The following is a 72,089-nucleotide window of genomic DNA, read 5'->3' as shown; positions in this document are numbered from 1 at the left end:
CCTACAAGAAAAGATCTAACCTTTTGAAAGAGATTAACTATACATGACGACCATATTTCCATCATATTAAAGATAGTAATAAACCTACAAGAACAGATCTAAGTCATTTGATAAAGATTAACTATGCATGACGACTATATTTCCACACGAAATTATATGAATGATAGTAAAAACCCATTTTCCCTGGATCTGATCCTCCTGACACTTCCCCGTCCTGGAGCATACCCCAAGAACCTTAACATCCCTACAGTGCCAAATCCCATGGTCTTACCTGGACCGGATGCTAGAAATTACAAGCTCCATGCCATTCAGACAGATCCAGAGACAAAGATTTACCAGATTCTCCCGTAGATTTATAAGAGTTTATTAAACCTCCAAAACTTTTAATTTTTGGTCAAACATTACATAATTATGTTAATACTACTAGAAAAGACATAGGATATTCCATAATAAATGTCTTAACTAAAACTCAACCTAGTACCAAACCTATCACTGTTAAAGATCTTCAAACAGAAATTGCTATTTTCAATAAGGAAATTAAAACAATTGAAAAAACAGCCGTTGAAGAAGAAATCATTAATAAACCTTCTCAGCCAAACATAATATTCTACAAAAAACATTTTGTTCTTATAAAACTGGTTATCAATGATAATTATATTGCAGAAATAGAAGCTTTATTTGACACAGGAGCTGATCTCAGCTGTATTCAAGATGGTCTTCTCCCGACAAGGTTTTTTGAAAAAACAAAAGAAAGCCTCCGAGGAGCCAATGGTTCCCAACTAAACATTCAATTCAAACTCTCAAATATCCAAGTTCAATTCTCTTCTGTATCTATTAAAGAAACATTCCTTTTGGCAAAAGACCTAACCAACAATGTTATTCTTGGAACCACTTTTGTCACCAAACTTATCCCTTATCTGACCACTGATGAAGGGATCATACCCCAAAAATATGGGCAAAATGCTCTTTTACCTTTTTCCAGAAAAACAATTCGAAAAACACTAAATTATCTATCCCTCAAAAACAGTCAAATCAATTTCTTGAAAGAAGAAATTGTCTACAAAAGGATTGATGAGCAGCTTAAGAGACTAGAAATACAACAAAGAATCCAGAATCTGCAAACAAGATTCCAAGAAATGGTTTGTGCAGAAGTTCCAAATGCATTCTGGACAACGAAACAACATATTGTTCATCTTCCTTATGAACCTGACTTTGAGGAGAAAGATATTCCAACAAAAGCCAGACCTATACAGATGAATCAGCAACTACTACAACATTGCCAGAAGGAGATTAATGATCTCCTATCAAAAGGCATTATTAGCCCTAACCAATCTCCATGGAGCTGTCCAGCATTCTATGTCAACAAAACATCAGAGATTGAAAGAGAAGTTCCAAGGCTTGTAATCAATTACAAAGCTTTGAATAAAACTCTTCGATGGATTAGATATCCTACACCAAACAGGAAGGATTTACTTCAAAGGCTTTATTCTGCCAAGATATTCTCAAAATTCGATATGAAGTCAGGATTTCGGCAAATCCAGATTCATATCTCAGACAGATACAAAACATCATTCACAGTACCATCTGGACATTACGAATGGAACGTAATGCCATTTGGACTTAAAAATGCTCCTTCTGAATTCCAAATGATTATGAACGAGATATTCAGTCCTTACTCCTCATTCATCATTGTTTATATTGATGATGTTCTAGTTTTCTCAGAAAATATTGAACAACACTTCAAACACCTAAATACCTTTCTTCATATTACCCAGAAAAATGGCTTTGTGGTCTCTCAAAAGAAAATCAGCCTTTTCCAGACTAAAATCAGGTTCCTTGGACACCATATCCACCAAGGAACCATTACTTCGATCAATAGGTCAATACAATTTGCTGATAAGTTTCCTAACAAAATTCTTGACAAACAACAACTCCAAAGATTCTTGGGTCGCTTGAACTATGTCTCAGATTTCATTCCAAATCTTAGCAATATAGCAAAACCCTTGTATGATAGACTAAAGACTACTCCACCGTTATGGATAGAAATCCATACGGAAACAGTGAGAAAAATTAAAACCCAAGTCAAGGCTATTCCTTGTCTAGCTCTTCCAGATCCAACAATTCCAAAAATTGTTGAAACGGATGCCTTTGATTTAGGATATGGTGGTATTCTTAAACAAACAAAAAATAATAAAGAACAAATAATTGCTTTTGCTTCAAAACATTGGAACAATTCTCAACAAAACTATTCTACTATTAAAAAAGAAATTTTGGCAATAGTCTTATGTATTACAAAATTCCAAGCTGAACTACTAAACTATAAGTTTTTACTTCGAGTTGATTGTAAGTCAGCTAAGGATGTTTTACAAAAAGATGTTAAAAATCTTGCCTCTAAACAAATATTTGCAAGATGGCAAGCAATTTTATCAATCTTTGATTTTGACATTGAATACATTAAAGGATCTTCAAATTCTATTCCTGATTATTTAACTCATGAATTCTTGCAGGGAAGATAAGATGCCCAGAAAAAAGAAACAACAGGGGGAAATCCCCAGATGAACCAAATCCCTCTTCTCAAACAATCAAACAGAACTCTTCGAGTTCTTCCGGTTCATCCCAAACAGAAAAAAAGTTTATCTCCTTCAAACCTAACTCCAAACAGATTTCAAATTCTCTCTACTCCACAACCCATATCCACAGCCTCTCCTAAAACATGGGCTGATATAGCCAAAGAAGAAGATGAAAAACAATTATACTTTGAACGCCTCAAACAATGGGCTGAATCACAAGGATACCAGTCTGAATCACTAGGGTATCCTATTTGGGGCACACCATATCATCTCAAAACAATCATAACCCAAAATATCAAACCTAAATCTCTTGTTATTCAGGAACCAAAACCAAAATCACTCACTATTCAAGGACCCAAAACCCTAGCTAATCTTGAACCAAAGCCAAACCAAACTTCTTGCCCCTATATCAAGTCAAGTACCCATCTTCCTGTGGTCCAAACCGAACTTGATTATTGGCATGACGACCCAAACCTATTGGTCCAAACTATTCTGCCAGAAACTTACAACTTTATACCTCAAACTCTCACCAAAACACTTGAGTATTACAAACTCATTCTTACGGATTCAAAGTCTCTAATTCTTAAATCCCACTATACAGAATTGAGAGACAAAAATGGGAATCCTATTGGAAAATACATCAATACTCATTCTAGTGCCCAAATTCTAAAGGTTATTAAGCCATCAGAATGGGGAACAGACCTGAGTAAACCCAAACCCTTCAATACTTCCTTCAATCCTCCAGGATATACTTATTGGGATTATAAGGCAGCCTGGTTCTATACCTTCACCTTCCAAAATGAATTAAACCAACATTCTTATCTTTTCTATTTCTTGAAAACAAACAAATATGATTTTCCGGCATGGTGGAAAGCACTTGGACCCAATCTGGACATCCTTCCTCCAGATATCAAACAAAGCTACAAAATATTTGAACAAAGATTTGAACCCCCAAACAACTATATCCTAATCAGTTTGCACTTCTTTTCCATATTCTCGGTGGCATGGGTCTACCAGTGGATATATGAATACATTCAGCAAACACAACTTCCACTATTATTAGTTCGACAAGGGTATTCAAAATGGTGGTCAACATTCAATAAAATTTCATTCACCCAACAAACATTCAGGCATGGTTTCAGAAGAATCCTCGCTCAATAAAACCTGGGGACAATCAAACAAGCCAATTTTTGCAACAAAAGTCTATCTCAGCAGCTAAATTGGCATCAATCACTGACAAACAAGAATATATCAAACAACTCAAGGATATACTTTTACAGCTGGATCAATCAAAGGAAGCCTCAAAGAAGGAAAAAGCCTCCAGCTCTGGGACAAAACTCGATGAGTATGAAGGCCCAGAAAATGAAGATGATTGTTATGAGATTTTCTCACAAATTCCATAAAAAATCAAACATCCACTGTAGCACCAGAAGCATTGTAGCAATCCGGCAAGTTACTGTGCAAACACGGCAACAAAAGATAAACAAAGTACTATAGCGATACTGTAGCAAAATCACTATAGCGGGTACTGTAGCACTACAGAAAATTTTGCGATAAATACCCCTCAAACCCAACACCATTCATGCACCATTTCTTCAAGACAACTTCTCTCTCTAGCTTGAAGAAACTCTCCTCCTTCTCTCTACAAACTAGATTTTAGATTTTAGCTTTTAGTTTTCATCAAACAAAGGAGCAAGATTTGTGCAAGCTTCATATCTTGTAAGTTCTCTTTTCTTTTCTTTTGCATTCTCATATTCTTATATTCAATCAAATGGTTGGCTGAGCCACCTACATTCATATTCATTTACTTATTTTTATTTGTTTTGATTATACTAACAATCAATGGTTGGTTATACCGCCTGAACTAACACTAACTTGTTTTTATGTTCTGTTATTTATATTCTGTTTATACATGGCTGGTCTAACCGCCTATACTAACTAGTGGCAGTCCGAATGTGACCCATTTCCTTACTCTTATGCTTTTTATTTCTTTAATTCTCTTTACTTAAGGGGCTAAACCCTCGTCCCGTTTGGTATCATAGCCAAGATATGAATATATATATTAAATATATAATAATATACATATTAAAAAACAAATTGAAATAAAAATATTATAAATATAAATAAATAAACATTAATATATAGAAACAGAGCCAGTATATATTTAAAAAGAATCTCAACAAAATTCTAAATTATAAAAATATTCAAAAATATATTTTAAAAATACCTCTAAAAACAATCCAAAAACATCTACAGTAAAAGTTTTTCATATACAAAGATACAGTAAAGTTTTTTAAAAACACCTCCAAAAACAGCTAATCCAAGCGGAGAGTTTTTGAAAAAGAAAGAAATCTGGAAATGGTAATCTGGGCAGCCGAATGGTACCTCTTTGTTCGAAAGTATCTCTCTGTACAAAGATCAAAATTGAGTGCCATTAGCGGCATTCAAAATTAGACATTCATAGCTTTCCAACGGTATAAAAATGACTAGCTAGTTCGAATTGAGTGAACCATAGTGATTCGACAAAGTTGACTGCCCTGTTGTGACTTTCTGTCCGAGTGGAATGGAGAAGCTGCATTTTGTGGCTTGATTTTCTCTCACTTGTGAACTGATTTTGAAAACTTTTCCTTCTGATAAAATGTAGCATTTTGAATCTAGTTTCCAACGCCACCAACAATTCCTAATTTGATCTTGTATTGAGTAAGATGTGGCCTGATTTTAAAAGCGCGACAGAGCTGGAAACTAGAAAGTTTTTCCTTTCTTGCTGACCAAATGGTCAAACTTGTTTTGGGATGTTTTGTTTCGAAACTTTTGATGTCAATTTCTTATCAAATGCATATTAAATGTTTCTAGAACTTTGATTTCAAAAATGGATCGAATTAGGGCTGATTTCATTGTGCAAAATGTTTGAAAAGGGAAGAAAAGCAAGAAGGCAGATTAGCTTTGAAACATTTTATGAACTTTGGTCATTTTGTTAACTGCCATCCCACATAAGTTCTTGTGTTAAATTTGATAGAGAGATATTGCACATATGGGAATTTAAGTGTACCAAATTTGGTGGAAATTCAATACCATTTTGATACCCAAATAACGCCCTGAAATTGGCTCTTCAAATCTGGAAATTTTCTGAACAGTGTACAAATCCAGCCGACTTTAGACTATTATATCTCGATGCTCAAAACTTTGAATTTAGTTCCATTTGTCGTGTTTGAAACCTTGTTTGAAACTCTTATTGTGTTACAAATTCAGAGCATGATTCACTTTCTGTGAATTATGCCAAATTTTCAAAGATTGCCGAAAAACAAGACGGGTTTAAACCTGTCCTATTGGAACTGAAACTTTGAGTGGAAAAATGAGCGCTTTCCATGTAGAATCTTGAAAAAATATCTTCTAGGAACTTTTAGTACTCCGAACCTAGTTTCCAACGGTGTAAAGTTTTCCATTTTTGGACATGACAAACTCGAGACTCGATTTTTTTTCAAGTTTATCACTTAAAGCTGAAATTTTCTGATTTCTTATGAAATGAGCTTTTGAGGACTCGTCACCTTATCTTGATATTGATAAACCATTTAAACTTGATTTCATGGAAGAGGCAAGTCTTTTTTGCGACTTTAACTCCTCACTTGTGAACCTTGAATTTCTAGAGATTTAAGTTCTCTTTTAAGACTTTGACTTAGTCTTAACAAGTGTACATCCTTTCTTGGTTAATGCATGTTGTGAGTGATAGTTAATCGAATTTCTTCAGACAGTCAGGATGATCTTCAAGGAAATCTCGGAGTGGACGCCTGAGGACTTAATTGCTCACTTACCCACTTTTGATTTGGTGAGTGTCAAGTGTATGAAGTATTGCTACGTGCTTAATTGCTTTCATTAATTGAGTATTTTGCAAGTGTTGAGTCGAGTGTGTACTGTATCACACTCATTCTCTTTTAAGTGAATAAAGTGAAGTGTTACAATAGTGAATCGCATTGACTTATAGATGTAATAGTGGGGGACACCCAAACTCATCGGATGACCTTGCGACTCGAGCCAACATGGGCTTGGTTGTGAAGCTTGGTGAGCCATGAGAAAAATTTTTTAAACTTGATCTATTTGAGAGATCTCGCTTAGCATACTCGAGTAGTATTGCCTTATATAAAAGAAGTGTGGGCCCGGAGCAGGGGGTGTAACGGTGATCGGGAGTCCGAAGTAAGTGGGGTTCTATGGACCTATATCCTACCCGGTTGACGGAGTGTCAGCTCATGGAGATACTGGATCGAACATTTGGAGCAAGTGGAATATAGCTCCTGAGAGTTCCCGTATCCTTATCAAGTGTGTTTCATTGTTAATTGTGAACTACTCAAATGTTATAGATTTAATTCTCGTATCAGTGCTATTATTATTTGAACTGTGTTTTGTATGTTTTCTTGGCCTCAATGAGTATTAGCTCATCCCATTAGATTTGTTTTCCTTAACAGGAGCCAGAATGGAAGGAGTTATGTAGAAGCCGACTTGATGCACTTTTGATTAGGGTTTTGAATGTATTGATTAGACAACTTTTGGAAGTTGTACATATTGGAAAAGTTGTGATGTAAGATTGAACACTTGTGTATGGAAGCAACTTCTTTTAGTTCGACTTTTATTATCGGTTATTTATTTTTAAGTTTGAACTAGAATGGTATCGAGTCCTGGCGAGAGCTAGATAGGCGTCCCGCCGATACCCTTGGGAGAAGTGGTGGCATCATATATATACACATATATATATATATGATTGGAAAGTGAACTATAATCGAAATAGTTGAAAAAATTGTGACGACTCCATCTCCCCCTAGGATGTATCCTAGGGTTTAGCACGACCGTCCGCCCAGCTCTTGCTAGGACTCACTCACGCTTAACTCGAGAAAAGATATCACGACCATAGAAAAGAAATGAAACAACAATTTCAAACATATACATTGATACTCAAATCCAGCTACAAGGCTTATACACGCCCAAATACGTTAAAGTGTTTACAACCCAAATACAATCTACCCTAGTCGGGTGCTAGTGTGAGTACCATTGAAAATTTTAAAAACTAGACTATGCTAGCCTGTACAAGTCTCACGCCACGCTCGTATCCCCTGTAAGGAAAATAAATGGTATGGAATGAGCTAAAAGCCCATTGAGGTTCCAAATAGCAAGTTGATCATTAATCAAAAGTACAAGTATCACGTGGCAAAACAGAGAGCATAACAAGTTCATAAAAGTGAGCAATAACACTTTAAGTAACAAATCTGAAAATAAGTGAGTGTAAAATTCTTTTTCTAAAAGAAACAATAACACTACGAATAACAATCAAAGTATAAGAATATAGATGGCTCTCAGGAGCCAAATTCCCGTTGCTTCACCAAATCTTGATCAAGTATTAGTTGACACTCCGTCAACTTTCAAGTAAAATAACCAATCCAGTAGTACTTCATTTAACACCAATCCATCCACCATTCAACCCCCTTACCGGACTCGAACACCAACTAAACACTGGTGGTAATATTCGAACATACTGATTAGTCGAGGAGATAGCACTCTACTCGACAACACTAGATACCCATGGTTCGTTATCTAATCGATCAAGCTCATGCCGGCTCCACTCGATTAACTAGCCAGTGGGGTTTGGGTTCCCATGTAGTCACTATAGTCGATGACCAATCGACTTAGTCAATAGAAAAGTATGGAGACGGGAATGAGAGATACCTCCCACTTGTATCGAGTGTGGTACATACTGCCGCTCAGTACTTACAAATCAAGCACAAGTACAAATACAAGTATAGGTCAATGCAAATCAAGTCAATTGTACAAGCATGAATGAGATATCAAGTGTTTAGTTGAGTTAGGTCAAGTGCGATAAAGTACACACTTACCCGACCAAACCAAGCAAATCTTATCCGATCACGTTGATAAAGAATTTAATCAAGTATCAAGTTCAATCATGTATTTGGAAGCACTCACCAAAGATTTAGTGCTTGTCAAAAATCACATTCAGGTGTAACTCCTTGGTTGGAGTCCAAATCTGCGATACAATATCATTTAAAAGCTTGAAATCAACTAAGTTTCGAAACATAGGAGTTTCGCTTCGAGAAGATCAAGTAAATGAAACTCATTTAGATAGGATTCATGTTACGTATCAAACTCTAGAAAATTCAGGCTTGCTCTTTTGGTGTTGCTGAAGAAGCAACTAAAACTTTGGAATTCACATTTGAGTCGCAAAGACGAATCGAATCGAGGAGATTGGCGAACCATAGGTACTGTTTACTGTTTCTCCACTGTTTATTCTGTAATCTACTAGATGTGGTCCACTGGATTCAGTATATTCGAGTATTACCACCACTATTAGCGTGAGAGTTGGGGCCCGATAAGGGATTTGATCGGCGGATAGAGATGGGAGTTAAGTGGTGCTCTACTAGACTTGTTATTGTGCTTCTAGGATTGACGGAGTGTCAACTGATCCGTGACCAGCTGCTGCCGGATTAGCTCGTAAGGGCAAATTGTATCCTTATACATGAATGTGTTAGTTGCCTGATTGGCTGATTACTTGAAGTGTTAATGCTTACTCTTATGAACCTTTACTTCCTTTTACTTTGAGATTTAAATTATACATAATTGCCAACTTCCTACTTGGTTTGCATGGTGTCTTGGAAACTCACTGAGCTTTAACTCATTTCATTAGTTTGTTTTCCTTACAAGCGTTGCAAGCAAGGGCATTGGATTGGGATAGGCTAGATTTATGTCTAGATCTTTTGGCTATTTTAATTGTTATAGCACTAGTGCTCATCCAAGGTTAGGATCTCAACTACAGATTAAATCTTTTGTTACATTTTGGGTATGTATGAATATTCGAGATAACCAAATATGTATATATATATATATTTCTGGTTGGGAACTGTTGTTCCTCTTGCTCTTGAAGTTATGATTTGTATTTTTAAGTTGAAAGAATGAGTCCCGGCGAGAGTTAGGCAGACAGCCCGCTAAACCCTGGGGTACACTCTAGGATATAGTGGGGTTCGTCACAGGTAGTATCAGAGTCTAGGTTTGAATTGACTTGGACGGATTAAGTGTCTTGTAGTTGTGACGGTTTAAGTGCGAATGTCTAAGTATGAGACCCTAGAGAGTTAGGTGGCAAAGTTTACTTCATTTGCCTAAATTTCTTATCCTCTTTAACTACTTGTAATATAGGAAATGGAAGGAGACGGTGAGGACGGGAGTTTCAAACAGCCTCTTTGAGTGCTTAGCTATCAGCAACATCCAAGAGGGCCTGTATTTCAGTGGGCTCTAAGGCGTAATGTGAGGACCCAAAAATTTTCTTATTTATCGAATATTACAAGTTTACTTAAATATTTAATTACTCATTTTCTCCGAATTATTTATTTTGACCATTTAAAAATCCATTTATATGGAACAACGCCTCTTTTATATTTTAAAGCGTTTTGTTGGAAAATTCACTTTTCAAAAATTCGTTTAGTTCGGAACAACGAGTGCACGTCTTTTGAGGCTATACTTGAATCGGGAGTATATCAACATTGGAGAATTAAGAATGATCAATAGTAGATTAAGAAAGGTTAATTGAGAAATTAATACTAGACTCCTGTGAGGACTCGCAAAAATTTATTATTTTAAATTACTATTCCGAACTTATTCAAATATTTAATTGCCTGTTTGCTCTGAATATTATTTTCTAACCTCTTGAGACCTAAGTACATTGATCTATGACTTGCTTATATTTTTAAAGTGACTCATTTCAAAAATTAATTTTTTGAAGCTCGAATAATGAAAATAGTGAAACGTGTTTGGAAATTTTAGTCAATTGAGAGTACAATAAGCTTAGAAAATTGGAGACATGTACAATGGTTCTAAAATAGGTAATTTTAGGTTTAAGTACTCAAGTGATAGTTAGTGGTATAATCGTTATAAGAATTTCTCGAAGGTTTCACTCTATCGCGCCTAAATTGGAAATACGCATTTTCACGCGCATGATTAATCGAGGAACTTTAGACCATTATTTTGGAACAATTAAGAGTGAATAATATTTATATGAATATAAGTTCATTAGAGGTTTAGTGCACGAGTGAAACAAATGCAAGAGGAATAGAGCACAAAACGCGCGCGTATACGCGCGGAGGAGAGTTTACTTTTGCACCAACTTGGGCCACACATTGAAGCTTCTCAAGGAAGCTACATTTTTTATCAACTCTCTCTCTCTTCCTCACAAGAACAGCCGGCCATCAAGCTGCAAAAACAACACCCATGTTCTTCATTTTTCATCCTCATTTCTTCAACAAAAACACCACCAAATGCCACCAAAATTTAACCATACTTAGCTTAACACTTGGAGAGTTCATCTAGCTACAAAAGAAGGGAGCTTTCCACGGTTTTCTTGGCCAAGAGAGGACCAAAATTTCTGCTTAGCTCATCAACCAAAGTAAGTAATGATCAAACCTTCTAGTTTTGATTTATGGAAGTTCTAGTACACCTTTAAACTCTTGTATTTATGTGGGTGGCTTGTTATTGTTGAAAAATTTGGAAGGTGGGCTCTATGAACTCCCACTCTTGGATTGATGGCTGAAGTAATGCTTGATGATAGATTTAATGTTGGTTTAGTGCTCAAATTGGTAGATTAATGGTGCATAGCTAGTATAAATTTCAAGGATTGCATGGCTAAAACGTTTCCAATTTTGCCCCTGTTTTTGATCGAGCCTCTTTTTGCGAAATTCTGAGGGTTTGATGGCTTGTATATGATGTTTATATGTTGTATAGATGGTGTATAAAGTTTTATCAAAAAATATTGAGTTTTGGTTGGTCAAATGGATTAATCTTGCAAAGCTAGTAAACCTGGAAAATTTTCCTGTAATGCTCAGACAGCCTTCTTGTTTCATCCATAACTCTGTGCTCCGATGTCAAAATCAAGTGCCGTAGGTGGCATTTGAAACTAGACATTCCCAGCTTTCCAACAGTATAAAATGTAACCCCTAATTCCACCCCGAGTATTCTGTACCAACCGTTTTAAGATGACTGTCCTGTTTCTCTGTTTTCCTGGAACGAAGTACAGAGGCTGCAACTTGAGGCTCGAATTTGAGCTAGTTGGGTGCTGAATTTCAAAATGATTTCTTCTGTGAAATTATAGTTTTATGAATTTATTTTCCAACTCCACCAACCATGCTTAATTCTGAGTTGAATTGAGTGATTTGTGATCAAAATACGAAACCTGCCCTGTTCTTGAAAACCCTAAATTTTGGGCAAAATTGATGCTAGACTTGGTGTGGACTTGCCAATTAAATTTCTTGGAGTTAAAACACTTACCAAATGTACCATGAATGTTCCTCAGGTTTTTTCTACACAAATAAACCATGTTTGAGGGATTTTCCTTGACCAAATGTTTGGAATGGAAAACCAAAAAAAAATCTCAAGGCAGTTCTGCCTTAGGATTTTTGAAACTTTAATTGTTTGGTTGACTACCTTCCCGAAGGTATTTTTCCATAAACTTTGATAGAGGGATATCTTTTATATAGGAGTATTATACTGCCAAATTTGGTACCAATCCGAGTCTATTTCACTGCTTGACTAAATTACCAAAGTTCAAGACTTGATATTGGAAAACCCTTGTTTAACAAGGAAATTTGAGTAATTTTGAGCTACCATATCTTGGTGTTCACAACTCCGCTTCTTGTTCTGCTTGTTTTGTTGTAAACTTGGATTACAACACTAATAGATTTGCAACTTTCAAAGGCTATTTTTAATCAAGTGAATTTTGCCGAATTTTCAAAGTTGGCGAAAAACCAATTTAAATCTGCCTTATGAACCAAAACAGCGACTTTGAGCTCATTTTTGAATGTTTTCCATTTGGAATCTTAGAAAAGTGTATTCTAGAAACTTTTAGTACATTAAACGACATTTCCAACGGTACCAAATTTACTAATTTTTGACAATCGAAGAGTGAGTTATGATTTTTCAAAGATTGTACCAAAAATAAAAAATTCTGAACATTTGAAATGAAATCCGCGCGGGAAGCATTTTGCTGGAATCCGGCCTTGAATCCGGCCAGTTTCAGGCCGGATAGTTGGCCGGATTGCTGTTGGGATTTGAAAAAAATTGAGGATGGCTACTGCCTCCAATCCAGCCAAGAATCCGGCCGGATTGTAACGTGGCCAGTCCACTTTCGACTTCGGTTGTTCGTTTCGAGAATTATTCGCACGTACTTGTTCCCATCCAATGATTTTAAGGATAGTAAATCCATATTTTTTTTTACTCGAGTCTTATAACTCGTTCGAGTTTCGATATAAAAAAAAAGGGAACCCGATCTTGATTTTCAAAGGAACTTAAACTCGATTTTCGAGGTACTTTCTAGACCGTGTTAGTGTGTAACTCTCCTCATTGTTTGGCGATTGTTAGTAATAGTCTATTGTTAATTGCTCAGGCACCCAAGAGGAACTTCAAGAGGATCCCACGGTGGACGCTTGAACTTCGAGTGCCCTTTTCTTCTCGTTTTACTTGGTGAGTGTCAAGTGCATGTTTACTTGAACTCCATGAACTCGATACATGTTACTTGTTATTGATACTTGAGATTTTTAAAATTTGAGACGAGGGTGTACTTTATCGCACTCGTTCTCGCTTAAAATAAATGACTCGTACTTGAAATGCTCGAATGTCTCAATTGCTTGCACATGTTACATGCTTGCTTGACTTGAAATAGTATGCTATGGCTGCATACGTCGTTGGAGTGAATCTCCTCGACACTCGAACATGATTGGGGGATGCCCATATCTCATTGGCGACCTTTGGACTCGAGCCGGCATGGGTTTGGTCGGGAACCTTGGCGAGCCATGAGAATCACATGATAAGCTTGATCTATTGGAGAGATCTTGCTTGGCATACTCGAGTAGTATTGCCTTAAACAAATGACAGGCGGGCCCGAAACAGGGGTATGTAAGGTGAAAGGGGACAGGTTAAGTGGAGTTCTACAGACTAAACCTACCCGATTGACGATGTGACAGCCCTACCTCCACCTAAGGCGAACCAAAGGGGTTAGCGGACTGCCTGCCCAGCTCTCGCCAGGACTAACGGGACAGTTCAAAGCGACCTAAAACGTTCTGAAACATACAAGCGCACTTAAACAAGTCAAAATCACAAAATAAAAAAAAATGAAAATCGGAGCTGAACATGAATAGTGCCAGCCACGTTAGAATTTGGCCAGAATTTGGTCGGATTTCTGGCCAGATACTGGCCAGAGAGCAAAGCCGGATTTCAAAAAATCCCAGGGCAATCCAGCCGCCAATCCGGCCAATTTCTGGCCGGATTCCTAGCCGGATTCGACCCTGTTCTTTCCCGCCAAAATTTTTCCTTTCGCCGTTTGAAATCTGAATCTGTCCGAAATTCCACCAAACATCAATCAAACATATACACCTTGAAAGTAAGCAATTACAAGCCGAAGTAGCATACAAAAGTTATCCAACAAGTTTATAAATGTACGGTTTACAAATTACAACTCAACAAATTGGTTGGATCAAAATGCAATCAGGGTTTTGCCCAAAAAGAGCTATTCAAAATATGTTCACATAAGCTCAACTCGGCAACCAACATTCATAGCCTTTCCAACAATATTCAAACTCATGTAAGGAAAACAAAAGGAATAGAGTGAGCTTATGCCCAGTGAGATACTACCACTTCAAGCAACGAAGTTCATATAAGCACATAGTATTTCATTCCAATTCATCTAGTAGGAAGTAAACCAAGAACACACATCAATAGAATTGGTAAAAGGATACGGACGGCTCTCAAGAGCCCCTTTCCTCGCTTGTATACTTGATCGGACTTCATTGACCCTCCGTCAATGTTTACCATGTAACCAACCGTAGGCTCCACTTTACTTCCATTCTTTCCACCCAACATTCCTCTACCGGGCCCGAACTCCATTCAGTATAAATTTGGTAATACTCGAGTATACCGGAATCGAGAGTCTCATACTACAAGATTCCCTATAACAGTCCCAATCGCTTGTCAACCTTCACGACCAAGCCCTTGCCGGCTCGATCCAATTGACCGCCAATGGGTTGAGCTCAGTAGTAACAATAATGGCCATTGGATACTCGTTCAAACGATACCAAATCCAGTATATCATGTACCATTCAAGTACCACAGTAAACAGTCATATATAATACAAAAGGTTGAGAGCGATCAGGTACACCCTCACTTTAATCAGTTTCAATGGTGCAAATAAGCATTCAAGGCATCAAGTTCAAATGTAACAAAGCCACATAGTAACAAGCAAGTGAGTAGTACACTCACCAAGCAAGCAAGTGAAATTTCATACACTTCCGCCCAAAGAGCGTCTTGAATCACCGTCGTGCCCTAAAATTTTCAAACAAGCACAATAAGACTCGATTACAAGTCATAAACCAATTCCACATACTACCAAAAATAAGGCTCCATTAGAACTTATAAGTGCTAGACTAAGCTAGGGAAAGTCCGGAAATGAAAGTTAAGTTCTAAAACCTAAAAACAGTTTTGACGTTGTTTAGCGTATTGGACACAGCTGGCACTACGATTATCAGATGGATGTATAGTATACACAGCTTTGAAGCTAAAAGAAAGGGCTACAATGTTAAAGAATACCACTCAGTCCAGTTTGTAGCACAACTAGGTCAAAAGTTCAATGTACCAAACCAGAACCGCATAAACAGGTTAGCGAACCGCATTCTGATTAAATAACCATAATTCAGGCTACAAAAGTCCAATTCACGTGATTCCAAAGCCATCCGAAAGCTAAGATACCAGGATATATTTATTAAGAATACATCAACAACCAAATCAGTAGTACTCCTGGTCAAACCAACCAATTACAGAAGCGGATTATCAGGTTCGGACAGAAATAGGGCAGCATGGATATTTCAGTCTTTTCACAGGCTACGTTGCTCCGATTAGGTTGAAATTTTGTAGACAACTATAAAATATAATTCTCTACAACTTTCATGTTTTAACCCAAGGCTAATTCAGCCTCTAACTAGAGGAAACAGTACCAGGCAGAATGGGGTTAATTGAAACCCTAATTCCGAAATTTCTTTTCATAGCAGAAATTTTCCGTAAATAGCCACAATTTACGCACTATAGCTTCATTCTAAGCCATTCCCAACCATCATCCATGGCCACACAATATTAAACATATAAAAACAAAAAAATCATGAATAAATAGAAAAATTCACCAATCTCAACCAAAATCATGAAATAACCCATACAATCACCTCTTAGGCTACCACAAGCCACTAATTAAACATCATTAGATAGAAAAGAGGGGTTCCTTAGCCACTCACCTTATCAACCCAAGAAAGGAAGCAATTTAGCACCTTAGGCTTCCAAACCACTTCACTCATCACCTCACAACCACTAAGCTAAGGGTTTTTATGGAGAGATTTCAAGATTAATCGGTTGGTTTACAACTTGAGCAAGATTTGAGATGAAGAAAGTTGAAGAGTTTTTCCCTTTTCTCCCTAGCAAGGTTCAGCCAAGAGAAGCTTGAAATGAAGAGATTTTTTGTCAATTTTTGGTTTATTTGGTAAAATGGTGAATAGTGGTCAAATGTAAGAATGAATCTCCAAGTGACACTTGTCACTCCATTTAATGCATAGCTATCCTTTTTGTCCCTCTCACACCAACTCATTTAGTAACCTCTAGTTATCTCTTAAGACCTGCTAAAATAAACCCGGTATATAAAACTTAACCTAACTAGCCGAATTTTTTCGAACTTTCCGCACTAGCGGGTCCCACGTCCGGTATACGCTCTTAATTTCTCAAAAACTAACCGATACTAGAAAAATCATTTAAAAACTATATTTACCCATAAAATTTATCTAAAAAATTTTCCTACTACAGAAAATGCATAAAAGGCGTGTAAATAAATAAAATAAGGCCTAGAAATTGAGAAATTTACGGGTTCTCACACTCTCTCCCCCGTAAAAGAATTTTGCCCTCGAAATTTCCCACCTTGATTCACGAAAAGTTCAGGATATTTCTTTTGCATCTCTTCTTCCACCTCCCAGGTAGCTTCCTCTACCCCATGGTTTCTCCACAATATCTTAACCAACAAAATCTGCTTGTTTCTCAGCTCTTTAACTTTTCGATCAAGCAATTGGATAGGTTTCTCTTCGTAAGCGAACGATTCATCTATGTCGATTTCCTCTGGCTGTAAGATATGGGATGGGTTGGGATAGTACTTCTTAAGCATTGAGATGTAGAAGACATCGTGAATTCGAGAGAGACTGGACGGTAGTTCCAAGCGATACGCTACTTTACCAACCCTTTGGAGAATCTTATAAGGTCCAACGAACCTCAGTTGGAGCTTCTTTCCTCTACCTGCTGTGATGCTCCGTAATGGTATGACTTTAAGAAACACATGGTCCCCAATTTCGATTGTTTGCATAGCTCTTTTGTCAGCTTTGAGCGGTTTGGAGTCGTTGTCGTATCAACTTAACCTTTTCTCGAGCCTCCTCCATCCATGGAATAGTTGCTGGATCTAACGCCTTTCTCTCGCCCACTTCATCCTAGTAGATTGGTGACCGGCATTTTCGTCCATATAGTGCCTCATATGGACCTATTTGAATCGATGAATGGTAGCTGTTATTATAAGCAAATTCTACTAAGGTCATGTGTTGACCCCAATTACCTCCAAAATCCAGAATGCAGGTCCGTAACATGTCTTCGAGAATTTGGATTGTTCGCTCCGATTGTCCATCCGTCTAAGGGTGATAGGTCGTGCTCAAGTTGAGTTTAGTCCCCAGAGTTTCTTGGAATTTCTGCCAAAACCTAGATATGAAACGGAGATCTCTATCGGAGACGATACTAACAGGAACTCCGTGTAGCCTCACAATCTCATCCATATACATCTGAGTCAACTTGTCCATGGAATACTTCATGTTTACCGGCAAGAAATGGGCCGACTTGGTTAATCGATCGACGATCACCCAAACGGCATCGTGTCCTCGTTGCGTTCGCAGCAAACCCGAAACGAAGTCCATTGTAATATTTTCCACTTCCACTCGGGTATCTCAAGGGGTTGTAACAAGCCCAATGGTTTTTTATGCTCCGTCTTAACCTGTTGGCAAACGAGACATTTTTGCACGTACAGAGCGATTTCCTTCTTCATATTGTCCTACCAATAGGCTCCTTTCAGGTCCTGATACATCTTGTTGCTACCTGGATGGATTGTATACTTGGACCGATGGGCCTCCTCTAAAATCTCTGTTTTCAATGCTTCATCCCTTCGGCACTACTATTCGGTTTCGGTACTTTAAAATACCCTCAGGACTAAAGTTGAAATCAGTCGTTTTCCCTTTTTTCCACCTTCTCTCCCCATTTTCGTACCATTGAATTCTTCTTTTGAGTTTCTTTGATTCGCTCCAATAGGGTAGAGGTTACCCTAATATTACCGAAAACTACCTTATGACTCCCAAGGCAGGGTTTCCACTCGCAAATGCTTCCAACAAATCCCACTCTTTGATCATTAGTCCTGCTACCTGAGCCTTGCGACTTAAGGCATTGGCCACTACGTTTGCCTTCCCCGGATGGTAGTTGATGGTACAGTCGTAATCCTCCAAAAATTCCATCCACCTTCGCTGTCTCATATTCAGTTCCTTTTGAGAGAAAAGATACCTAAGGCTTTTATGGTCTGAATACACCTCGAATGTTACCCCATATAGGTAGTGCCTCCATTTCTTCAGAGCGAAAACAACCGCGGCTAACTCCAGATCATGGGTTGGGTAGTTTTGCTCATGGGGTTTTAACTTCCTAGAGGCAAAAGATATCACATTTCGGTTCTGCATCAGTACACACCCTAAGCCTTCTCGTGACGCATCGGTATAAACGGCAAACCCATCAACTCCCTTAAGCAGGACTAAAACTGGCGCTGTGGTCAACCTTTTCTTTAACTCCTGAAAGCTCGTGTCACATTTGGCATTCCACACAAAATGGCTATGCTTTTTCGTCAAGTCGGTTAAAGGACTGGCCAACTTAGAAAAATCTTTAATAAAATGCCGGTAATACCCCGCTAAACCTAGAAAGCTACGAACCTCGGTGGGGTTTTCTGGTCTCTTCCAATTAGTCACGGCCTCAACTTTTGCCAGGTCAACTGAAATGCCCTCCTCGAGAAATTACGTGCCCTAAAAAAAAAATTTTTCCAGCCAAAATTCGCACTTATTGAACTTGGCGTACAATTGATGGTCTCTTAAGGTTTGTAAGACGATCCTCAAGTGTTGCTCGTGCTCCTCATGCATTTTGGAGTAAACCAGGATGTCGTCGATGAAGACCACAACAAATCGATCCAAGTAGGGCTTGAAAACCCTATGCATTAAGTCCATGAAGGCGGCTGGGGCGTTGTTCAGTCCGAAGCGCATAACCGCGAACTCATAATGCCCGTATCTCGAATTGAAAGCGGTTTTTGGAATATCCTCTTTTCTAATCAATAACTGGTAATACCCTTGGCGGAGGTCTAGTTTCGAGAAGACCACTGCTCCTTGCAACTGGTCAAACAACTCATCAATATGGGGTAGCGGATACTTATTCTTAACTGTGACGTTGTTCAGACCCCTGTAATCAATACACATCCTTAAACTACCGTCCTTTTTCTTCACAAACAGGACAGGAGCTCCCCAAGGAGACCCACTCTCGTGAATGAATTCTCATTCCAAAAGATCATGTAATTGCAATTTTAGTTCTTTAAGCTCCGCCAGGGCCATTTGGTATGAAGTTTTTGAGATAGGCGAGGTTCCCGGTAGCAGGTCAATCTTAAATTCTATCTCTCTCTACGGAGGCAATGATACTAACTCATCAGGAAACACGTTCGGATATTCCCTTACTATGGCCACGTCCTCTACCTTCAACTTATCCATGGGGGTGTTGATTGGAAAGTATGAAAAACCCTGCGCCCCTCTATTTAACAGTTTTCTAGCCCGAATGTCCGAGATCAGGGCAGAGGAGGCTAACCTTCCCCTTATATCTAACCTTAGAGTCGCCTCCCCAGGAATGCGAAACTCTACCACCTTCATTTTGCAGTCTAGTTGGGCATTATATCTAGCTAGCCAATCCATGCCCAGAATCACATCATACCCCTTGATGGACAGGATAATCAAGTCCCCTAACAATCTCCTTTCTCCTATCCACATTTCACAATTCTTATAAACCATACTAGTAACCAAACGTTGATTCCCCGTAGGTGTACAAACTTCTAGGTCGTATGGTAAACTAGCAGGTTTTATATCAATGCCACACATGAAATTAGGGTTAACGAAGGAATGAGTGGCACCAGGATCTATTAAAACTTTGGCAAAGCGGTGAAATACAGGGATCGTACTTTCCACGACCTCAGAGGAGTCTGGGACCTGTTGGGGCTCTAACGAGTACACCCGAGCCGCGACCTTAGGTTTTGTCCCGTCTCCTTTAGCTGATCCAGAATTGGTCCTCGGCGATTGTTGGCTCCCTCTTCCATCTTGTTTTAGGACCGGGCAAGTGGCCAATTGGTGGTCTGCACTCCCGCAGCATAAACATTTCCCTTTCTTCCTCCAGCAATTATCCTCCGTGTGGTTTGGCTTCCCACAATGCCCACAGGGACCGCGAGGTGCTAAAGCTGAGCCTCCTTGAAACTTTCCTCTTTGGCCTCGCCCAGCTTGGCCACCCCTAGACCGAGTTCCTCTGCCTACTCCGTCTATCGTCCACCTCCAGACCCCCGTCCGTACTTGGGAGGAGCACTCTTCTTCCCCTGTCCTGAACTGCTCCCAGGAAAGCCTCGCTTCTTTGCCTGGAAGTTCCTTACTTGGAATCTAGTGCTTTCCACTCGTTGTGCCTTCTCGACGGCCTCGCTAAAAGCGTTAATCTGGGCCACCACAAGATCCTTTTGAATTTCTACGTTCAGACCCTGGATAAAACATCTTATTCGATGTTGTTCAGTCATGATCAGCTCAGGAGCAAATTTGGATAGGTGGATGAACTGGCTCTCGTACTCTGCTACCGACTGGGCCCCTTGACGAAGTCAGATAAACTCGTATTCCTTCCTCTCCTGAACTAGAGGAGGGAAGAATTTTGCGTTGAACTCCCGCATAAAGTTCACCCAAGTTCTGGACATTTGTTCCCGTTCCCATTTTTGCCGAATAACATTCCACCAGGAACGGGCCGCCCCTTCTAGCTGAGAGACAGCAAAAGTTACCTGCCTTTCCTCGGTGTAGTGTAGGATCGTAAAAATATCCACCATCTTCTTGAACCACCTTTCGGCTATATCCTGATCGGGCCCCCAATAAACTTGGGTGGAGCAAAATTTTGGAATCTTTCGAGAGCTCTGTCCTCGCTCTCGACGTGGTTGCCAGGGTTTCCAGGATTATGGTTCGGGTTTTGGCCTTGTTGCTGCACCGCTTGTGCCAGCAGATTGGTCATTTGCTGCATAGCGGCAGCTATTTGCACGTTGGGGTCAATCCTCGGTTCAGGATTAGGTCCAGATGAGGTTTCCCCAGCACTCCAGTCTGACGTAGGTTACCTACTCCCACGCCCACGTCCCCGTCCACTACGTGTGCCTTCCATGATATCTATTAATCTAAGCAAACGTAACTAGAGCAATAAGTAACCATACCGGTAAATAAGAACCCAAAACTTTAATAACAAAGCATATATATACATTCCAAACAAGTCAAACAAAGCACATATCATCAAGCAGTCAAGTTAGGTACAATAAAACAGTCCACAAGAGAAAGGCACTATCAAAAGTAATATACACCTTGCGAGTCCAAACGTACAAAACGGCTAGCTAACGCTCTTTCCCAGATCTATCCATCCCTATCCATCCTATATACAATAGTCAAAAACCTCCAAAAAACCCCCCAAAAGTACGGCCTAGTCCATCGTCGGGCTAGTGAACCCACCCGACGGGGTGGATTCACCTCCTGCCCCACCCCCTGTGCACGACGCCTCGTCGTTCTCCTCCTCGAGCAGGTCGTCACAAAGGTTCAGGATCGACTCGGCTCGAACCCTAAGTTTCCAAGCTCGCTTAGTCATACGCTCACGTGCCTCCCTAAGTTGAGCGCACAGGTCATCCACCCTATCTTCTCCCTCAATCACATCGTACTCTAGCTCCTTGATGCGCTCAGCTTGTTTCTCGTTGGCCGCCCTCAGTTGGTTCACCTCAGCCTCAAGCCTAGCGTTATCTTTTACAAACTCCTTCCGTTCCTCTGCCAACACTAAGGTGTTAGGGTAGGCGTAAGTGTGATAGCACTCACAACGTCGGAGGCAGTTCGCCGGACTCCACCGTACGACGGCTCCTCTTGGCCGGATCTGGTACTTAATTACCGGAAGCACCCCATGCGGTCGCTCACCAGCAGGGCTATCATTAGGCCCACTATGTCCATCCATCCTACACCAAAAGGGTAAGTAAATGTAAATAACCTTAAGGAACATAATCAAAATAATCCTCAAGTCGAGCATTTCTAACACGCCCAGGCCAATTCAAACCTAGGCTCTAATACCACTTGTGACAGACCCACCTCCCCCTAAGGCGGACTAAACACTACAAGAAATTTGACCTTTAGTGACAATCTATTCTTGTCACAAAAAAATAAAAAGTCATCACTAATGGATTTTACTGACAACTTTTCGGTCATCACAGGGTCGTCACTGAATGCCCGTCGGTAAAAGTATACATTGATGACTTAAAAGTCGTCAGTGAATAAAGAGCTTTTGTGACAACTTTTCTCATCAATAAATGCTTTAAGTTTAGTGACAACATGACTTCTTATCAATGATGCATGAAACAATATCGTCACTAAAACTCAACAATGGTCATCAGTATATGGTCCAATTACTAGCAATTTTGTTGTCACTAAACACCTTTCAACAGTGACAACATATTGTCGTCAATATAGAATTTAATTCAATTACAACAATTGTTGTCAATAAAGACATTTGATTTACTGACATTAGGCACTTGTCATTGGACAAATGTGATTCATTTACAATATCTTGTCACTGTGTAGTTTGATGTATTTCTTGCCAGAGTAATATAAAAAAATGGGAGCCACCAACAATGCTTAATGAATAACAAACACATTCACCCATTACAATAGAAAATGCCAAAATATTATAATAATCCTTCCAATATCATAATCATGTGCAACATCACATTATAAAGAGTTTGACAAGTAGTATTAGAATGAGTTGTATCATATAAGGCAAAGGAGCAGTACAAAACGAATCCAAGTCCCAAAACATTTTTGTGTTATACGAAACATTTCCTAAGCATAAGATAGCACTATAACCAGTTTTTGAGCTAATAAGTAGCCTCGGCTACTCATCTTCCAAAACTCTAAAATGTGCAATATATCTGCAGTAGAAAAATACAATTATTAGTAGATGACAAAACAAACTTGAGACAAGGAAAATCAAATGAGGATTCACAAAAAATAAAGTCTCATTTATTTAAACTCTCATCCAAATAGTGACTACATAAAGAGCAGAATAAGAGACAAAATAAAAGCAAAGATAGCTCTTAATATGCACATAGGAACCAATTATAGAGAGTAAAAACCAAGTATTGTCACAGACAAAGAAAACTCTTAATATCAAAGACGTATAACAGCCTTCAAATTTCCTAAATAAAAAAACAAAAGTAACAAGCATTTACTAAATTCTTTGGCAAATTACATGTTAATATTGTCACAGACCAAGGATTAAGGTTCAATAACTTATGCTATTTTTGAATCGCAACAGCCACTGTATCTATAATAAATATGCCTTAGTCACAATTTAAGGTCTCATATATGCTGGAAAATTACAAGAGTGTCTCATTTACAAAAATAACACAATTTAGACAAGTATATATAGTTGAAAATAGGCTTATGCTGCAAAATCACTTGTTGTCCATAAAAGGGCAGCAAGTAACATAATGAAGACACGGCAGTTAATTTAATCTTCCCAAACAACAACAATGAAAAGTAAACAAAATGGAACACAGCCATATTTGAGATTGTCATGAACTGGAGCAAGAACACAAAAAAGTACAAAAAAAATCATAGTAATTAGTCTTAGCTATTAAATCACATTAACCACTGTGCACCTACATATGCATTATATACATAGTGCATTTAGTAGCTGTATAGCAACATTTCAATTTTTAGGATGATTTAGAAAGTATAAATTTATAGTGAATTGGATTGGCTATAAATAACAGAAAAAAAGAAGCAAAGAGGAGATAGAGAGTATAAGGGTACCACAAGCGAAAATGGTAGCTTGATTGGTAGATTGTAATATCCTAGACCCAAATCCGAATCCGAAGCCTCTGTCAACAGGTTCAATTGCTGCAAATAATAACAAAAATCAGTCGACTGCAGGAGACATTAAGAAGCTAACTTGAAGCTAATACTAGCACTAGAAAACTATAGAAGGAATTCTTGGTCCTAAAACTAATTGAGAGCCCTCTTGGCCAATAAATCAGCAAACAATAATGCAAAAAAAAGGAAGCTAAATCAATTACTCTCACACAAACAACTCAACTAAACCATGCAAAAACTTCCAAAAGGAAGGAAAAGAAAATTACTCCTATCATATTCATTAATTGGCAGGAAAATCAAACACAAATCAGAGACCACTTGTAGCTTGTTTATATGCAAATGTCTCCTAGAACAAAGTGAAAATTGTCACTTTTACAGAAACTTTGTTGACAAGACCCAACCATTTGAAACAAGTCTAACATAGATAGAAAGGAGTATATACTTACCCAAACATCACAATAATTGGGAATTCCATGGCAGGGACCAATAGCATCAGCATAATGAGCTGCAAGACAATAACAAACCAATGATATCCCTACGAAATGATAATGTGCATTATAAGCTCGAAGACAATGAATAAAATGGTAGCTGTAGTTCTTATAAGAAAATGTTTGCATATAAAACATATGTTTTCTTCTTTTAATTTTGATACTAATCTATACTTGTACCTAATTACATTACAACTACATATTCCAAGAGCACTACATAATCATCAAAACTTACATATTCATTCGATTTATTTATTTATATTTTTTTTAAGTCCAAATATAAGCAATTGGAACACCTATTCATATCACAGTAATAATGATACACAACTTTCAGGCTGAGTTCCAAGTTCAAAATAAGCTACTCATTACTCGCGTATAATCTACACCTATACCTACATAATTCCACATACAAACTCACATTCAAGAATTAAAGCAAATTATCTCATTCACTTTTGATATCACTTAGAAACCAAAAGGATCTCAGGCTTTTTAGCCTTACTGGGTGTATTAGCATTGGAGGTAGCACTGGCAGCTGCAGCTGCAGCAACAGCCTCGCGTGCCCTGTTATCTAGCTAAATCAGACTGTTAGTCGCCAAAATGGCCTGCGGGTTCAGGTCATGGGAGGCCCAGCATACAAGCTCCTTATTGCCACTGAAGTTGCTGCTTTCACATCCTCTGTAATCAAATGCCCTAGCAAGCAGTGCCCAAAATCCTCAATGCCGGCTGTAATAACTCCCATGGCAGCGGAATTCTCACCCCCTGTGACCGCAACTCGTCATCCCTCCCCTTACTTCGCAAATGCCGAATATCTTCCACAACATCCTCAATCTCATTGTGACCCCTCGAGTCACCCGAAAGCCCATGGCTACTTTCAGTAAAATTATCAGGTTTTTGGGTAGTAAAATCATCGAAATCAGATTTACAAGGGCAATCCTGACTTGCCCAATCTGCCGAAAATTTGTAAAAATCAAGCTTTGACCAACTGGGCATTTGCGAGATCTGCTTATAATAACAATCAAGGGCAATGCCTACAATGGAAGCTCGTTTAGTAGACTTCACCGCCATCTGGGGTTCGAGAGGAGGCGATAGAACGCCGACTAGAGGCCGAGACGAGGGGTTATTGTTAATGGGGTTCGATTTATTCGAAGGGGAATTTCGAGAGGAGTGATAAAGAGAAGGTTGAGAGAGATCAGGGATTGAAATGAGCACGGGTATACCCGAATGAGCCTTGACTTCAGATGAGTAGAGGACAAGAAGGACAGCTTCGAAGCCGGCGAGATTAGGGTTGGGGGAGATAGCGGATGTGGTGGAGGAGGAGTGGATGCGGGATAGATAGAAGGAGGAGAGGAGAGGGATATAGTAGAGGACAACGAGGCGGAGTTCGTGTGAGGACTCGCAAATTCCTTGTATTTTTTCCTCAAAAATACCCTTTTATTTGAAAATTAGTATTTACCAAAGGCCACTACCCAAATATTTCACATTAAGTGTAGATAAACCTAGAAAATAGGGTTTTACGCTTCGGTTTAAAGTTTGGAGCAAAATTAGGGTTTTCGCGATTTTTCGCCGGATGAATTTTCGGTACAGAGTAAGGATTAAATTTGAGGATTAAAAGTGACTTTTAAGTGAGAAATAATATGTGATTGGTAGCAATGATATAAGGTTAGTGAATGGGAAGTAAAAACCCTAGTACGTGAGTTTTTAAGAAAAACGGCGCGAACCGGCGGGTCCCGCGCACTACCGTTTGAACGCACCACTTGACTACCATTTTTTCTTACCAAACAAATTTATTGAACTTGAGCAAAATATCTTCTCTCTTGGCAGCAAGCTTGACCGAAATTTGTGGCTCATAAGCAAGGGAAAGAAAGAGAAAAATTAGTGGCCAAGATTAGGCCAAGTGTTGGGCAATTTGTGGACACCATTAGTTCTAATCCTTTTGGCTTTAATATAAGACAACTTAGCTTCATACCTCTTCATATTTCTGCCAAGGGAGCTGAGAGAGAGAGAGGAGAAGAACAAGAGTGAACTTTCTTCATTTCTTCTTGATTCAAGCTACAAAGTGAGAAATCAAAAGAACTAAACCGATTAAACTTCTCCTTGACTGATTAGCTAGTGTTTGGTGGTGAAATTTTGGAAAGAGAAGGCTTGGGCTACACTTGGAGAACTCATATTAAGGTAAGTAAGATGATATCTCTCTAAATTTTTCTTTCAATCTTGGTTAAATTAAGTCTAGTAACTTGAGTAGTAGTGGAATCATGTATGCTAGCATGTTTGGAAGTTTTTTCCCTCTTTATATGATGAACTAGGGTTTGGAAAATTCTGCCCAACTTGTTGTATGATGCTTGTATGTTACAATTAATGTTGTATAAGATGTTTTGGTAGTGTGAGAAGTGAGAAATTGGGGAAAGTTGCACTAGAAACTACAAATTTCAGATTTCTGGAAATTCTAGCTTCCATTCTGTCCGGTTTGGTAACTGCATGTTAGAGGCCGAATTGGCCTTGGGTCAAAGAAGGAAAGTTGTAGAGAATGGTATTTTGTAGGTGCCTGTAAATTTCAGCTCAATCGGAGCAACGTAGGTCATGAAAAGTCCGAAATACCCTTACTGTTTTAAGTATTTCCCAAGCAGTCCGTGTGATCAGTTAAGTCCAGTTTATCACATTTTTCGACTAGGATCCATTCTGATTTAGCTTTTTTCCAAAACATGAAAGTTTTAGTATTCTGAATTAGCTTTCAAATGCCTCTAAGAACACCTGATTCGGACTTGTGTACTCTGAGTTATGTCCATTACAGTGTTCTGCGTTTAAACAGCCGACGAATTGGTTTCTAGTTTAGTAATTCGAGAATTTGACCAAGTTACATTAGAAACTGGACTAAGTGACCTTCATGAACATTGTAACCCTGAGTCTTACCTTCGAAACGGCATAGGTTACGTCTTAATCCGATAAGCGTAGCCTCGGATACGTTATTTCCGCTTTCATACGTCAAATCTGTCTTTTGCTAAATTGAATTTCTGCACTTGTTATTACTGTATTTCTTATTCTTATGATATTGTGAGCCTATGGAACGGCTCTTGACTTGAATTGCTTATGTGTGATGTTGGGTTGTGGTTGAGGAAAAATAATGAAGCCAAAATGGCTGGAAAATTAGGTAAACACAAAGGGCGTGCTGCCCAAATTTTAGCCCGAGGTCTAGGTTTCTATTTGAACTTGTATACTTTTGTTAGGCCAATACCATGACCGGTTTTCCATTTTAAAACATGATTTTTCATCCTTGGGTTCAAACAACCCTCTTCTTACTTGAAAGTCATCTTTACACGTTTTACTCTTAATTAGTCGGGTATCTTCGTTTCCCTTAAATGTTTTGCTCGATAAACTGTAATATGTTCTCTTGTTCAACCTTAGGTTTCATTGGTGACTAAGGGTAATATCCGGAAGGATTTTGCATGTTATTTTGCATATCTAGGTGAGTGTTCCTTATTTGACTTTATGGCTTGTTGTTATCATTTGCTAATGTGTTAATTGCTTTTAATGATTTCCAAAATGAGCTTTCTAGGCGAGTGTGTACTTTATCGCACTCGACCTAAATAACTGTGCAATTTTCAAGGATTTAATGATTGAAATGTTACTTGCGCATGAATGTAAGCCTTTTGGGCTGAACTGGCCATTGCCCCTTGTTACCGGTCGTCTCGAGCCAGAAGCGGACTCGGTCGGGCGATTAGGGACTTGGGTGAACGTTTGGTATACTCGAGTATTACCGTGTAGGTTGGTGGAGACTGGCCAACGGTCAGGACGGGGGTGAATGAATGAATGAATGAACGAACGAACGAACGAGGGTTTATTGATAAACGAAAAATGCATTTTCTAATGATTGGAGGAATAAGGGGAAATGTCAGGAGAACGAATGAACGAAATAACGAATTGCTCCTTGTGAGCCGTATCCTTTTAATGAATGTGTTACTATCGCTTTCGATTGTAAATGTTTCTTGAATTATTGATACTCCATGTTTAATGTATTGGATTGATTATCTGATTATGTGTTCGGAACCTCACTGGGCTTTTAGCTCATTCCTTTAGTTTTGTTTTCCTTACAGGGGAAGGCGAGCGAGGACGTGAGCTTGAGATAGACTAGCCAATCTAGTTTTGTTTCTTTTGTTTCTTTTGTAGCGGTTCTCGCCTAGTGCTTCGCACGGGCTGGACGTATGAAGGATTGAGAACCCTTGTATATTTGATGTTTATATTCTCTTTTGGGTTGGCAATGTATATAAGTTTCGCTTTAAGTTTGGATCAATGCCCTATTTATTCTAGTGATTTATTTCAATTTTTAATTGAGAACTGTAGCGAACGACTGAGTCCCGGCGAGAGCTGGGCAGGCGGCCCGCCGAACCCTCTGGTACGCCTTAGGGGGAGGTGGGGTCGTTACAAGTGGTATCAGAGCTTAGGCTTCAGATCTCTGTAGTGTATCCTAGATTAAAGATTAGGATACCGGACTGTGGGATTTGATTGGACTTAAAAGTTAAGCGATTGAGGGATAAAATTTATAGTTGCTTCGCGTGGTTTCTACGTGGAGTGACCCTGGACTAAGTGGTGAATAAGTATGAGGGACTAAGTGAAGCTATGAATTGCGAATGTTATAGGCCTTAAATCTTTCTAATGGTATCTGAGGACCATAGATAGGTATGTCAGGTAGGAATTCCGATTGTAGATCGTTTACTCTTGGGACTGCAGCTCGAGATGTGAATTATCTTATTTCGGATTCTCGTGCCTGAGTACTCTATAGTTGAGGTGCTGCTAAATACTTGAGACTTGTATTTTGGGAACATGAACAGACTTTGTCTGACTAGAATGAGCACAAGAGGTCAGGGACATCTAGTTTGGATAGTAAGTGACGTGAGAGACCGAACGGGCTGATACTGGGACGACTTCACCTTCTCCTTTTGATTTACCTGTATATTGTTACTCCATGACGTTAGTATACCTGTATGTACATGGTTATCTGTCCAACTTGATATGTATTTGTGTATTTGCTTTAGACAACCGACAAGTTCCGGACTCGTCTGAGGCAACTGAAGGTAAAATTTCGAGGGCGAAATTTTTTAAGGGGGAGAGAATGTGAGGACTCGCAAATTCCTTGTATTTTTTCCTCAAAAATACCCTTTTATTTGAAAATTAGTATTTACCAAAGGCCACTACCCAAATATTTCACATTAAGTGTAGATAAACCTAGAAAATAGGGTTTTACGCTTCGGTTTAAAGTTTGGAGCAAAATTAGGGTTTTCGCGATTTTTCGCCGGAAGAATTTTCGGTACAGAGTAAGGATTAAATTTGAGGATTAAAAGTGACTTTTAAGTGAGAAATAATATGTGATTGGTAGCAATGATATAAGGTTAGTGAATGGGAAGTAAAAACCCTAGTACGTGAGTTTTTAAGAAAAACGGCGCGAACCGGCGGGTCCCGCGCACTACCGTTTGAACGCACCACTTGACTACCATTTTTTCTTACCAAACAAATTTATTGAACTTGAGCAAAATATCTTCTCTCTTGGCAGCAAGCTTGACCAAAATTTGTGGCTCATAAGCAAGGGAAAGAAAGAGAAAAATTAGTAGCCAAGATTAGGCCAAGTGTTGGGCAATTTGTGGACACCATTAGTTCTAATCCTTTTGGCTTTAATATAAGACAGCTTATCTTCATACCTCTTCATATTTCTGCCAAGGGAGCTGAGAGAGAGAGAGGAGAAGAACAAGAGTGAACTTTCTTCATTTCTTCTTGATTCAAGCTACAAAGTGAGAAATCAAAAGAACTAAACCGATTAAACTTCTCCTTGAGTGATTAGCTAGTGTTTGGTGGTGAAATTTTGGAAAGAGAAGGCTTGGGCTACACTTGGAGAACTCATATTAAGGTAAGGAAGATGATATCTCTCTAAATTTTTCTTTCAATCTTGGTTAAATTAAGTCTAGTAACTTGAGTAGTAGTGGAATCATGGATGCTAGCATGTTTGGAAGTTTTTTCCCTCTTTATATGATGAACTAGGGTTTGGGAAATTCTACCCAACTTGTTGTATGATGCTTGTATGTTACAATTAATGTTGTATAAGATGTTTTGGTAGTGTGAGAAGTGAGAAATTGGGGAAAGTTGCACTAGAAACTACAAATTTCAGATTTCTGGAAATTCTAGCTTCCATTCTGTCCGGTTTGGTAACTGCATGTTAGAGGCCGAATTGGCCTTGGGTCAAAGAAGGAAAGTTGTAGAGAATGGTATTTTGTAGGTGCCTGTAAATTTCAGCTCAATCGGAGCAACGTAGGTCATGAAAAGTCCGAAATACCCTTACTGTTTTAAGTATTTCCCAAGCAGTCCGTGTGATCAGTTAAGTCCAGTTTATCACGTTTTTCGACTAGGATCCATTCTGATTTAGCTTTTTTCCAAAACACGAAAGTTTTAGTATTCTGAATTAGCTTTCAAATGCCTCTAAGAACACCTGATTCGGACTTGTGTACTCTGAGTTATGTCCATTACAGTGTTCTGCGTTTAAACAGCCGACGAATTGGTTTCTGGTTTAGTAATTCGAGAATTTGACCAAGTTACATTAGAAACTGGACTAAGTGACCTTCATGAACATTGTAACCCTGAGTCTTAGCTTCGAAACGGCATAGGTTACATCTTAATCCGATAAGCGTAGCCTCGGATACGTTATTTCCGCTTTCATACGTCAAATCTGTCTTTTGCTAAATTGAATTTCTGCACTTGTTATTACTGTATTTCTTATTCTTATGATATTGTGAGCCTATGGAACGACTCTTGACTTGAATTGCTTATGTGTGATGTTGGGTTGTGGTTGAGGAAAAATAATGAAGCCAAAATGGCTGAAAAATTAGGTAAACACAAAGGGCGTGCTGCCCAAATTTTAGCCCGAGGTCTAGGTTTCTATTTGAACTTGTATACTTTTGTTAGGCCAATACCATGACCGGTTTTCCATTTTAAAACATGATTTTTCATCCTTGGGTTCAAACAACCCTCTTCTTACTTGAAAGTCATCTTTACACGTTTTACTCTTAATTAGTCGGGTATCTTCGTTTCCCTTAAATGTTTTGCTCGATAAACTGTAATATGTTCTCTTGTTCAACCTTAGGTTTCATTGGTGACTAAGGGTAATATCCGGAAGGATTTTGCATGTTATTTTGCATATCTAGGTGAGTGTTCCTTATTTGACTTTATGGCTTGTTGTTATCATTTGCTAATGTGTTAATTGCTTTTAATGATTTCCAAAATGAGCTTTCTAGGCGAGTGTGTACTTTATCGCACTCGACCTAAATAACTGTGCAATTTTCAAGGATTTAATGATTGAAATGTTACTTGCGCATGAATGTAAGCCTTTTGGGCTGAACTGGCCATTGCCCCTTGTTACCGGTCGTCTCGAGCCAGAAGCGGACTCGGTCGGGCGATTAGGGACTTGGGTGAACGTTTGGTATACTCGAGTATTACCGTGTAGGTTGGTGGAGACTGGCCAACGGTCAGGACGGGGGTGAATGAATGAATGAACGAACGAACGAACGAACGAGGGTTTATTGATAAACGAAAAATGCATTTTCTAATGATTGGAGGAATAAGGGGAAATGTCAGGAGAACGAATGAATGAAATAACGAATTGCTCCTTGTGAGCCGTATCCTTTTAATGAATGTGTTACTATCGCTTTCCATTGTAAATGTTTCTTGAATTATTGATACTCCATGTTTAATGTATTGGATTGAATATCTGATTATGTGTTCGGAACCTCACTGGGCTTTTAGCTCATTCCTTTAGTTTTGTTTTCCTTACAGGGGAAGGCGAGCGAGGACGTGAGCTTGAGATAGACTAGCCAATCTAGTTTTGTTTCTTTTGTTTCTTTTGTAGCGGTTCTCGCCTAGTGCTTCGCACGGGCTGGACGTATGAAGGATTGAGAACCCTTGTATATTTGATGTTTATATTCTCTTTTGGGTTGGCAATGTATATAAGTTTCGCTTTAAGTTTGGATCAATGCCCTATTTATTCTAGTGATTTATTTCAATTTTTAACTGAGAACTGTAGCGAACGACTGAGTCCCGGCGAGAGCTGGGCAGGCGGCCCGCCGAACCCTCTGGTACGCCTTAGGGGGAGGTGGGGTCGTTACAGTTCGGAGTCAGCGGAGAGGAAGGTGTCGTATAGCCACAGGCAAAGAGAGTCGTCGTCGGAGCCGGATGAAGGGGAGGAGAGGGAAGATGAGATGGAAGAATAGGCGGCGGAAGAGAGTAGGAGGGAGCGGGCAGGGCGGTCGGAGTCGGCAAGGAACGAGAGAACTAAGGAGGTTTCGGGGAGAAGAGTGGAGAGGAGATGGATTCGAGTGCGGGCTTTTGATATGGAATCCCACCAGGAGTGCATCGAGTCGGAGTTATTTGCTCCGGCAGCGATGCGGTGGGGAGCAGGACCACCGTTTTGGTGGTTGAAGGAAGTGGAGTTAGATGGGTTAATCTCGGTGGAAGAGGTGGATGAAGAAGGGGATCCACTCCTACCACTATAGCTAATTAAAACCTTCACCTTCGTCCCCAAACTCAATCTCTCAAACTCGTTTCCACCACCAACTCCGCTGAAAACCTTTATCTTGCACAATAAAAAAAATAAAGTAATGGTATTCACAACTAAAATAATTTTAGTAGAGATGATTTCGCCCATAACTCAAACAATATCCAAAAAACTTGGGCACAAATTTTCATGTCAAATTAACTGATAATCATTCTAAGTTAAGTAGTCACAAGTTTATTTACACTAATGAATTATTTATTTATTCAATTATTTTTATTCTAATGAAGTTATTACATATACAAGAAAATTAAATTAACAAGGAGGCTCATAAGTATATAACAGTTAAAATCATTAGAGAACACATAATGATTACAAAAACACAATGCTTTTTTTTTATTTTTAATTTGGTTTGAAGCATAGATTTTATTGTTATAGTATTATTCTTTATTTTTTAGTACAAAAACACAAATTTTCATCAATATAGGTGGCAAAATTTGTTAATTACATATAAGTGAAAATATACTTTTATAATTTGCAAATATTTTAGCCCTGCAATTTTTTATAATTGCAGCACTAAAGTACATCATTAATTGAAAATAACGAAAGTCAAATTCTATGGTTATAACAGACTTTCATTAAAAATAATCAAATGCTATTAATAAGACATTATTGTTAAGTCAAAATCAAAGAAAATTTAGTGATGACATAATGTTATCACTAATTTATTCAAGATTATAATGACAAGAAAAGTCGTCACTAATTAAATTGCTAGTTTTTAATATTGTCAATTGCTAGTTTTTAATACTTTTGTGAAAAATATTGATAATGGTTGAGAAAATTTTGTTACATTACCGCAAGTGATAAATGTACTTTTGTTCTTTTTGAAACATTTATTTTAATGTTTAATTTTGTTTAAAACTATTGTACTAGTATAGATTTGCAAGACAAAACTTAAGTTCTCAATAGTTAAAAAATTCATTACAGAGAAAACACAAAGTAGTAGTTGCAAAATGTGTATAAATTACAAATATTTTAATGTGTATAAATTACAGTTTATTTTAATGTTTAATTTTGTTTGAAACTATTTTACTAGTATACATTTGCAAGACATAGATTTATGGGTAATTTCTTTTTTTTTTGCTTTCACATATTTAATTTATGTTAAATACAAAACCTACCAGTTTCCCTTCCATAAAAATATTAGTGCAACACTTTTTGAATTTTACTTACAAACATTTATGTATTTAACATAAATTAATGCCCATAAAGAGCAGAATATTTATTCATGTAATGGAGGAAACCCACAAAGAGTTGGTACTTTATGGGCCATTTCTTTTTTTAAAAAAAATTTAATTTATGTTGAAAAGATAACCTGCCAGTTTTCGTTTTGTAAGAAATCAGTGTAACACTTTTTGAATTTTACTTACAAACATTTCTAAATTTATCATAAATTATATGTTTGAGAGTAAAATGCCCATAAAAAGTTGGTACTTTGAATAGATAATGCTCATTTGCCCATAAACTACACTCCCTGAAGGCTATTTTGTTAATTACTTTGTAGTACTTTGTTATTCCTTTGCTAATACTACTTGGCATGTAGTACAAAGGATAAATCTGGCATAAATTTCTTATTCCATTGATAAAAAGACTTGTCTGCCTTATAACTATTGTAATGAAAGATATATCTTTAGAGTTTATAACAAATTATTACTTAAATTTGAGAAAATTATAAAATATTTATGCATAGTTTATCAAGATACCATTCACAATTTCCTAATAAAAAAATAGGGGCTAAATTGTAAAAGTTAGGGTGCCATAATAGAAATAATAAAATTGGTGTATTACATATGGGGGTTAAATTGCAAAAGTTAGAGTGCCATAGTAGAATTAATGAAATTGGTGAATTACATATGGGGCTAAATTACAAAAGTTAGGGAGTAATAATAGAATTAAAGAAATCGGTGTACCACATATGGGGCTAAATTGTAAAAGTTAAGGTATCATAATGGAATTAATGGAATTTTTTACAACATTTGGGGCTAAATCGCAAAAGTTAGGGTGGCATAGTAGAATTAATGAAAGTGACTTAGAAATAAGTACTTTAACAGTGACGATCAATTCTTGTCACTAAATCCGAATCGGTAGAGTGACAGTGACGATATTAGAAGTTGTCACTATATAGAGCATTTTAGTGACAACTTTTTCAAGGTCGTCACTGAAGACTTAGTTGCTTTGAGCAATTATGACAACTTTCCTTGTCATCACTAAACAACCACGTTTTGTGACGACTTTTGTCGTCACTAATGACCATATTTCTTGCAGTGTAGTTTGTGACGAAAATAACGGGTCGTCAATAAACATTTAGTTGCTTTGATGCAATTGTGACAACTTTAGGTGTCGCGACTAAAGAAGCTCCTTTTGTGACGACCTATTGTTATCACTACAAAATGTTGTCACTAATAACTTTTTTTTTAGTGATCAGTGACGACAACAAAAAGTCGTCCGTAAATAGGCCAAGCAATAGTGATGATGTTCTTAATGTCGTCACTATTGTGTGTTCTAAACACTCCCGCGCTCTTGCTAAATCTTGGCGGGAATTTACTAGTGACGACTTAAAGTCGTCACAAATGAGTTGGCTCCCATTAGAGGTTTGTGACGAGTTAGAAAGTCGTCAATAAAGGATCCACTTTTGTGACAACTTTTTTTCGTCACAGAGAAAAGTTGTCACTGATGACCAATTTTCTTGTAGTGAAAGGGGTTAGCGGACTGCATGTCCAACTCTCGCCAGGACTAACAGGACAGTTCAAAGCGACCTAAAACGTTTCGAAATATACAAGCGCGCTTAAACAAGTCAAAATCACAAAATAATAAAAAAATAAAAATCGGAGCTGAACATGAATAGTGTCTGCCACGTCAGAATCCGGTCGGATTTTCGGCCGAAGAGCAAAGCTGGATTTCAAAAAATCCCAAGGCAATCCGACCGCCAATCCGGCCAATTTCTGGCCGGATTCCTGGCTAGATTCGATCCTGTTCTTTCCCGCCAAAATTTTTCCTTTCGCCGTTTGAAATCCGAATCTGTCCGAAATCCCACCAAACATCAATCAAACATATACACCTTGAAAGTAAGCATTTACAAGCCAAAGTAGCATACAAAAGTTATCCAACAAGTTTATACATGTACGGTTTGCAAATTACAACTCAACGAATTGGTTGGATCAAAATGCACTCAGGATTTTGCTCAAAAGGAGCTATTCAAAATATGTTCACATAAGCTCAACTCGGCAACCAACGTTCATAGCCTTTCCAACAGTATTCAAACTCCTGTAAGGAAAACAAAAGGAATAGAGTGAGCTTACGCCCAATGAGATACTACCACTTCAAGCAACGAAGTTCATATAAGCACATAGTATTTCATTCCAATTTATCTAGTAGGAAGTAAACCAAGAGCACACATCAACAGAATTGGTAAAAGGATACGGATGGCTCTCAAGAGCCCCTTTCCTCGCTTGTATACTTGATCGGACTTCATTGACCCTCCGTCAATGTTTACCATGTAACTAACCGTAGGCTCCACTTTACTTCCATTCTTTCCACCCAACATTCCTCTACCGGGCCCGAACTCCAGTCAGTATAAACACAGTATTGTACTAAAACAATTTAATCACAGTTCAATTCAAGAATACGAGTGGCTTCCAAAAGCCAAAGCCACTTGAGCTTGATCATACGAGAGTCTGTTGACTCTCCGTCAATGTTTGCATTTAAAGAATACAATGTCCGTAGAACTCCACTTTCTCCAATTCCCGTCCACCAGTCAACCCCCTTACCGGGCCCGAACTCCTCAAACAGTAACTAAGTAATACTCGAGTATACCAGTTTCTAGTTTTCAGTAAACAGTCCCCAAGGTTTATCGGCCTTCTCGACCAAGCCCTTACCGGCTCGATACGACCGATTCACCTATAAAGTTGGGTACCCAAACAGTAGTAGTAGTTGATGGGATATCGTCCAAACAACTCAAACACAGTCACATATAGAGAAATCATATCTCATAATAGCAGTATACAGAGCCTCAGTGGAAACAAGGGAGGTCGAGTGAGATAAAGTACACACTCACCTCAATTTTTATCAAAATAATGTTTGGCTCAAACAGTCGCAAATCCAGTATTCAGATATTTCACATAGACAGTTAACAGGTAGTGGAACACTCACTTGTCAAGCAACGTAGTGTTCAAACGTCAAGTCCCTTGGTTACGTTCACCACTATTTACCAATTCTAGGGCAACGAGTGAAATCATTAACAAACTAGGTTCAATTCCAACCTAAATGTGAGCTCATTAGGTGACCATGTGAGTGGTTAAATCTACTCAATTCACCATACAAGTTAGACCCAAAATGCAGTAAAATTTCATGAAAAAACAAGTTTAACAAGTGCAAGAAAGTTGGGCAAAAGAAAAGTTTCATTCAAACTCAAAATGTTCTTCGCGGGTAAAACAGTCGGGCCTATGCAGTCTTAGGAAAATGACTATATCTCACTGTAGGAAGGACGGACTCAGGTTTTGTCAGTGGCGTCGAAAACTAGACACACAGGGCTTTCCAACGGTGGCAAATACACACTCTAGTTTGTCTCCTATTAGTACTAGTAGCTCGAACAATTTGGCTATTTTTCAGTTCTAATCAGCCGTAAAACTTTAGCAAAGTTGCACTAGTTCTTGATGCTATCTTTACTTATTTTGGTTCAAATTCATCCAAATCAATCCCCTAGGGTTCATATATAGGGGAGCAAGTTATCTAATACCATTGGAGCTCAAAATGTAATATACAACATAATTAAGAGGATCAAAACAGTCTAGCCAACCAAAGGAGCCAAATCAGTCCACTATTAGCTCATAACAACCCCTTTTCTTGCTTAATTTTCATTTTAACTCATACCAAACCTTAAACCAATGCTTATCCAAGATTCTTAGGCTTAAAAAAGATGTAAATGAACCACAATATCAAAGAGAAACCTCTCCTACAAAATCGGTCAACCCAAGAGAAACAAAACAGTCCACTAGTTCTTCATGTAACACCAACCTTCATCCTAACCTTGTTTTTCACTTAAACAACATGTCAAGTGTTATCTTTAACTAAGAAAGGGTCTAAAACATGTTAATACTTCAAGAAAAACCATGAACAAGGATTAGACAAAACATCAAACACATGGTAGACAACCTAACCAACCCTACTACCGCTTGTTTAGTTCAAGGAGATTTACCACAAACATCACTCAAACAACTTCTAGTTTGCCATTAAAACTTAAAACATTTCATATAACACAAGAAAACTAGGATTTAAGATTTCATGTACCTCTCTTATATGAAACTTGAAGCACCAAAACAAACAACCAATCACCAAAGTTCTAGGCTTGAAGCACACCCTAGGGTTCAAGGTAAATCACTCACCAACTCAAGCTCTTTCTCTTATGATTTTTGTTCAAGATCAAACTAAGGTTGTAATAGCAAGAAGATGGAGTTTTCTTCCTTCCTTGAGAAGCTTCAAGATGGCCAGCCAACATGAAGAAAAATGGAGCCAAGTTTGGTTTAAATTTCCTCTAATCCTTTGGTCAAACAAGATGTGTGGTTAGGGCTTTGCCACTTGGCTCAAACTTGGCCCTTTCTTCCCTTAATCTTTGACTAATGATATTTCTACCCTCCAAATGTACCAATACCTATTTAACACCTTTAAACTATCATATAAAGCCCCTACCACAAATAAATGAATACTTGGCCAAATATATCTAATGAACTAAATAAAAAAAAATTTGCCAAGTCTAGGAAATGTTACAATTCAAGTAAGAACAATAAAGTGCAATGCAAGGGAAGTGTTGTGAGTGATCTAGTTATAGGATAATGTAAGTAATTTGTGGGAGAATTTTATTCCTAAGTAAGGGTTCTCACAGACTAAGTAGGAGGAGGAACAGACGGCGTGGGCTTGGTTAAATTTTGTATGAGAGTTTAATGAGAAATATCTCCCACCTTTAGTCCAAGAGAAGAGGGAGGATGATTTTATTAGGTTGCGTCAGGGAGTCTTAAGTGTGTCCGATTATGAAAGTCATTCACCAAGTTGTCCAAATTTGCTCCCAAATTGGTAACTATGAAGCAGAGAAGAATAAGGCGTTTTATACAGGGGTTGAATGTGAAAATTCAACAGGCTTTGGCGGCAGCTCAAATTAATACATTTACAAAAATTCTTGAGAAGATCCAAAGGATTGAGAATGCGAAAGCATAGGTAAAGGCTTTCCATGCAAAGAGAAGAGGTGTACCTAGTAGTAACCATGGACATGGCAAAGGTGATCAGAGTATGCCACCTTCTAAGATGGGAAAAGGGCCGGTGGTGTGAAACTTCCAGGGACATCCAGAGGAATGTCTCTGAGTGGAACCCAAGGTGGAAGAAGACAACCAAAAGATGCCTCGCAAGAAGGCCACACATCAACTCCTCGTTTATCTTGTGGATATTGTAGAAAGTCAAATCATACTGAGGACAATTGTTAGCGAAAGGCATGGAAGTGTTTACGATGCGGGAATGCTGAACACCAGTTTGCAACCTGTCCACTCACTAGTGAGACCTAGCAGACAGACAGGTCGAACCCTAGGCAGACAAATGTAGGAGGGAACAAGCTTAGGGTGCTAGCCAGAGTATATGCCCTAAACCAACACCAAGTGCCTAACCCATCTGAGGTGATAGAAGGTACGATCCCTGTTTTTTATCGTTTGGCTAAGATTTTGATAGAGTCTGGTGCCACTCACTCTTTTGTGAACCTTAATTTTAATTGTGCCATTGATGTGAAAGCTGAGAGATTACCATATGATTTAGAAGTGAAAACACCTGCAAGTGATCAGTATTTGCTTGCTAACGAGGTGTATAGAAACTGTAAAATGTGGGTTGGTGAGTGAAAATTGATAGTATACCTTATAAATCTAGCCATTAATGGGTATGACATTATTATAGGAATGGATTGGTTGACCCGCTATTGTTCTCGGTTAGATTACAGAACGAAGGCAATTGAGTTTTGCATACCAAGTGAAGCAACCTTAAAACTAGATGTGAGGGGTACTTTAACCTCATCTGCCCTTATTTCAGAAATTCGAGTAAGAAAATTGTTGAATAAGGGGGCATAGGGATATCTAGAATTTTTAATTAACACCCCAGGAGATAAGATTAAATTGCAGGATGTGCCGTGATAAATGAGTATCTTGATGTTTTTTCTGATGAATTAATGTCATTGCCTCCTGAGAGAGAGAGAGAATTTAAGATTGATTTAGTATCTAGAACTATACCTATCTCAAAAACCCCTTATCGGATGGCGCCCGCTGAATTTATAGAATTGAAACTGCAATTGTAGGATTTGCTAGAGTGGAGATTTATACAAGAAAGTGAATCACCTTAGGGCACTCCAGTGCTCTTTGTTAAGAAGAAAGACGGGAGTTTACAATTGTGTATCAATTATCGGGGCTTAAATGCGATGACTATTAAGAATAATTATCCTTTGCCCGACATTGACAAATTATTTGACCAATTGCAAGGGGCTGTGACGTTTTCTAAATTAAATCCTACACAAGGATAGTATCAGTTAAGGATTAAGAAGAAGGATGTGCCAAAAATTGCTTTTAACACTCAATATGGGTATTATGAGTTTGCAGTGATGCCTTTTGGATTAACTAATGCCCCAATAGCATTCATGGATTTAATGCATCGGGTGTTTAAACCCTATTTGGACCAACTTGTACTGGTATTCATTGATGATATTTTGGTGTATTCAAAGACTAAGGAGGAGCATGAGTGACATTTGAGAATGGTATTGCAAACCCTAAGAGAGCATCAACTATTCGTCAAATTTAGTAAGTGCGAGTTCTGACTAGAGAAAATATCATTTCTAGGCCACATAATCTCAAAAGACGGATGTCGCGCCCCATTTTTGATAAGAAAAATAAATGGTTTGAGAAAGATGTTTTTGATTCAATTTTTGATTGAAAAATGATTTTTTGTGAGTTGAAAAAGATATGGGTCTAATATGGGACTTGAAGAAAGCGACGATTTGACCCAAAAAATAGTTTTTAAAAAGGGTTTTTGAATGAGGAATTGGAGTCGCCACTTGGTAATGATTAAAGGTGTACCAAGTCACCTAAAAAAAAATTTTTAAAAGACAAAGTAGTAAAACCCTTTTAAAAACGACTCCTAGTCCACGTAAGCCAAAGAAAAAGGTTCGGGAGTCACGTTTGACAAAGGGGAAGGCAAGGATAGAATCCAAGGCACCCCTTTGACCTAGCCAAGGCTAGTTGCGCGACTTAACCTTACCTTTCCTAATTTTCTACCCAATGTATGTATCGCACGTTGGATATGACTATATGAATGCAAAACGGAAAGGAAAATGCAATCCTAAATTCTATGATGTCTCTTGTGAGGCTTTTGGTCCCAAACCACATGAATTGTGGCGGCCAACAAAGGAAAACCTCATAGAGGTCGATTAATGCAAATGAGAGTTCAAATTTAAGTGTGCAAGTGTGAAAGTGTATGAAAGATGCAAGAAATGTAAGTGCGAGTGTGCGAATGTATAAAAAGGTGCATGTGTGAAATTGTATAAAATTCAAGTGTTTTTTGTGTGCAAGTGTGTAAAAATAGAATAATAGATATATAAGGTAAAGTGGAATTCTATTTGTGAGGTGAAAATGAGCACGTGATAAGAAAAATGTAGTGAGAAAGTATGGTTTGAGAAATGTGAAAAAATGTGGTTAAAATAGTATGTAGGTGATAACAATGAAAGTATGACCCTAGAGGAATGCAACAAGTTGGGTACGGGGATGACACCTAATTTTCGACTTTGATTTTTCCTCGGATTAGAAGGTAAAACTAGCGTGCTAAGGCTATCGAGTAGCCACACTCGCTCGTTTCCCTTATCAAGAGGGGATTTTCACGCAAATGAACCCTAACTAGCATGAGATGCAAGTCCTAAAGTGAAGGGGAAGGGGTTTGAGGAACATACCAAATGATAAACTAAGGAAAAATGCGTGATATGTGGTGATCATGCACTTCATGAAAAAAAGGAAAAAAAAACCTATTGGGTCTAGCATTGGACTAGCCCCTCCTATGAATTCCGACTAGCATTGGACTAGTGGAAACTGTGAGAACCCGTAAAAACCCTAATATTTTCCTAGGGTTTATTTCCCCTTTAATTGCGTAATTTTGCATTTTCTGGCTTAAAAATATTTTCTTAGTGGATTTTATGAGCAATTATAGTTTTAAGATGATTTTTCTAGCATTGGTGAAATTTTAGAAAATTAAGAATAAATAGTGGACGTGGGACCCACTAGTGCGAAAAGTTCGGAAAAATTCGGCCAATAAGGTTAAGTTTCGGATACTGTGTAAAATTTATCGGGTGTTAAGGGATAAGTAGAGTGTGTGAAGTGATTGATGTGAGAGAGAAAAGAAGGATAGGAATGCATTTAATAAGGTGCCACGTGTCATTTTCTTATTGGTTCAACTTTTAAGAATTACTATTCATTGTCTTGACTTATTTGACCAAGGGATTAAATATCCAAAATTCACCAAAAAATCACCATTTTTCTCTCTTGTTTGGCCGGCTCTCTCTCTCACTCTTGCAAGAAGGAAAACTTCTCCAATCTTCAAGTTTCTACTAGCAAATCATCTCAATCAAGGCCATAAACAAGATTTCACTCCATAAAAACTTTCCTTCTAGTGCTAGCAAGTTGTTTGGTGAACTTTGTTTGAAGGACTAAGGTGCTCCACATCTTCCTCTCTCCTGTTTCTTGGTAAGTGAAGCTTGAAACACCCTACTACCTTTAATGATGGTTATATGATGCTTAGAAGTGGCATGAGTGTGTGAAAATGTGATTTATTTCTTGATTTGAAGAGTTTTGGTGAAGTTTTTATTTTATTGGGATTTTTTCTGGTTTAATATGATCTTGATGTTGGGGGCTTGTATGATGAATTGTAATGGTTGGAAATGACTCTAGTGAGTGTGAATTGTGGTTAAATGCAATCAATTTTGGATTTGGTGTGAAATTTGAAAAGTTAGGGTTCTTGAACCACAATTCTGTCCGGTTTTAGATCACTGGGTTAGAGGCCGAATTGGACTTTTCTCAAAACATGAAAGTTGTAGGTATTGATGTGTATAAGGTGCCTGTAAAATTTCAGGGCATTTGGATTAGTGTAGAGTGAGTTATGACGAAATTACTGTAGCTGTTCTGCTTTGATCAGAATGCGAAAACTGAGTTTGTATTTGGCCATTTTGACTGGTTTTGGTTTGGATTTTGGAGTTGGTGTCTTCTGATGAAATGTGGATGGATGACTTAGCTAACTTATGCCTTTGGAATTTCGGCATTTGGACTTGTATGGACTGAGATATACCGATTACAGTTTTCTGCGTTTTGCAAACCTGTTTTGGGAATTCTGGTATAGTATTTCGTATATTTGACCTAGTTGTGTTAGGAACTGGATTGAGTGGTCTTCTACATTATTGTAGCCCTGTTCCATAGCTTCGAAACGGTGGGTCTTACACCCCCAACCGATAATTGTAGTGAGAGTTGTGCCATTACCGCATTATGACGTCAAAACCGGTTTTCTTATCAAGGCTTAAGTTAAAGCCCTTTCTTAATTTCTGGTTTGCTATCATGCTTGTATATGTTTATAGAACCCTATTGGGGTTGTGAATTGGTGTTGTTTATGGCTCGGCATGGAGTCTTATTGTATGTGTTGCATGATTCTAAGGCGTGAAGGTAGTGCATGACGGCTTGGTGATCGTGGTACATGAAATACCACTTACTTGCTTTGTGAGTATACTACTCACTTACTTGTTATAATGTGGCTTTGTGCTATGTGTATTTGATGCCTTGAAGGCTTACTTGGTTATTGGAAATGATTGAGGTGAGGGTGTACTTGATCGCCCTCACCCCTTGTGATTTTATTCATGGCTAGTGATTGTGTTTTACTGAAATACTGCACTGGATATATGAGATACTGCATTCCATTCATGGAAACTGATTTGGTGTCGTTAGACGAGTATCCAATGTCTTTACTGCATTTATGAGCTCAACCCCGTGTGGTAGTTAATTGGATCGAGCCGGCGAGGGCTTGGTCGTGAAAATTATCATGCCACGGGGACTGTACTGGGGAACCTTGTGGTAATGAGACCCTTGGTTCCGGTAAACTCGAGTATTACCAAAAGCTACTGAAATGGAGTGCGGGCCCGGTTGGGGTATGTTGGGTGGAAGGAATGGAAGTAAAGAGTTGTCTACGGTTTGGTATTTTAACATTGACGGAGAGTCAATGAGGTTGGTTCAAGATTGCAAGCGTGGAAATGGGCTCTTGAGAGCCGACCGTATCCTTTTACCGTTTTGCTTCATTGCTTATTTGTGCACTTTAAATGAAGGTTCATTCTTATATGACTTTGATTGCTTATTGGGTGGTATACCACTGGGCTTTGGCTCATTTCGTGTTATTTGTTTTCCTTACAGGGATATAATTGCTTTTGAAAATGGACTGGATAGTCAATTGCCATACTGAGCTTGTAAATGTCTTTTGTATAGCTCTTGAAGTGAAACCCTAATGTATAACGGGTTCATTTCCTTTTGATAGGCAAATCGAATGTGTACTCCTTAATGAATGGTTTTGGCATGCCATTATGGTTGTAAATGTTGATTTCCATTGTACATATATGCTTGGCTATGGTTTAGATAAATTTCGGCTTCGGTTTTCGTTTTATTTTATTTTATTTTATTTTGTGTTTTGACTTGTTTGCGCGCGATGTTATGTTCCGGAACGTTTTAGATTGACGTAAACCGTACCGTTAGTCCTGGCGAGAGCTGGGCAGGCAGTCCGCTAACCCCTTTGGTTCGCCTTAGGGGAAGGTGGGGCTGTCACAGGTGGTATCAGAGCGTAGGTTTGAATTAGCCTGGGTGTAATAGAAGTGCTCGACTTGAGGGTTTTATTGATTATGGTTTTTAAGGTTATTCATGTTGTTTATTCCTTTGCTATAGGATGGATGCCAGTGGTGACCCGAGTGACCGTCCGGCAGGAGATCGTCCTCGTAGCACGTTGCCGCCGATTAAGTATCAACTTAGGCAGAAGGGGGCCGTGGTCCGTTGGAGCCCGGCCAGCCGCGTTCGACAGTGTGGGTGTCGTAGCAACTTTGCCTACCCAAATACACTAGTTTTGTCGGTGGCAAAGGAACGCGAGGAGTTTGCTAAGGAAAATACTAAGCTTGAAGCTGTGGTTGCTGCGTTGGAAGCTGAGGTGACTCAGGCTAAGGCGACCAATGAGAAGCAAGCCTCGTGTATTAAAGAGCTAGAATATGACGTGCAAGAGGTCGAGGAAAGAGTTGATGATCTATGTGATCAGTTGGGAGATGCACGCGAGCGCGGGACTAAGCGAGCTCGTAAGGTCAGGGGTCGTGCTGAGGCGATCCTTAACTTATGCGACGACGGACTCGAGGAGTCTAGTGACGAGGCCTCATATGCTGGGGCCGAGGCTGGGGAGGAGTCTACCCCATCGCCTGGGTCTCAGACCCCGGCGACTGATTAGACCTTGATCTTAGAGGCTTCTTTTGGCTAGTGGTGGCTCTTGTATGTATATAGGGATAGGGATAGTGCCTTAGCTAACCGTTGTGGATGTAGAGTTAGCTATGTGTAAATCTCTTTTGATAGGCCTATCCGCAGGTGGATCTTTTGTGTACGTACGTGCTTTGGCCGTACCTGACTGACTGCTTGTATATATGTGTTTGGCATGTATATATGTGTTATTGTGTTTATGCTTGGACTGTATAAATGTGTTTTTGTGCAAAACTTAAGTGTTACTTATATGCTTTGTTATTGCTTTGGTTTAGTACTTTTGCCTAGACCAAGTATACCTTATGGAAGGAACACGGAGTGGACGGGGACGTGGGCGTGGTAGGCAACCCACACCAGTTAGGGAAACGGGGGAAGCTTCTACTGGACCAAATCCTGAACCCCAGATAGACCCCAACGTTCAAATAGCTGTTGCTATGCAGCAAATGACCAACCTACTTGCACAGGTAGTGCAACAACAGGGCCAAAACCCAAACCCTAACCCCGGAAATCCTGGTAACCACGTTGAGAGCGAGGATAGAGCTCTTGAGCGTTTTCAAAAGTTTTTCCCACCAAAGTTTATTGGGGGACCCGACCCTGACGTCGCCGAGAAATGGCTGGAGAAGATGGTTGATATATTCGCGGCTTTACACTACCCGGACGAACGGCAGGTCACTTTTGCCGTGTTTCAACTCGAAGGAGCTGCCCGTTCCTGGTGGAACGTAATTAGGCAGAAATGGGAGCTAGAGCAGACACCGAGGACATGGGTGAACTTTATACGAGAGTTTAATGCCAAGTTTTTCCCTCCTCTAGTCCAGGAGAGGAAGGAAGACGAGTTTATCCGGCTCCGGCAAGGGGCTCAGACTGTGGCGGAGTATGAGAGCCAGTTTACCCGCCTGTCCAAATTTGCGCCTGAATTAATCATGACTGAGCAAAGACGAGTGAGGCGCTTCATTCAGGGCTTGAACGTTGAGATCCAGAAGGACCTCGCGGCGGCTCAAATTACCACGTTTAGCGAGGCTATGGAAAAAGCCCAACGAGTTGAGAGTGCACGGCTTCAGGTCCGAAACTTCCAGGCTAAGAAGCGTGGATTTCCTGGGAGTACGTCTGGGCAAGGTGAGAAGAGCACTCCCTCCAAGTTTGGACGAGGAACTGGAGGTGGTCGTCATTCTGGACCAGGTAGAGGGACTCCGTTCAGGGGCGGCCAAGCTGGGCGAGGGCAAAGGGGAAACACCCAGAGTGGCTCGGCTTCGGCACCTCGTGGGCCCTGTGGGCACTGTGGAAAGCTGAACCACACCGAAGACAACTGCTGGAGGAAACAGGGGAAATGCCTGCGGTGTGGAAGTGCGGACCATCAGCTGGCTACATGTCCGGTCCTGAAACAAGACGGAAAAGGGAGCCAACTACCGTCGAGGACCAATACTGGATCGGCCAAGGGAGACGGATCCAAACCAAAAGTTCCGGCTAGGGTATATTCTTTAGAGCCTCACGAGATTCCAGAGTCTTCCGAGGTGGTGGAAGGTACGATCCCTATTTTCCACCGCTTTGCCAAAGTTTTAATTGATCCTGGTGCCACTCATTCGTTTGTTAACCCTGATTTCATGTGTGGCATCGATATAAAACCTGCTAGCTTACCATATGACTTAGAGGTTAGTACACCTACGGGGAACCAACGTTTGGTGACTAGTATGGTTTATAGAGATTGCGATGTTTGGGTAGGTGAGCGGAGGTTTTTAGGAGACCTGATTAGCTTGTCCATTAAGGGGTACGACGTGATTCTGGGAATGGACTGGTTAGCCAAATATAACGCCCAACTGGATTGTAAAACGAAAATAGTTGAATTTCGCATTCCTGGCGAGGCAACCTTAAGGTTAGATATAAGGGGTAGGTTAGCCTCATCTGCTCTCATTTCGGGCATTCGAGCTAGGAAACTGATAAGTAGAGGGGCGTAAGAATTTTTGGCCTTCTTAATTAACACCCCTACGGATAAGTTAAAAGTGGAAGACGTGGCCGTAGTGAGGGAATTTCCGGATGTGTTTCCTGATGAGTTAGTGGCCTTACCTCCGGAAAGGGAGATAGAATTCCGAATAGATCTTTTACCTGGAACCGCACCTATCTCCAAAACCCCTTACCGAATGGCGCCTGCAGAACTTAAAGAGCTTAAGTTGCAATTACAAGACCTTTTGGAGCGGGGATTCATTCACGAGAGTGAGTCTCCTTGGGGAGCTCCTGTTCTATTCGTGAAGAAAAAGGATGGAACTTTGAGGATGTGTATTGACTATAGGGGGCTGAACAACGTGACGATCAAGAATAAGTATCCACTGCCCCACATCGACGAGTTGTTTGACCAGCTGCAAGGAGCAGTGGTCTTCTCGAAGTTGGACCTCCGACAGGGATACTACCAGTTGTTGATTAGGAAGGAGGACATTCCGAAAACTGTTTTCAATTCAAGATACGGGCATTACGAGTTCGCCGTTATGCCCTTTGGACTGACTAATGCTCCCGCCGCCTTCATGGACTTAATGCATAGGGTTTTTAAACCCTACCTGGACCGATTTGTCGTGGTGTTTATTGACGACATTTTGGTCTACTCTAAGTCACGCGAGGAGCATGAGGAGCATTTGAGAGTGGTGTTGCAGACGTTGAGGGAGCATCAGTTGTATGCCAAGTTTAGCAAATGCGAGTTCTGGTTGGAGAAAGTAGCGTTTCTAGGGCACGTGATTTCCCACGAAGGTATTTCGGTGGACCCGGCGAAGGTTGAGGCCGTGACAAATTGGAAGAGGCCAGAAACCCCCACGGAAATTCGTAGCTTTCTAGGGCTAGCTGGGTATTACCGAAGGTTTATTAAAGATTTTTCCAAACTGGCAGGACCTTTAACTGACTTGACAAAGAAGCATGGCCAGTTTATTTGGAACGGCCGATGCGAAACAAGTTTTCAGGAATTAAAGAGAAGATTGACCATGGCTCCGGTACTGGTCTTGCCAAATGGAGTGGACGGGTTTGCAGTATATGCAGACGCGTCGCGAGAAGGATTGGGATGCGTTTTGATGCAGAACCGGAATGTGATTGCTTTTGCCTCTAGGAAATTGAAGCTTCACGAGCAGAACTACCCGACTCACGATCTAGAATTAGCTGCAGTTGTGTTTGCTTTGAAAAAGTGGAGGCATTACCTATATGGGGTGACCTTCGAAGTGTTTTCGGATCACAAGAGTCTTAGATACCTTTTCTCCCAGAAGGAGCTGAACATGAGGCAACGAAGATGGATGGAATTTCTGGAAGATTACGACTGTACGATCAATTACCATCCGGGAAAGGCAAATGTGGTAGCAGATGCCTTGAGTCGTAAGGTGCAAGTAGCAGGACTAATGATTAAGGAGTGGGATTTGCTAGAATCCGTGTGTGAGTGGAAACCCTGTCTTGGGAGTCATAAGGTGATATTTAGCAATGTAAGGGTGACCTCCACTCTACTGGAACGTATAAAAGAGACGCAAGGCGAGGATTTGATGGTACGGAAGTGGAGAGAGAAAGTGGAAAAGGGAGAAACAACGGACTTCAATTTGAGTCCTGAGGGTCTTCTGAAGTATCGGAACCGAATTGTAGTACCAAAGGACGAGTCATTGAAAGCAGAAATTCTGGAGGAAGCTCATAGGTCTAAGTATACAATCCATCCGGGTAGCAGCAAGATGTATCAAGACCTGAAGGGAACTTACTGGTGGGATAATATGAAGAGGGAAATCGCGCAGTACGTGCAGAAATGTCTCATTTGCCAGCAAGTGAAGGCAGAGCATCAAAAACCATCGGGTCTGTTACAACCCTTGGAGATACCCGAGTGGAAGTGGGATAACATCACCATGGACTTCGTTTCCGGTTTACCGAGGACGCAAAGAGGTCACGATGCCGTTTGGGTGATCGTTGATCGATTAACCAAGTGCGCCCATTTCTTGCCGGTGAACATGAAGTACTCAATGGACAAATTGACCCGATTGTACATGGATGAAATTGTAAGGTTACACGGCGTGCCTGTGAGCATTGTCTCTGATCGGGATCCACGGTTTGTATCGCGATTTTGGCAGAAGTTTCAAGAAACCCTGGGGACGAAACTCAACTTGAGCACTACTTATCATCCTCAGACGGATGGTCAGTCAGAACGGACAATTCAAACTCTCGAGGACATGCTGCGAACGTGCATCTTGGATTTCGGAGGCAATTGGGGTCAGCACATGACCTTAGTGGAGTTTGCGTACAATAATAGCTTCCATTCGTCAATTCAAATGGCTCCGTACGAAGCTCTCTACGGACGCAAGTGCCGCTCACCGATTTACTGGGACGAAGTTGGTGAAAAGAAAGCCCTAGACCCGACAACTATTCCGTGGATGGAAGAGGCTCACGAGAAGGTCAAGTTGATAAAGCAACGGCTTCAAACCGCCCAGAGTCGCCAAAAGAGCTACGCGGATAACCGAAGGAAGGATTTGGAATTTGAAGTTGGAGATCAAGTATTTCTTAAGATCACAACCTTACGAAGTCTTACAACGGGGAAAGGAAAGAAGCTTCAACCGCGGTACGTCGGACCCTACAAGATCCTTCAAAGGGTTGGAGCGGTCGCGTATCGATTGGAACTGCCATCCAGTCTATCTCGAATCCACGATGTCTTTCACGTCTCGATGCTAAAGAAGTATCATCCAGACCCATCTCATGTGTTGCAACCGGAGGATATCGAAGTGGATGAATCACTGGCTTATGAAGAGAAACCAGTCCAAGTACTCGATCGAAAAGTCAAAGAGCTCAGAAACAAGAAGATTCCGCTAGTGAAAGTGTTATGGAGAAACCACGGAGTGGAGGAAGCTACTTGGGAAATGGAAGAGGAAATGCGAAAGAAATACCCAAACCTTTTCGGGAATTAAGGTGAGAAATTTCGAGGACGAAATTCTTTTAAGGGGGGGGAGAGTGTGAGAACCCGTAAAAACCCTAATATTTTCCTAGGGTTTATTTCCCCTTTAATTGCGTAATTTTGCATTTTCTGGCTTAAAAATATTTTCTTAGTGGATTTTATGAGCAATTATAGTTTTAAGATGATTTTTCTAGCATTGGTGAAATTTTAGAAAATTAAGAATAAATAGTGGACGTGGGACCCACTAGTGCGAAAAGTTCGGAAAAATTCGGCCAATAAGGTTAAGTTTCGGATACTGTGTAAAATTTATCGGGTGTTAAGGGATAAGTAGAGTGTGTGAAGTGATTGATGTGAGAGAGAAAAGAAGGATAGGAATGCATTTAATAAGGTGCCACGTGTCATTTTCTTATTGGTTCAACTTTTAAGAATTACTATTCATTGTCTTGACTTATTTGACCAAGGGATTAAATATCCAAAATTCACCAAAAAATCACCATTTTTCTCTCTTGTTTGGCCGGCTCTCTCTCTCACTCTTGCAAGAAGGAAAACTTCTCCAATCTTCAAGTTTCTACTAGCAAATCATCTCAATCAAGGCCATAAACAAGATTTCACTCCATAAAAACTTTCCTTCTAGTGCTAGCAAGTTGTTTGGTGAACTTTGTTTGAAGGACTAAGGTGCTCCACATCTTCCTCTCTCCTGTTTCTTGGTAAGTGAAGCTTGAAACACCCTACTACCTTTAATGATGGTTATATGATGCTTAGAAGTGGCATGAGTGTGTGAAAATGTGATTTATTTCTTGATTTGAAGAGTTTTGGTGAAGTTTTTATTTTATTGGGATTTTTTCTGGTTTAATATGATCTTGATGTTGGGGGCTTGTATGATGAATTGTAATGGTTGGAAATGACTCTAGTGAGTGTGAATTGTGGTTAAATGCAATCAATTTTGGATTTGGTGTGAAATTTGAAAAGTTAGGGTTCTTGAACCACAATTCTGTCCGGTTTTAGATCACTGGGTTAGAGGCCGAATTGGACTTTTCTCAAAACATGAAAGTTGTAGGTATTGATGTGTATAAGGTGCCTGTAAAATTTCAGGGCATTTGGATTAGTGTAGAGTGAGTTATGACGAAATTACTGTAGCTGTTCTGCTTTGATCAGAATGCGAAAACTGAGTTTGTATTTGGCCATTTTGACTGGTTTTGGTTTGGATTTTGGAGTTGGTGTCTTCTGATGAAATGTGGATGGATGACTTAGCTAACTTATGCCTTTGGAATTTCGGCATTTGGACTTGTATGGACTGAGATATACCGATTACAGTTTTCTGCGTTTTGCAAACCTGTTTTGGGAATTCTGGTATAGTATTTCGTATATTTGACCTAGTTGTGTTAGGAACTGGATTGAGTGGTCTTCTACATTATTGTAGCCCTGTTCCATAGCTTCGAAACGGTGGGTCTTACACCCCCAACCGATAATTGTAGTGAGAGTTGTGCCATTACCGCATTATGACGTCAAAACCGGTTTTCTTATCAAGGCTTAAGTTAAAGCCCTTTCTTAATTTCTGGTTTGCTATCATGCTTGTATATGTTTATAGAACCCTATTGGGGTTGTGAATTGGTGTTGTTTATGGCTCGGCATGGAGTCTTATTGTATGTGTTGCATGATTCTAAGGCGTGAAGGTAGTGCATGACGGCTTGGTGATCGTGGTACATGAAATACCACTTACTTGCTTTGTGAGTATACTACTCACTTACTTGTTATAATGTGGCTTTGTGCTATGTGTATTTGATGCCTTGAAGGCTTACTTGGTTATTGGAAATGATTGAGGTGAGGGTGTACTTGATCGCCCTCACCCCTTGTGATTTTATTCATGGCTAGTGATTGTGTTTTACTGAAATACTGCACTGGATATATGAGATACTGCATTCCATTCATGGAAACTGATTTGGTGTCGTTAGACGAGTATCCAATGGCTTTACTGCATTTATGAGCTCAACCCCGTGTGGTAGTTAATTGGATCGAGCCGGCGAGGGCTTGGTCGTGAAAATTATCATGCCACGGGGACTGTACTGGGGAACCTTGTGGTAATGAGACCCTTGGTTCCGGTAAACTCGAGTATTACCAAAAGCTACTGAAATGGAGTGCGGGCCCGGTTGGGGTATGTTGGGTGGAAGGAATGGAAGTAAAGAGTTGTCTACGGTTTGGTATTTTAACATTGACGGAGAGTCAATGAGGTTGGTTCAAGATTGCAAGCGTGGAAATGGGCTCTTGAGAGCCGACCGTATCCTTTTACCGTTTTGCTTCATTGCTTATTTGTGCACTTTAAATGAAGGTTCATTCTTATATGACTTTGATTGCTTATTGGGTGGTATACCACTGGGCTTTGGCTCATTTCGTGTTATTTGTTTTCCTTACAGGGATATAATTGCTTTTGAAAATGGACTGGATAGTCAATTGCCATACTGAGCTTGTAAATGTCTTTTGTATAGCTCTTGAAGTGAAACCCTAATGTATAACGGGTTCATTTCCTTTTGATAGGCAAATCGAATGTGTACTCCTTAATGAATGGTTTTGGCATGCCATTATGGTTGTAAATGTTGATTTCCATTGTACATATATGCTTGGCTATGGTTTAGATAAATTTCGGCTTCGGTTTTCATTTTATTTTATTTTATTTTATTTTGTGTTTTGACTTGTTTGCGCGCGATGTTATGTTCCGGAACGTTTTAGATTGACGTAAACCGTACCGTTAGTCCTGGCGAGAGCTGGGCAGGCAGTCCGCTAACCCCTTTGGTTCGCCTTAGGGGAAGGTGGGGCTGTCACAGGAACGATAAAAGAAGCCACAACTAGCGTTGGACTAGTGTGGTGACGTACATTCATTCATTCCATTCATCCACACTATAAAAAGCGAGTAGACATGCGAATCACTTATAAACACGTAGCACATAACACTTAGCATGCTTGACTAGATGCAAAATCCTAATAAAGCATTTAACATATAACACATAGGCATGCAACCATTACATTTGCTAACTAAAACAAAAGGGAAAGGGAAAATGGACCAAATTACTTGCTACGCCCTATCTATTACAAGCCAAGAGGTGTACACATACCCCATTAATAAAAATCAAAAGTAAATGAAATAACTGAAAGGAAATAAGGAGAGGCTAGGAAAGCAAGTAGACATGCAAATTTCAATTAGCACATTAGTCCACATAGGAGAGAAACAAAAGGGGTAAAAGAGATTATACCTCCCCGTTGGTGATACTAAGGAAGTAAACAAACTCAACTTGGCTAGAGTCACACAAGAAAAGACTAACTTAGGCTAAAATCACCAAAAACAAAAGATTAATGCACCAATTTAGTGATAAGATATAAACTAAACAATTTGAATCCACCAAATCATCAAATTTTCCCCCAATTGCAACTCAATGAAGTCAAAACTACTTAAAGACCAAGGCAAAAAGCATGATCATCCAATCCCCAAGCATAACATCTACTAAAGACCCAAAAGCAAGCACTACTTAAACATTTGAACCTAATTGAAACTTTTAAAAACACAAAAAGTTCCCCAAGTAAATAACAAGATCCAAGCAAACATTATGGAATTTTGAAGGTCCAAGAATGAACAAGGGTCCATGAATGATTTAAACATGCATTTTGAAAACTCAATAGCCACCATTAATCAACCAAATAAAACCAATTGAAAAATTTAAGAGCTTCAAAAATCCCAAAAAACAATGAAAGGCCAAATGATGACTCAAAGTACACCCACCTTAGGACCTATTTGTAAAGAAATGAGAACATGCTTGGGCTTTTGTGGAACATGGAGAAGCTTGAGGGATTAAATTGATTAAGTATTCAAATTACTTGGGCCATAGTAAGCTAAGGGGGGACTTGGGGGGTTCAAAGGCAATTTTGAAACAATTTCCATGCAGGTTCATGCAAGCTACGTGAGCAAACATTCTGCAACCAAAACAAATATTTCTGCAGCCAAGAAACCATCGCAACTTGCATTCTCACAAGCAGATATCAACCTCAACACTCATTTTGATAAAAAATCTTTCAACCAAACATTCAAAGTTAATCTAAACATCATAACACACACATTCAGAATTCAAACAAACTCAAATATAGAAGAAAACTTATGCAAAGACAGAAGGAAGCTCATTCATTCAGCAGATTTTTCCAGCCGCAGCTTTTCTTTCCATTTCAATCATGCAAACCAGATTTATTCAACACCAAAATCCTACCTATCCATCATCCACTAAACATGCAGCTTCATTACATGATTGAATCAAGAAAGGGAGCTGATCATCAAGGGTGGAATGAAGACCAAAACAGCAAAAGAAGAAAGAGTGCAACAAGCTTTTTCAATTTGCTTCCTAAACTTTGAAGTCTCGGCAACCAAGAATAGATTAGATAAATTCTTAATCAATCTTCCTAGCTTTGAACTAACTAACAACTGCACAACTACCATAATCCAAGCAAACAAAGTCATAGAAGGAAAACTATTGTTAATTCATAAAGGAGTTCATGCAAGGCAACAAAGAAACATTCTGCAATCAAAGCTTGCTGCAATTTTCCAGATTTGGTTCACTACTATGGCAGGAGATGCAATTCTCAACAGAAAAAATGTAACTTGCAGCCGACATGTCCAAGATGCACTTAGCCAAAAATCCAAATGAAATCGTAAACTGCAAAATTTAGACCAGCGGAAAAAAGAAAACAGCAAAAATTTGACCCATGTTGCTGCAACAGGACCAAGAGCTTTAAGCTCATTGTAGCAGAAGTCATGCGTAGGTTTCTGCAACTTGTGTCAAACAGAAACATAACTTGAGATTCTAAACAAGTGACACCATCCTAATCTTCTAACATGATTCGCCAACATCAACTCAGTCAACTAGTGTTTGTCAAACAGAAATTCTGGAGCAAAATGTGCAAAGAAATGCAAGAAAACAGCGAAAACTCCTTTTGTTTCATGTACTTGAAAGGCCAAAACAAGTTGCCCAACGGGTCTCCACACAGAACCAGAGATGAAATAACGAAGACAGGACACAAAACAGGCGTACACAAAGAAAAAGTTCATGTAATGAACCCGGCACTTCTATTCTCCCAAACCCAGGCCCAACCTACGGGTTTATCAGCCCCAACAAACATAGAACTTCATCTTTTTCGCACGACAGAACTCAGGCATAAACCCAAAGATGGTCAAATGAAATGCAAAGGAAAGCAGGCAGAGATGGCTCTATGTTTTAGCAGCAACATGATTTGAAAAAGGGTTAAATACCAAAAACCCTTCTGTGGTTTGCCTAATGTTCACTTTACCTCCCTATGGTTTGAAAACCTATAATTTGACTCCCTGTCGTTTCAACTAAAGTGTTTTTAACGGAAATTTTGTTAGATTTTCACTTTAGGTGAAACGACAGGGAGTTAAATTGTATATTTTCAAACCATAGGGAGGTAAAGTGTACATTTGACAAACCACAGGGGGGTTTTTGGTACTTAACCCAAAACCCTTATAGAGGGGCAATTTTGACATTTTCCTTTTAGACGTTAGTTTAGATGTTTTCCGTTAGACTTTTACTTTAGTTGAAACGACAGGGAGTCAAATTGTAGGTTTCCAAACCATATGGAGGTAAAGTGAACATTAGGCAAACCACATGGAGGTTTTTGGTATTTAACCCAAGTATTTAACATGCACTTGACACTCACCACAAGTCGAGGGCAAAACAAGAGTGAAACGAGAAGTCAAATGAACTCTTCGGCGTGTTCGTGACCACCTGAGACATGTACAATCACAATTATCTAGGTGCTCGACCAAGGTTAAGAAGAAAAATATTTCCTCACTACCCACTCTTAAGGTCACAAGTTCGAGTCAAGTTAAAGAAACTTTTCTAGTTAAAACGTTGGAATAATGCTCAAGAGAGCTCAAAGGTCATTTTTTATTGAAGTCGTGGTAAGTAAATCTCAATCCAAGAGAAAGTACCATTTTTACTTTCGACACGAAAATCGAGAAAAAAAGGGTAGATGGTTTTCATCTCCCAAAAGTTCAAATCTCACGTCTAAACTTTAGAATATAAAGAGCGTTCATATTTTTTCCAAACTAATGGAGTCAAACTCATCCAAAACTCCACTCATTTTCATAGTAAATGTCAAGGCTAAGGTTCCAAAGTTCAAGTATAAAACTATTGAAATTCACCAAGAACTACTCTAGTCAAATGCTCCCTTTTTGGGAGTTCAAACTGACGGAAATCGAGGCCATAAAAATAGGGGTTGAAGTCCCTAATTCGGGTATGCAGAGAAGTACCATTAACCAAGGCGTCATATGACCAAGAAAACCTATCAAGAGAGGTTTAACCTTCGAAAATCAAGATTTAAATGAAAGTTTAAACTCCCAAAGCAACCGTGTATTCGACCATGCAATTACACCTAAAACAGTCCAATAATCGCAAAGGAAGGTGGAAAGTTCTTTAAAAGTGTATTTGTTTGAAAATTAGAAATTCCCAGCTCAAAGTGACACTATTTGGAAAAATCGTATTTCGAGTTCCGTAAGTCCAAAAATTGAAAACTTGATACCGTTGGAAACTAGACATAAAGCACTAAAACTTTTTAGAAGAACTTTTCCCAGAATCCAATTCAAAGTCATTCAAATTTTAGTTCAAAGTCACTGTTCTAGACAGGACAAAGCAAAACAGGCTTGCAAATTCAGTGAAGTTTGGAAATTTGGTAAATTTCGTAGAAATGGAATCAGCCCTTGAAATTTATAACACAATTAAAACTCCAAACCTAGTTTCAAACGCAATAAATGGAACTCAATTCAGACCTTTCTACACCAAGATACAATAGTTCTAAGAAAACTGATTTTTAGGACCGGTTTTACGAAATTCCAGTTCTGACGTACTGGACAGAGTTTCAAAATCTAATCATAACTAGAGCTACAGAACTTGAAATTTAGTGTGGTTTGCGGAGTTGAAAACTAGATTCAAAATAGTACAATTCACTAGAAGGAACTGTCATAAAATTCATTTTGCAAGATAGACAAAATTGAGCTACAAACTGCAGCTAGAACTGTTTCATGAATGCAAGCAGAGAGGAATTTTAGTCATCTTTGCCGGTTCACTACGGCTCATAGGAAACAAGTTAGGGGGTCCATTTTATACCAACCAACGGAAAGTCTCGGTGTCTAGTTTCGGATGCCACAAACGGTACTCGATTTCGGCTCCCAGATATAGAGTTATAACCAAAAACTTGAACACTATTTGGGGTCATCTGATCAGAAATTTTCCAGAATTCAACCTCACTTTAACCCTACTTAAACACAACCAAATGGAAATCTTTTTGGAAGGTAATTCATACACATAACCACCAACATATATGAACCATTATTGCACCAAAATAACATCAAAATTTCGAAATTAACAAGAGAGGAACAACCAGAAATTTTCGGCTAGCATACAACTTTCATTCCTCTAACTTTCTTTTCAACTTTGCAACTAGAACTAAACCATATTTCATCAAAGCAAGTAACTAACAAGCAATTAAACACACAAAATCCTCAAGGCCTCTACCTATCAAGCCACCTTAAGTCCACTACCTAATGTCAAGGTTTTTGAGAACCCATCAACAACCCAACAACTATCTTGCTATCACTAACTAACTACTAACTTACTACTATGAATTGAAGAGGAAAAGTTGAGGTTTCATGGAGGTTTACCTTGCTGCCCAAAATGAAGAGTAAACACTAGAGATTTGACCTTCTAAATCAACAAGTTTCTTCCTTGATCAAGTCCTCTTCCAAGCTTGTATGAAGACCCAAGACAAGAAGCAAATTTGGAGAGCTTTTGTGGAGCAAAAATGGAAGACAAAAGCTGAAATTTTTGAGGGGAAATAGGGAGGGGAAGTTCTGCCAAGGCAAGAGAAAGAAGGAAGGGTTTTGGTTGGTAGGTGGTGATGTGATAGTGTGTAAAAATGAATGGACATAAAGGTGGTCTTAGTACCCCAAAAGCCAATAATTGATTAGTGTGCAATTAGTACTCCTAATTGAGATTAATTTAACTCACTCACATCTAATCTTTCAATTAGTTTTCCTTAGTCTACTAATGATCATCGTTAATTCTCTAAGATTATTGCACTCTTGGATCGAATTTATCTCGAAAAATTTGCATGCACTATTTCTTGCTAAACGTGTAGAAGAAAAATTAAATTCGCTAACGAAACATTTTAAAAATATAAATGAGACATTTTTGCATACAAATGGATTTGAAATGAATGAAATAAATTATTCGGAATAAACAGATAAATAAATGGTTAAATAAGCCAGTAAAATGAAATAAAAGTAAGTAAAATAAAAATTCGGATCCTCACATCCTTCCCCCCTTAAAAGAATTTCGTTCTCGAAATTCATGCCTTGATTTAGGAACAATTCTGGGTACTTCTTTTGATTCTCCTCTTCTACTTTCCAAGTCGTTTCCTCCACTCCATGATTTCTCCATAAAACCTTCACTAGAGGGATTTGCTTGCGTCTTAACTCCTTCACTTTTTGGCATTTCTTCATAGGACAAATTCTCATCAAGTCTTACTTCTCTCATTCAAAACTCACACTTATTGAACTTAACAAAAGTTGGTGCTCTCTCGGCATTTTCAAAACTAATCTCAGGTGCCGTTCATGATCTTATCACAGGTCTAAAGGTGTGGAACAATAAATTAAATATACATATAAGCCGTAAAATCAATTAACGCAAAGTAATTCTTTATGTGTCATAAAAGATCATAATAGTTACATCGAGTGAGGATAACCTCGTCAAATCATTTCAAAAGAAAGGGGAGACAAACAAAATCACAAGAAAATGTGCTAAGTCGCAAATGTACAAAACACCAAAAGAACTTTATCCCCTATACAAAAGATTACAACTTCTAAAAGTGCCAGTCTAAATTAGGATAAAATTACAACCCCTATCCTTCGAGTGGAGTCAGATCCATCCCCACTCGTAAAATTTTCACAACCTGGATCCCTCTTACAGTCATTAGCATTAACCACTCCCTCTGGAACTCCACTGCTTTGCAGTGGACCTAATAGGCTGTTGAGAATTTCCTCCTCCCTTAGAAGCGCTAGGGCAATTCAAAAACTTATACTCGGCATTACCGCACCTCAGATATTTTCCTTGCTTTCTCCAACACTCGACCTCGGTGTAGTTAAACTTGCTACAATATCCACAAGTTACGTGAGGAGTCACGGCTTGACCAGTTTGAGAATTTCCTTTTTGCTGATCTCACCTACTCTGATTTTTTTTTGGCGGGGCTCCCCTTGATGGAGTTCGTTTGGATTTTCGAGCATCCTCACTCCTCCAAAATTTAAGAAGTTGGGTAGATTTCTCGAACTGTCCAGGGGTATCGCTTGGTTTACCCCTCTTTCTAGCATGAAAAACTTTAGATTGAGACTTAGTATTTTCTACCCTCTATACCTTATCCAAAACATCCGTACAAGTGGTGATCTGGGCGGCTGCTAGAGATTCTTGAATTTCTACATTTAACCCTGGAATAAACTTTCTTATCCTTTTGCGCTCCGTGATTACTAATTCAGGGGCAAATTTGAAAAGTTTAGTGAACCGCTCCTCATACTCGGCCACACTTAGTAACCCTTACTTCAACTTAATAAAGTTGTCCTCCCTTTTTTCTTGTATCATTGGCAGGAAGAACTTGACATTAAACTCTTTCTCAAAGTTGGCCTAAGTCCAGAAGATTTGTTCTCTTTCCCATTTTGCCCTAACAACGTTCTACCACGAGCGGGCTACTCTCTCAAACTGAAAAACGGCAAAGTTCACTTGCCTCTCCTCAGCATAATCTAAGGCAACAAAAAATCTCCACCATCATTTCCAACCAATTCTCCGCTATCTCGGGATCAGACCCTCCATGAAACCTAGGTGGAACGAACTTCAAGAATCGCTCTAAGGCTCTATCTTCACCACTTTCTTGATTCCTAGGTTGGTTAACTAGTTCAAGGCCTTGGCGCTCAGCTAAACGTTCGAGAACATCAGTTATGCGGTTAATGGTTATAGCCACTTGGTCACTCTCTTCATTTCTAGGGTTTTGGTTTGGTCCAGTCGCAGATCCCTCATCTCTCTCGGGAGTGCGGGGTTGCCGAATCTCACACCCACGCCCCCGTCCACGTCCTCGCCGATTCATATAATAAGATTCTAAACACATAATAAAAGAAAAAAAATATAAGCATATAAATTGAAAAACATGTACACGTTGCAAGAACACTTTAAAATCCAAGCACAGATATTTACATAACCTAGAACTCATATCATATGTTAAGAGTGTATACAATGAGTTACTAATATCAAATACAGGATATAGGCATCTAAGTGCCTCAAAATGCAGGGGTACATGCACAAAATACAAAAGGCCTCACAGCGAGATTCACCCCTACTAAGTCCTGAAAAAAAGTCAAAAGGTCAAAAGGTTTCTAATACAGGTGGACCGAACTAGAAGATCCTACAGTCTCAGAAGGGTCCTCCTCCATCGGCTCCGTCAGGGCCACACACTCGGCCATAATACCGTCCACGCCGGCCTCCGCCTCCTGGACAACTCGGATAAGGCGCCCCTCGGTCTCCTGAAACTGTGCACGGGAGGCGTCAGCTCTCTGACGCTCCTCTAGTACTCTACCCTCTAACTCTTGGATCTGGACAGCCTGGGCCTCTATAGTAGCCTCCATCTCCTCTCTTTCCTCTAGTACTATCCGGAGGTCACGAGCCAAGTGCCTCCGTTCCTTAGCTACTCCTAACACCAAATGGTTAGGATAAGAGTATTTCGCTCGGCATTGGCATGACCTACCCCGCTTAGCAGGTGAGTATCGTAAAATGGGGCCGCCACCAACCATGCGATACGGGATCACGGGGAGAGGTCCCTCAACACTATCATCATCACTGCTACTATCCATATCCTACAAATAACCTACAGCTAAAGGTTAGATCCTTACATTCACTGGTACCATTTAAAAATTTAACTTAAGGTATACCACGGGTTTCTATAACCAAAGTTCACGACTAAAAACTCATAACCCTACTCCAGGTATTTCAAACCTATCGCTCTGATATCAACTGTGACACCCCCACATCTCCCTAGGGGGAACCCTAGGGTATCAGCGGAATGCTTGCCCAACTCTTGTTAGGACTCACGTACTCGTTCAAACTTAATATAGAGCCACCAAAACAACCATCAACTTAAATAAAAGCCCTACAAATATACAAGCCATAACTTCAAAGCTAAAAGTTATCATTACAATCTATCAACCAAAAATAACAAAATTACACTTTAAGCATCATCAAATGTTCATACAAAAATATACTAGCTTCTGCCAAATTGCTAGTCTAAATCCTCCAATCCACCTCCAAAGCCTGTTAAGGAAAACAAATTTAATGGGATGACCGAATGCTCAGTGAGGCCAAGAAAATAAACAAGCAAGCACATAACACCAATCAATCAATTAACGTGTTTAATTGCAACTTTAAACATGATAATTCATTCAAGTGCACAAATAGGAATTTAACACACGAGGATGAGACAGGAATTGTCACCAGGTATTTCTACATCCCGATCAAGTTGAGCCATCTGGGGTTGACCCTTCGTCAACCCAAATAGTAACACGACTGTAGTGCTACACTTACTTCCTCCATCCACCTAACACCTACTCTAATTCGGAACCAAACATGTATAAAGAGGCGATACTATTCAAGTATGCCTAGCGAGATTTCAAAAGATCAAACTATAATATTTTCCATGGTTCACCAAACTTCTCAACCATTTTTGGCTCGAGTTACGAGGTTAGCCAATGGGTTGGGGTGCTCTCCAGAAGTATGAGTGGTTGATGAGACATCGCTCCAATCGACTTAGAATTATTTACGGCTCTAAGTCGGTATGAGAAGCACCTCTCACCCGAACAGAGTGTGATACATGCTTCCGATCAGAGAATCGATCATAGCACTGAGTTGGTATGAGAGGCACCTCCCACCCCAATAGGGTGTGGTACATGCTTCTACTCAATGCTCACGAGTTCAACATATTCATATACAAGTACAAATCACATATATTCATTTAACAAGTATCACGTAATTAGGAGAGAGAGAGGACGAGGGCGATAAAGTACACTCTCATCTCGACAAGTTCACGTATCATGTATAGTACTTGTACATATATCATTTCAAACATAGAAGCATTTAACATGCACTTGACACTCACCACAAGTTAAGGGCAAAACAAGAGTGACGCGAGAAGACAAACGAACTCTTCGGCGTGTTCGTGACCACCTGAAACATGTACAATTACAATTATCTAGGTGCTCGACCAAGGTTAAAAAGAAAAATATTTTCTCGCTACCACTCTCAAGGTCACAAATTCGAGTCAAGTTAAAGAAACTTTTCTAGTTAAAACGTTGGAATAATGTTCAAAAGAGCTCAAAGGTCATTTTTTATTGAAGTCATGGTAAGTTAATCTCAATCCAAGAGAAAGTACCATTTTCACTTTCGACACGAAAATTGAGGAAAAAGGGGTAGATTGGTTTCATCTCCCAAAAGTTCAAATCTCACGTCTAAACTTTAGAATATAAAGAGCGTTCATATTTTTTCCGAACTAATGGAGTCAAACTCATCCAAAACTCCACTCATTTTCATAGTAAATGTCAAGGCTAAGGTTCCAAAGTTCAAGTATAAAACTATTGAAATTCACCAAGAACTACTCTAGTCAAAATGCTCCCTTTTTGGAGTTCAAACTGACGGAAATCGAGACCATAAGAATAGGGGTTGAAGTCCCTAATTCGGGTATCCAGAGAAGTACCATTAACCAAGGGAGTTATATGACCAAGAAAACGCATCAAGAGAGATTTAACTTTCGGAAATCAAGATTTAAATGAAAGTTTAAAGTTACAAAAGAACCGTATATTCGACCATGAAATTACAGCTAAAACAGTCCAATAATCGCAAAGAAAGGTGGAAAGTTCTTTAAAAGTGTATTTGTTTGAAAATCAGAAATTCTCAGCTCAAAATGAAACTATTTGAAAAAATTGTATCTCGAGTTCCGTTAGTCCAAAAATTGAAAACTTTATACCGTTGGAAACTAGACTTAAAGCACTAAAACTTTCTAGAAGACACTTTTCTCAGACTCTAATTTGAAATCATTCAAATTTTAACTCAAAAACACTATTCTAGACAGGACAGAGCAAAACAGGCTTGCAAATTCAGTGAAATTTGAAAATTTGGCAAAATTTGTAGAAATGGAATCAGCCCTTGAATTTATACGACAATTAAAACTCCAAACCTAGTTTCAAACGCAACAAATGGAACTCAATTCGGACCTTTCTACACTAAGATAGAACTGATTTTTAGGACCTGTTTTACAAAATTCCAGTTCTGATGTACTAGACAGAGTTTCAAAATCTGGTCATAACTAGAGCTACACAACTCAAAATTTAGTGTGGTTTGCGGCATTGAAAACTAGATTCAAAATATTACAATTCAGTAGAAGAATTGTCATAAAATTCATTTTGCAAGATAGACGAAATTGAGCTACAAACTGCAGTTAGAACTGTTTCTCGGATGCAAGCAGAGAGGAATTTTAGTCATCTTTGCCAGTTCACTACGGTGCATAGGAAACGAGTTAGGGGGTGCATTTTATACCAATGGAAAGTTCTCAGAATCTAGTTTCGGATGCCACAAACGACACTCGATTTCAACTCCCAGATAGAGTGTTATAACAAAAAATGTGAACACTAGTTAGAGTCATCTGATAAAAAATTTTCCAGAATTCAACCTTACTTTAACCCTACTTAAACATAACCAAATGGAAAGTTTTTTGGAATTTGACAAGGATAAACTTGTCAAATTCTTTTCATATGCATTTTTGGACAAGAATTGATAGGTTAGTGTGAGCTTATCCATGCGGTTATGCACTCTTCGAATAGGAATCCGTTTTCTGAAAGATCCTGGCTTTCGTACTTTGATGGGTCTCCGAGATCCTTTCGATGACCTATGTTGAAGGGACATCTATCTAATCCGATGATCGGCCCGCGGTAGCAACGGAACCGGGGAAAGTATACAGAAAATACAGCTCTTTTCTATTCTTCTATTCTATTAGTATTTTATATTCTATTAGATTAGTATTAGTTGGTGATCCCGGCTTAGAATTACCTTACAAAAAGCTTTCCATTTGGTTATGTTTAAGTAGGGTTAAAGTGAGGTTGAATTCTGGAAAATTTTTTATCAGATGACTAGCCGAAAATTTCTAGTTGTTCCAACGAAATGCTTAGTAGGCTTTTTCCAGAATAAACATAACCACCAACATGTAACAAGCATTATTGCACCAAAATAACATCAAAATTTTGAAATTAACAAGAGAGGAACAACTAGAAATTTTCGGCTAGCATACAACTTTCATTCCTCTAGCTTTCTTTTCAACTTTGCGACTAGAACTAAACCGCATCTCATCAAAGCAAGTAACAAACAAGTTATTAAACACACAAAATCCTCAAGACCTCTACCTATCAAGTCACCTCAAGTCCACTATCTAATGTCAAGGTTTTTGAGAACCTATCAACAACCCAACAACTATCTTACTATCACAAACTAACTACTAACTTACTACTATGAATTGAAAAGGAAAAGTTGAGGGTTTCATGGAGGTTTACCTTGCTGCCCAAAATGAAGAGTAAACGCTAGGGATTTGAGCTTCTAAATTATCAAGTTTCTTCATTGATCAAGTCCTCTTCCAAGCTTGTATGAAGACCCAAGACAATAAGCAAATCTGGAGAGCTTTTGTGGAGCAAAAATGGAAGACAAAAGCTGAAATTTTTGAGGGGAAATGGGGAGGGGAAGTTCTGCCAAGGCAAGAGGAAGAAGGAAGGGTTTTGGTTGGTAGGTGGTGATGTGATAGTGTGTAAGAAAGAATGGACATAAAGGTGGTCTTATTGCCCCAAAAGTCAACGACCGATTAGTGTGCAATTGGCCAATTAGTGCTCCTAATTGAGTTTAATTTAACCCACTCACATCTAATCTCTCAATTAGTTTTTCTTGGTCTATTAATGATCATCCTTAATTCTTCAAAATTACTGCACTCTCAGACCGAATTTACCTCGAAAAGCATGCATGCACTATTTCTCGCTAAATGAGTTCCAGAAAAATTAAATTCGCTAACGAAACGTTTTAAAAATATAAATGAGACATTTTCTTAGTACAAATGGATTTGAAATAAATGAAATAAATTATTCGAAGTAAACGGATAAATAAATAATTAAATAACCCAATAAGATGAAATAAAAGTAAGTAAAATAAAAATTCGAATTCTCACAGAATTGGGGAACTCCAAATGTTTAGATATAATTCCAAAATCCCAATTTCGATAATAGTAATCCAAACAACAATTATGGGGTTTATTCCAATTCTCCATTCCGAACTCTCTTACCAAACGCCACTTTAGTTAAGCTACTTGCTGTTGAAATAGAGTAATACTTAGGGTCTATTTGGTTTGGTGTAAAATATTTTTCCTTTGTTTATCTCAATTCATATCTTTTGATGATTACAAAACAAATGGATGTTACTAATACTTTTTGTAGAGACCCTTTTCAGAAATGACACCAAATAGGTTTGTGGAGTTAAAGCAAAAAAGAAGATCAAAAAGGATGAAGAGTGCTGAGGAAGATGTCGGACGCACAAAAGGAGAGTATCGGACGTCCGACATCCTTTCAGTATCTTCGGACGTCTGAAGAACTCAGACTCGGACGTCCGAAGAAGACAAGCCAGGGCTTCTATGACTACTGATCACGATTGGACGCTCAACACCTGAGTATCGGACGTCCGACAAGCATTGCTGCACTTCGGACGCAACACTCTGGACGCATCGGCCGTCCGAAGGAATTGAAGAGGAAATTTCCAGTGTGCATCTTACCCTCGGATGCATAATGATAAGGGATCGGACGTCCTAAGAGATTCAAGAAAACTTCCAGAACTCATTGATATCGTTCGGACGCATAAAAACTAAATATCGGACGTCCGATAGCACCAACGGCTAGTTGACTCTTCAGTTGCCTTCTACCTGTTGACAGCATTAATTGAAGAATTTTTTGGTCTCCTATAAAAAGAACAAATTCAACCACCCCAGGACAACTTTGCACATCAAGTCTACATCAGATCGTGAGTGATTCAAGTGTTAGAATACTCAAAAGAAACATTTGTACTCTTTGCTTGTGCAATCTTCTTGTAGTTTTTCAAGTGTGACACAGCTTCTTCAATAGTGTAGCATAGTGAGGGTTTTTCGAGTGTTTGTAAAACTTCCTTGCTTGACCAAGTATGGTTTGGGGCAAGAAGGAAGTGATCCCTTCCTTATACACAAGATATTGGTTGCAAGTTTGTTCAACTTGAAGTAACTTGGTATATAAAAGTGCTGCTCAAACCTCAGTCGTGTTTGAAGCCTAGTTTGTTTCTCTATTTTCATTTACCGCTTTTCTATATAAACTGTTCTGCTCTTCATCTCACGAATACCTGTGCTCTCTTGTAATCTGATCCATTGGGTGGTCTTTGAGAAAAGAAAGGTAGGCCTTAAAAAAGTGGCCTATATCTTAGCTGGTTTTTGAAAACCTAATTCACCCCCCTCTTAGGTTGTTTTCGATCCTTACAATTGGTATCAGAGCTTGGTCTCCTAGAGATTAAGCTCAATCGATTTTGGAGTAAAGATGACAACCAACAATGCTATATTTTTTGAAGGACAATCTGTCACTAGACCTCCAATGTTCAATGGATCAAACTATGTGAGTTGGAAGGAAAGGATGATTATATTCTTACAATCTATTGATATTGAGTTGTGGTTTATTGTTAGTGAGGTCCATATGATGCAACTATTATTGATGAAACTACTCACAGGCCGAGACAAAAAACCAGAAGTGAGCTGACTGCTGAAGATAGAACTCATCTCACTCTAAATGCCAAGGCTATGAACGTTCTATACAGTGCATTAGATTCAAATGAGGTGCTTGAGAAGGAGTACTCTCTAGGTGAAAAGAACAGAAAAATTCTGAATGCTCTATCAAAGGACTGAAAAAGCAAAGTGATTGCCATAGAGGAAGCCAAGGATCTAAATACTTTATCCATTGAATCTCTGATTAACTCTCTAACTTCTTACGAACTGAAACTTAAATCTAAGATGCAGGATGAAGAAGACACAAAAGGAAGAAAGAGTATTGCTCTGAAAGCTTCACAAGACGAAGATGAAACAGCCTCACATGATGAAAATGATTTGGAAGGTGATGATAGTGATATTGCACTCATCACAAAAGGCTTCAAAAGATTTCTCAACAAGAGAAGATTCAGGAAAGGCGGAACCAGCAATTCATTTCCAAATCAGTCTAATGACTTCAGAAACAGAGGGAAACTGGAGTTTAACAAGAAGATGACTGATAAGTGTTTCGAATGTGGCCAACCAGGACACTATGCAAATGAGTGTTCAATGAAAAAAAATAAGGAGAACAAGGTTGAACGAAAATCAAAGTTCAACAACTTCCAGATCACCTGGAATGATTGCAACTCTGAAGGTGAAGTTGAAGAAGAAGAGGAATCTGCTCAAGTGGCTTTCATGGCCATTGGAGATGAAGAGGTGAACTAGGATAACATTTCTAAAGAATCAAAATGATTCATTGATAGTAGATGTTCAAGACATATGACTGGTGATGCATCACAATTCATTAAACTCAAGCAAAAAACAAGTGGAAAGGTAACGTTTGAAGATGATAACAAAGCCAAAACTGTTGGTATTGGTGATGTTGGTAAGAATGGTCAAAACTTTATCCACAATGTTCTTCTCGTTGACAATCCGAGCTACAATTTATTAAGTGTTAGCCAGTTGTGTGATAGGAATCTGTTTGTATTGTTCAAAAAGCTTGAATGTCTCATATTTGACTCAAAGTTCAACATTGTTTTCAAAGGAAAAAGAGTTAATGATGTTTATGTAGTTGTTCTTGAAAAAATTGATTCCTCCTATCTCAAATGTCTCAAAGGAGCAAATGAGGACCCATGGTTATGGCATAGAAGGCTGTGTCACTTCAATATGGATTTGCTAAAAGAAATCTCTAAAAAGGAACTTATTAGAGGTCTCCCAAAAATCAGATTTGAAAAGGACAGGATTTGTGATGCTTGCCAATTTGGAAAACAAGTCAAGGTATCTTTTAAACCTAAAAAATGTGTTTCTACTTCAAAACCACTTGAACTTTTACACCTTGACCTGTTTGGTCCTACACAAACTACAAGCCTTAGTGGTAAGAGATATTATTTTGTGATTGTTGATGATTATTCCAGATATACTTGGGTGATATTCCTTGCTCATAAAGATGATGCCTTTAAGAATTTTACTTCATTATTTGCTAAAGTGCAAAATCTGCTTGGCTTGAAAATTGTCAGGATTAGAAGTGATAATGGGACAGAATTCAAGTTCTGTGATTTTCCAGAATTTTGTTATCATAATGGCATTACTCATGAATTTTCTATTGCTAGAGTCCCTCAACAAAATAGAGTTGTAGAAAGAAAAAATAGAACTCTCCAAGAGGCTGCTAGAACCATGCTTAGTGAATGCAATTTACCAAAATATTTTTGGGCTGAAGCCGTAAACACAGCCTGTTATACCATGAACAGAGTTCTCCTAAAACCAATTTTGAACAAAACCTCCTATGAGCTCATGTTTGATAAAAAGCCTGTTGTTGGTTACTTCAAAGTATTTGGTTGTAAATGTTTCATTTTGAATATCAAGGAACATCTTGAAAAGTTTGACAAGAAATCTGATGAGGGAATTTTCTTGGGATATTGTGAAAATAAAAGAGGTTTCAGAGTTTATAATCGTAGAACACTGATTATAGAGGAGGCGATACACGTTACTTTTGATGAATCTAATGGTGACATTTCTATGAGTTGTGGTGAAGATGATGATACAGGTGTTCAAGAAAAACTAAAGAAGTTAGCAATCACTGATCTTGACTCTGCTTAACCAGAAACTGATTTAAATGATGCTGATACTCAGGTCAGTCTAGCTGGAGAAGTGAATGACAGAGATACCACTACTCCTAATGATCTTTCAAGAACCTGAAAATTTGTTCATAACCATCTCAGGGAGCTCATAATTGGTGATCCATCTGAAAAGGTCAGAACTCGTTCCTCTAGACACCTAGTAGATAATCTTGCTTTCGTATCACATATTGAACCTAAAAATGTTGTTGATGCATTGAATGATGAGCACTGGATTTTAGCTATGGAAGAAAAGTTAATCCAAATTGAAAGAAACAAGGTTTGGACCCTGGTTGCCAGACCACAAGGTCATCCTATCATTGGTACAAAGTGGGTTTTTAGAAACAAAATGAATGATAAATGGGAGGTTGTTAGAAATAAAGTCAGGCTGGTGGCTAAGGGATACACTCAAGAAGAGGGAATAGACTTTGATGAGTCTTTTGCACCTGTAGCCAGGCTGGAGTCCATAAGAATGTTTCTAACATTTGCATGTTTCAAGAATTTTAAATTATTTCAGATGGATGTTAAGAGTGCTTTCTTAAATGGTTTTATAGATCAAGAAGTCTATGTTGACCAATCTCCTGATTTTGAAAATGAATCTTATCCAGATCACGTTTTTAAACTCTCAAAAGCCTCAAAAGCCTTATACGGATTAAAGCAAGCTCCTAGAGCATGGTATGAATGTCTGAGTGATTTTTTGATTGAAAATGATTTTAAAAAGGGCATTCTAGATACTTCACTTTTTACAAAACAAAGCTCACGAGATATTTTAATTGTGCAAATATATGTGGATGATATCATATTTGGTGCTACTAATGAGAAATTGTGCAAGGACTTTTCCATCATCATGCAAAAAGAATTTGAAATGAGCATGATGGGAGAACTGAACTTCTTCCTTGGACTCCAAGTGATTCAAACCCAAGATGGAACATTTATAAATCAAACAAAATACACCAAGGAGTTGCTGAAAAGATTCGGAATGGAGGATTCAAAGCCTGTTGGAACACCTATGTGCACATCTACCAAATTTGACAAAGATGAAGAAGGTACAAAAGTTGAGGAAAAGAAGTATAGAGGTATGATTGGAAGTTTACTTTATTTAACTGCTAGTAGGCCTGACATCATGTTTGCTGTGTGCTTATGTGCTCGATTTCAATCCTTTCCAAAGGAATCACACTTGAATGCGGTAAAAAGAATCTTGAGATATCTTAAAGGAACCTTAAATTTTGGCTTGTGGTATCCAAAATGTCATGAACTTCCTTTATGTGGATTCTCTGATGCTGACTTCGGTGGTTGTAAGATAGATAGAAAAAGTACTACTGGTATATGCAACTTTCTTGGGAACTGCTTGGTATCTTGGTTTAGTAAAAAACAAAATGCTATTTCATTGTCCACTACTGAAGCTGAATATGTTGTTGCTGGTGCTTGCTGTGCTCAATTGTTATGGATGAAAAACACATTGAATGACTTTGGTTTAGTATATGAATGTGTACCCATGTACTGTGACAACACTAGTGCAATCAATCTAACAAAAACATTCAGCACTCTAGGACTAAGCACATTGATATAAAGCATCATTTCATTCGCGATCTTGTCTCCAAGGGGGTAATCCGTGTTGAGTTTGTGTGTTCTAAAGAACAGATCGCTGATATCCTCACAAAAGCTCTTCCGTTGGATCAATTTGTGTCCTTGAGAACAAAATTGGGCGTTTCAGAAAAAATATTCTAAGTTTTGTTTCTAAGTCAATCTTTATCGGACGTCCGATGAATTGGAACGGATGTCCGACAGTGTTCTTCGTCCAGTTTCAGAAAAACCCTGGTTCGGACGGTTGTGTCGGACGCTTCACTTCGTTCGGACGTCCGACACTCAAAAATTGTGTCCTATAAGGCAGTTACCCATCCTTCTCAGTTCACTTTCTTTCATAAGTATCGGACGCAACCTTTCAGTTTCCACTAATATTTGAAATTCAAATCCCTCTCTCCTCAAACCAAGTTCCGAGAAATTGACTCAACCAACTCCATTACACCTCTATTGCACATTAACCACTCATAAAAATCACTCCTAACCCCCAACTACCCCAAAACTCCCAATTTACATACGAAACCCTAACTTCACACAACCTTCTCCTTGCGGCTTTATAGTGCACTCTAGTCGGCTCTTACTACACTCTTCCTCTATACACCACATTCTGCATAAAAAATCATATCCACATTGCATCATGGTTAGAATCAGATGAGGATCTACTAGTGCCGGACGGTCCTTTAGGCTTAGGGATGAAGACATTGAGATTGTGGAACCACCTCCTGTGGCACCTAAAAAGAAGATTGTGACCCGTAGTGGTAAAGTGAAGCAAACTGTCCAAAGAAAATTGGTTACTCCAACTGCTGAATCATCTGATGAGCAGATTGAAGGGCAGAACTCTGGAGGGAACATTGTTGGTGGAAATGAGGAAATAGAGCAGGCTACCCAGGGTGATGAAACTGTCACAAGGTCGTTTGCTAAAAGAAAGAGGACTGCAAAGAGGAAAAGCACTCCCCAATCCAAGAAAAAGCAATCTGCTGATCCCTCTGTTGATCAGCAGAATGAAGGAAACATTACTGAGAGTCAGCAAACACCTGAACCCTCCACCAGGAAGTCTCCAAGGACTAGGACTGAGGCTCAAAATGTAGGGGTATCTGCCACACAAACCT

General features: G+C 39.0%; 1 long non-coding RNA gene and 1 pseudogene across 1 annotated transcript; both read right to left on the bottom strand.

Annotated features, from left to right (window-relative positions):
* Window positions 1-22,810: 22,810 nt before the first annotated feature.
* LOC140014353 (uncharacterized) lies at window positions 22,811-23,894 on the bottom strand. Its single transcript, XR_011821102.1, has 2 exons — window positions 23,810-23,894; window positions 22,811-22,923 (listed from the first exon to the last, which is right to left on the bottom strand). It is a non-coding gene; the product is annotated as an uncharacterized lncRNA (long non-coding RNA).
* A 741-nt stretch (window positions 23,895-24,635) lies between these two features.
* On the bottom strand, window positions 24,636-61,307 carry LOC140014165 (uncharacterized; annotated as a pseudogene).
* Between the last annotated feature and the right edge of the window lie 10,782 nt (window positions 61,308-72,089).

This window comes from Coffea arabica, chromosome 9c (genome assembly GCF_036785885.1).
Source record: "Coffea arabica cultivar ET-39 chromosome 9c, Coffea Arabica ET-39 HiFi, whole genome shotgun sequence".
Taxonomy (NCBI): domain Eukaryota; kingdom Viridiplantae; phylum Streptophyta; class Magnoliopsida; order Gentianales; family Rubiaceae; genus Coffea; species Coffea arabica.
The sequence above is the reverse complement of the archived record's forward strand: the minus strand, read 5'-3'. Positions and strand labels throughout refer to the sequence as shown.